Below are 61,154 nucleotides of genomic sequence, written 5' to 3'. Positions count from 1 at the left end.
TTCCGGTAATAGCTCACTGTAATTGCTATATGTTCAAGAAACCAACGACATTCGTGGAAGACGTCGTCATTGAAGACAACTCTGTTCAAAGTTCCTCAAGTTGTTGGTATTCATGTGGCCAGCAAAATTCACACGAACCATAAGCGTTCCCTTCACTAGGTTTATATATGGTCGCTATATATTTTGCGCTATTTCCGAGTTAATCACGCGCGTGCACTATTGTTCAATTTTGAGTACCGTTCGATGGGTGATCCGGGTAACCCTTCGCAAAGCGCCGCCTAGTTTGCAAATTAATCATCGTCATCATAATTCACCGTCACGACAATGACAACTGAACACGTTGGAACAAAGTCAAACATTTCCTTTTCTCCGTTTTCTTCTCTCGCCACTGGAGGCGCTTCTCGAGAATTTACGAAAGCCCACAGAGCTGCGCTGGTACATGTTACATGCTCTATCGTTTAGCATTTCTTATCGTATAGTTTGCTTTCTAGGCGTGTGGTCGCTAGCTCTTTTTAGGGAGATAAAATGAAATTGAGCTATCGATGTGACCGAATGAAACGAAATTTAAACATCTTCATCAAATGTGGCGTCCTTTGGAACATACGGTCATAGGGGTGGACCATTTGATATCCTGGGGGGGGGGCTTGGAAGATTTGGGGGGGAAAAAGATGCCAGGTGGAGTTGCTCGAAAAAAAAAATCTGGCTTTAAGTGGCTGATGGAAAAACAATTATGGACCATTGCGACTCGGAAAAAAATCTTGGCAATTGTTCGATGCACACTGCAGCATCAATAAAAATCAAGCAGTAGCTCTGGAGTTTTACCAAGCATAAACCATTTCAAGCTTGAGGAACAATAACTGAATATGAACAATTGTACAGTATACATGACCTTCTGATTAGAGGAAGTATGCTGAAATTGAAATTGCCCACCAGTGTTTTCCAGAAATGTGTAAATCTGAATGTATGGATTTTGTCAAAATACCACAAGAAGAGAGATAGCCTGCAAACATTTTACTATTATCGTTTGCGTATAGAAAACTCATAACAATGAAAAAATGTGTAGAGACGTAACTCAATCCAATGCGTAATATTATTACGCATTGGATCGACTCTCTACACATTTTTTCATTGTTATGAATTTTCTATATACGCATGTTTTATTCGTAAATGCGAACACTGTTATAGTGAATTATCTTACCAATTTTTTTCTTAACAAAAGCGAATGTGTTTGATTAGAATTGAATGAGTTTGATGGTTTTTGGGAAACTACTATATGGTAAGGCCGCGTTCAAAAAAAATGGTGAGGGGGGGGGGCTGGAGGAATCGCGATTGAAATCTTATTTTTTTTCAGATCCCCCCCTCAATACCCTCAAAAATTTTCAAGTCCCCCCCTCAATACCCTCAAAAATTTTCAAGTCCCCCTCCAAATAACCATATAACCGCATATTTATTAGGAATGCACGCAGAGTAAAAAAAACATGTAATGTGTTGTTCTGCACGCAAATGTTCAACACTACCTCTTATCAGCAGGTTGTAGAGCCATATACCTAGGGCAAGTTCTTAAATTGATTCATTTTTAAATGCATCAGTGAACTTTTTGTATTTCTCAGTCTAAGCCGATTTGAGTTTATCCAACTCTGGCCAGTTCAATGGCACCAGCTGAAAAGCACACAAAATGACAATCATGAGAGAGTATGAAAATTGTGTATTCCTAGCTACGTTTAACCAAATTGTGAAAAAATGAGCACAGTGACCTACCGAATTTTTTTTTTTTCAAAAGTACAAGATATATACAACTTAGATGCCACTTATAAAATGTTTTACAAAATTGACAATACTGGAAGGTTAAAATATTCCATGAAATTAATGTTTTAATCTCAGAAATTTTGGGTGTAATAATGGCAAATTTGATAACAAATAAAACATTCCATTTAATCACACATTTTTCCATTTAAATTACAGTCTTTACTGTTCAGAGTTGTACTTTTGTGTTATTGGTACAATGAGATGTGAAAATTTCATTCACTGCATGAACTTGAAATGAATGGTTTTATATATTGATTTTAAGTGATTTTAGAAAAACTGGCTTTTCATCGTACATTTGTATAAGATCAAGTATGGTGACCCCATCTTTTTTTTCTAATATTTGATTGTTCTCATATGCCAGAATTCAAAAATTCATGGTAACTGTTAGTCCCCTAGTCTTCTATGTGTTGCTCTCTGGCTGGATCTTGTGTACAAGTATAAGATGTATGTTTCACTGTCAATTGAGTGTATCACTGTCACTGCCAGTATGTAGTAGCAGGGCAGAAGTTGTATTAACTTTTCATTTTGACAATATTTTTGTTCAGTTTATACAATTGTGTTCTTGTTCTACTCCCTACAGAATGTTGAGCTATCCAGTATTCATCTTGCCAACACAGCCTACGTGTACCGTGCATTTGCATCATTCAATTATCACCAATATTTAGACAAACGGGCTTTGTTGACCAACTGAATATTGTGTTTTTCAGCAGCATGCTGTAGAAAGACACCAAGAAACTGTGTTTGATACATTGCATAGAAATATTGAACAAATTATCAACAGTTGTAGCTCCTACCCCATTACAAGGCCAACTTGTTCCATGAAAATTTAATGGCATTCATACATTTTTAGACTTTTTCGAGATTAAAGACATAAAATATGACAAAACAGTTCTAGATTTTGTTTAATTATTACTAACATTAGAACCATTGGACGACATCAAAATGTTGGGAGTCAAAATATTTTCAGGTCCCCCCTATAGGCAGAGCGAAACTTTCAAGTCCCCCCCCTCGACTACCCCAAAAATTTTCGAATCCCCCCCTGAATTCCTCCAGCCCCCCCTCACCACTTTTTTTGAACGCGGCCTAATGGAGAATGGGAAATGGGCAATGAAATGAGCAGACAGCAGGTGATTTAAGATTAAATGTTACATCTTCACTGCAAATAAAACCATAAGTGTGTCATAAATAATACAAACAAAACAAAATCATGTTTGTTTGTTTTGTTGTATGTGAGCCACGTCTAAGACACACAACAAAAGTACTGTTTCAGTCTGTAAATGTCACCTCAGATGCCACCAGAGAAAACCATTGCCACTCCAAAATTTCATTTTTTCGCCTTGCGAGAGGGGGAACACCCCCCTCTCGCGCTCTCCCCCCCCCCCCCTCGTTCGCTACGCTCACTCGCCACTCACTCGTTTCGCTCCCTCGCAGTCCACCCGTCTACTTTCTTAAATTACCAAGTTACTTTCAATGTAAGTACAACACTGACAAGTAAATGCCATAAATGTACATGATTTTACAAATATGTTTTTGTAAAGTGAATCAAAAATGTACATGTATTTACATATCTTTATTTAGTTTCTTGAATATAGTCTGTGTGCGATAGAACAGCGTCTTGTTACTGGGTGTGAAAAACCAAGCAAACAAACATTGCACCGAAATTTGGTAAAAATAAAATATATCTCGAAGAAGGAAAGTGAAAAAAAAAGTTGCCAGCATATGCCCTGTAGAAAAAAAATAATTCATGGTGAAGCACGTGGGAAAAAAAATAATGGCTCTCCACCAATCTTCCAAGCCCCCCCCCCCCAGGATATCAAATGGTCCACCCCTAAAGGGAAGTGGCCTGTTGCTCAGATCTCCAGCACACATAATCGCCAGGGAAAGTTGCGGCCTATGGAACCGCAGTAAAAGGGATTGTAGTGCCAGGGATGCGCCGGCAACAAACTGCAGCGTTTCCTTGGTTGAGTATATTTTTTCGAAATTCTTGGTTGAAAATATCTATGTTTCGCCTTTTGAAAACTGACTATAAAGGGTAGAGCCGTCACACAACGAACTTCTAGTACAAACTTTTGGAAGAGTACTCCAAGTGTAGCAAAAATCTTCGAATGCACGAAGCACCATCTTTGACCAAATATAGTTTAATGAATTTTTCAATTCAAGCTTTGTCAATGGCATTTGTATTATGGTTGAATAAACTTTCACTTACGACTTTGGAAAACTATATCACATCTCCTAAAGAAAATCAATCTTTCACAAGACCTCCGATGATGTGATATATGGGAACGAGAAAGTAGATTGATGGATATCGGGTGATGTGGCCTTTCGCCATGGTTGGGCATGAAGAACAGACCCCTCGAGTACTCTCGAAGTCTGTACACTGTCCCATTTTCAGTTGGCAGACATCATATTTTCGTCAAATGCCAAAAAGGAGAGCTGAAATGGCTTGTTTGAGAAAACAAGAGCAGTTTCAAAAACATCCCCAAGATCGTTCTTAAATCGTCCGTGCATGTCAGTAAGTAAATAGAAATATATATCATGTGACAACTAGAGGAAGTTCGAATTCCGGCTTTTGTGAGTTTCCATCATACTAGACCCCACTGTAGCACCGTCGTAGGGCAGGGTTTCCAGATGGGCCCGCATGGGTTCGCATGCTACCGTCAGTGGCATATAAATGTTGGCATGAATTGGCCTTGCTGCTGTCGCAACCTACATTGGACGGCACCAGTGGAAAAGTCCGCATATTCTGGCGCGACTCGCAGAAATTTTAAACAGTCATGATATATTCCAGGGTGACCGTTATCATAATTGCCGCGATAAGCATTGTGGGCACACGCACTATGAAATTACATACCGCAGAAAAAATGAGCCACGTGGCCTCTCACTCTCCCGAACAAAACATCCTAAAGCCACGATGGTGTTGTTTGAAGTATGGAGAGCTCCATTCAAACAAATCAGCACCCACTTGACTCCCCTGACACTGCGGCCATAATTTTCGCTCGCTCGTTTCGTTTTACACATCAGGCATAAATCAGTGAACTCCATCGCCATGAAATTACTCGCAGTCGGTGATAACGGGTGACATGCGTTTGCCCCGGTCAGAAAACCAGACATTGCCACCCAGAAGGGAGACACAATCAACGTTTCTTGATTTAGACTCTTGATGGCGTTGTCCAGAGGGAGCCATCACCTTACAATGTCTGTTTTCATATCTGTGGTATATAATATACCCTAAAGTAGAGGAGAGGGCGTTTTCTTAAAACTATTATCTGTAACTATATACTCGGACATGCAGTAAATATACTATAATGCCATAATGTGTTTCCGTATAAGCTTACATTGACGTCATAGCTAGTGTAATATAATCCGAACAACTTTCAACTTGGAAACAAACACAATTTTGCCCGGCAAAAGTTATCGGGTAGAGGAAAGCTACGAGTAGTCCTGAGTTTGTTTTAAAGCTTTACAAAAGATAGGAGTAACATACTTTTTCAAGACACCCAGGCATCCGTGTCCCCTGATATAAATTTGACCCAGACGTCTTTGTCTGAATGGGTCCGTCGACTTACCTATTAAAAACAAAAAAAAGAAGATAAAACTGCCCCGACACTACTTGCCAACTGAAGTCGCCATAAGAAAAATCTTGTAAATGAGACTCCATTGAGTCTGTAATTGCAGGGCTCGAAATTAGCGGTTGTCCCGCGTCCACAGACTACCAACTTTTGCCTGGGGCGACAAAAATCTATGAAATGGTAGCCCACACGGACTACCAAAGACCGGGACAAAATTCAGTCAGTACTTGGCATGCCATGTCCGGTCCGTCACTTTGGAAAGAGCTAAATTGCAGCCAAATCCAGTTGGACACAGTAACATGAGTAAGGCCAGACTATGACTTTATTATACAAATTACACAGACAACCGTGCAGTGAAACTTTGCAACCTAGTTTTAATGTCTCAACTGGTGTACTTTGATGTCAAGCACAGGAAATTATGGCTAATGAAAACGCATTTTCATTGCATTTTGATCATAATGTATAAATCACAGACAATATGCCTCCTCCCTACAGAAAGCCCATGGTCTAGTCTAGTTTAAGCCCTACTACAGTATGTCTAGTCGTGCTGAGAAGGTCGTGGTCATTGTCATGACCACTGTCAAAATTTGCGTACAACTCTGAGTGAAACAAGTCGTCAATAGCTCACCAAACTTTTGAGTATTACTCTTGTCCATTAGGCCGAAAAAGGATCGTTTCTGGTCACCGCGTGCGTCATTTCAAAATCTGCGCGTCGTGGCTTTTTGGGGGTGACATACTGATCAGTATAGCTATGCTTGATATCCATGTTTGCATGTCCAAAAAAGCTAAAAGAAAACTGAAGTATTATGCAACCAGTGATAAAAGACAATAACTGTTGCATCAATAGTGCCAAACAAGCATAGTAAAGCATTTTAAAAAAAAGGAAAAAAACCGCGTCGCAGCATCACTTTTGCTGAATGTCGAGAACCAGAGACATTTTTGGGGCTTTATACCTGTTTCCTTTGGGTATTAGGTGTGCCAGTGTCCACATCAAATGACTAGAAAATTCACGTCATTTTTCTTGTCTGGTTAATGAAAGACAATAGCCGTAAACAAAAATATGCACGGACTACCAGCCATTGTCACAGGGCTACCAACTTCAGAAAATGGTCGCCAAAGTGGACTACAAGGGAAAAAAGTTAAAGTAATTTCGAGCCCTGAATTGTCAAAGAGAAAATCAGACAAAATCCTTCGCAAGGAGGGTAAGGTTCGGCGAAGACCAACTGTAATGAATAGAAAAGAGCGCCCTCAAACTGTGGTCTGGCAAGTTTTAGTGTCAAAATTCATGGATTGATGATAAGTGGTATAAATCACTGCACACGCTGTTTAATTAGTTTGTCTGCAATTCCATATTATTAGATGGACTAAGGCAAAAGCTAATGGGTTGGAGAAGATGGGGAGATATAAAGACTGATAGTTCCGATTATATGTAATATTTGGTCATAATGTTTGCATTCTGTGAGCGAGAGAGAGATAGAGAGAGAGAGAGAGAGAGAGAGAGAGAGAGAGAGAGAGAGAGAGAGAGAGAGAGAGAGAGGGGGGGGGAGGGAGAGTGAATTAAGCATTTGGAAATGTTCCTATTTGTGTGACGGAAAGATAGAATGTATGGGTGAATATGTAGGTGGATAGATAGATAGATAGATAGATAGATAGATAGATAGATAGATAGATAGATAGATAGATAGATAGGTAGGTAGGTAGGTAGGTAGAAAGATAGATAGATAGATAGGTAGATAGATAGATAGACAGATAGATAGACAGACAGATAGATAGATAGATAGATAGATAGATAGATAGATAGATAGATAGATAGATAGATAGATAGATAGATAGATATATGGATGGATAGACAGACAGACAGACAGACAGACAGACAGACAGACAGATAGATAGATAGATAGATAGATAGATAGATAGATAGATAGATAGATAGATAGATAGATAGATAGATAGATAGATAGATAGATAGACAGACAGATAGACAGACAGACAGGCAGACAGACACACAGAGACGGACGGAGGACGGACGGATAGATTGACAGACAGACAGACGGACAGGTAGGCAGACGGACAGTCAGACAGACAAACAAACAGATAGATGGGTAGATAAATCGATAGGTAGATATATGGATGGATAGACAGACAGACAGACAGACAGACAGACAGACAGACAGACAAACAGATAGATAGATAGATAGATAGATAGATAGATAGATAGATAGATAGATAGATAGATAGATAGATAGATAGATAGATAGATAGATAGATAGATAGATAGATAGATAGATAGACAAATAGGTAGGTAGGTAGGTAGGTAGTAGGATATAAATTTATTATTCATCTTGAATCCCTTAAAAAGTCAATAACTCAAGTGGTGTGTGGATAATTAATTACAGTTTTGCTCTCTTCCGAACTGTGCATGTTGTCAAGATTTTAATTTAGCAGTCTCTGGATATATAACACAGGTTATCATTCCGGAGAAAAACTCCTGCTTAAATTGAATCCATGGTACTGATTACCAGATAATTGCTACATAGTTTGCTTAATGCAGTTTACACACTCCCGTTGTGACGTTGCTAGATGTGGACTTGATCGGTTTACTTTCTTAAACACAGGTTTTCGTCGGATCTGTCACGTGTCAAGGTCGACATAATCCAGTCGTGTGATGTCGAACTCACATTCACAACATAGGTACGACAGAACAGGTAGGAAGACCGCGATGAAAACACTCTCGTCTTCTGATAAATGTGTTGTTCTCACATATTTGTCAGTCTACATCTCAACATGTCAGGCTCGATCTGTGAAAACACGCTAACGTCTCGGCCCTGCGGTAAGCCTGTGACCTTTGATCTTTGCCGAGATTCCAGTTCGGCGAAGTGCGTGGATACTGTTACAGGTTTGGCCACTTCTGAGATGACATATTGAAATAATTCAAATCAATTATCACCCTGCTTTTTCCGATATTTTTAACAAAAGAGGGAGTCAGACTTTGACTTTTCCCGACCCATCTCCTGAAGGGCCTTCAGGAGATGTGTCGCCAATGTTTAAAGAGAAAAAAAGATACCACTTCATGTGTTGACATACTGGAAGATCTACCGTATGCTTTCTTTAAATTCGGCATATTGTTTGTTTCATTTTATTTCCTCCGTACAGGACACAATCAACAGCATATACAGTTGCCATAATTTTGTATTATGCTTTTCACTGAAAATTCTTTGCTATATACTAGTTTTAATGTGACGTCTTACATGTAGTGAGAGTGAACAAAACATGTTTGACGAGGCAGAATTTGACGACGCAAAAACGGAGGGAAAGAAAAGAAAAGGCCGTTAAAGAGACAAAAATACATAATAGAAACATACATACATACATACATACATACATACATACATACATACATACATACATACATACATACATACATACATACATACATACATACATACATACATACATACATACATACGGACAGACAGACAGATGGAAAGACATGCGTAAGATGCATCATGAATGTATTAAATACGTATTCAATGAAAATATTGATAAAGTAAAATGGTTTATCCGGAGGGAGCAGAAACATGGAGCAATAACTTGAATTTTGTCGGACTTGACCAAAACAGAAAGTGTCAGCTTCTCTGTATGAATGATGTGAATCAAGCGCCAGGCGTTATTTTGAGGCAAGATTATTATCATCGAAGATTATTATCATCGAAGAGGTAGGACCTGACAATTTCAAATTTGTCAAATTACATTCAAAACCATCGGCTATGCTTGCTCAAAGTTACCGCATGGGACATTAATGTTCAGATCCTTTAGTTTTCGAAGGTAGATTCCAGACTACCTGTACTTTGTACGTCATTGTAGCTGCTTGTAATGTATAATTATTATTTTACGGGACTCCCAAACTGCAAGACTCAGGAGGATGAAAATCTTTGTTACGCAAGAGTAGTATGAATGGTCACGATATTTGCCTAATTACCTTCTAGACTCTGCTGATTACGCATTTTTTAACTGGAAAATTTAACACAGTGGCTGATTTTATGAACTTAACGAAGCACTGTCAAGCTAACTCCTTAATCCGTCCGAACCAAACAACAATCAGTGCAGCTTATTTTCATGATTTTTAAACTTTATCCTAGTGGCCACGATAGTGGGTCATTCCTTCACCGAGAGACAGTCAGGTGATGATGGGAATGTCATAGATGATATCTGTGATATTTGGACATTCTATTTGAAATATCTAATAGAATTTGCCCTTTGCCACCATGTGCAGTGGAGGTCATATCGCGAAGTCCGAGCGAACTGTGGTGTGGACTGGTATCTTTACGAGAGAGAGAGAGAGAGAGAGAGAGAGAGAGAGAGAGAGAGAGAGAGAGAGAGAGAGAGAGAGAGAGAGAGAGAGAGAGAGAGAGAGAGAGAGAGAGAGAGAGAGAGAGAGCGCAGACGGTGACACACAGTCAAATAGACAGACAGAGACATGTACAGTCAGTGATAGAGGCAGACAGAAAGTAAATGAGTAATGATCAATGTACATCAGGATAAGGAGCTAAAGACGGTACAGAGAGCGCCGTTTGTTAATTTGAGTTCACAGCGTGTTTGTTGCTAGGACACAAATGGTAAACTTTCAAAGCATATGTGCAGAGTGAGTTATCAGTGGAAAGTCAAGGAAGCGATCTACATTGACCAGCGACTACCTTTAACCAAACTGAAAAAACCTGAAGCATAAAATGTAAAGAAAGTTTTTTTCGAAGGTGAAGAGAAGAGGGATGTGGGATCGCTTGAAAGTGGGACAAAACATAAACTGTAAAGGCGAGAACGTATAGAATTTTTAAAGAGGTCCCGAGATACATAAAAGTGAGAAAAATCACGCGGACAGACAGGCAGATCTTAACAATGAAGGTGGGTAAGTGATTTTGACTAAGATATGGGACAGTGTAAAAGGAGGTCCCAGAGACAGAAAATAAATAAAATCGTGAAATGTAGAACTGGACACACTGCTCGATAAGCCGACTTGAAGAGAGACATACAGATAAACATTCACACATGATGAAGAGTGACCGGAGACAGCAATATACACAAGATATTGACAGACGGATGTGAGATGAAAAATTCGCAAAAAATTTAGCCTACATGAAATGACGAGAGAGAGAGAGAGAGAGAGAGAGAGAGAGAGAGAGAGAGAGAGAGAGAGAGAGAAGGAAACTGAGATGCCAATCAGATGACGCTTGGTAAATTATTTTGGCGTGATGTTGATCTCGTGAAAAGAAGCATCCTGCAGGCGAAAAGAGTAATTTACGCGTTGTGCAAACAAAGTTATACAGTTATTATACAATTCAAGACTTGGGTTTCAAGTTATGGGCAAGCATATTTTCAGTAATGTAATACTGTAATACTAAAGCTGGGTGACGACGCAAAACACTTGACCCGAAACGACCTTCCGCTCTCTGCGTAACTGGCTTCTCAGCGGAGGACAGCAGACGCAATACATCAACACGAGACCCTTGGCGAGTCTTTCCAGCGTTAGTGAAACTGTTTCAACGGCAAAAGCTGGGTTCCCTGGTCGCCGGACAGCGCCAGAATCGTCACAGACAGAGGGATTCATGAACTAAGTTCCCGCGGTTTGTTTATCAACTATTTATGACGTCATAGGCAGAGGTTTCACCGGGCAGATGTTTGTGCTGACAAGATCCGAGAGCTCCCCCGGCTTAACCACAGGTGTAGAGACCAAGCCTTCTGATAAAAATGATGTGTCAATTTGGCTCATGAGTCGGCAGTGAAAGTTTTATTCCCCGCGATCACTGAACAGAAGAATGTTAGACCCTACGTGCAGGAAGTGTCAAAAGCGACGCTAGCTGGCTGTCGGCAATTCACGTTGGTACACGTTATTAATTTTAACGACACGGGAAAGTTTATTTAAAATAACCCCCTTTCCGCTCATGCCCTCAAATTCAACGCAAATAATAAACATTCTGTTCGTATTGGATGGTAACGACAGCAATAGGTACTTTGATATACTCGTTTCCGAAAATCGTGATTTCTGTCCTCGTTTTAATCATACTTTTCTGTGTGTTTTTAGGTTAAGGATTGACCATTTGATCTTGATACCATGCAATTTTTCTGGAGTTCCATAATCTGACAATTTTCCTGATTCTGCGCAAGTGTGCATACTCCCCCCTCCCGGCCACGATCCTCACTTTTTTTCTTGCTATCAATGCAGTCTTTGATCATCCTATATGATGATGATGATGATGATGATGATGATGATGATGATGATGATGATGGTGGTGGTGGTGGTGGTGGTGATGATGATGATGATGATGATGATGATGATGATGATGATGATGACGATAGAATGGCCCATCCCTTTATGTTCAACATCCACAGAAAAGAGACCTTGCATGCGTGCGAGCAGCGTCCTGAGAGCGTAGTGACGTCATGACACAACGATGAATGTGTCTGCGATTACACATCATGCAAAGACATATAAACATACTGACAGTGATACAGAGAGGGAGACAGACAGGGAGTCGGGAGTTGTATTCAAGTTGTTTGGAAAGACAAGAAGAGGGACAGAGGAAGCGAGATGACGAAAGTGTTTACACAGCTACGTTCGTTGGATGAGAAGTGTTTGACGATCTGGGGCGGTAAATGTTCACAGTGTAACGCAGAGGACGATATCGGCCACACTATATACGGTACCACAATGTGCGCCAAAATAATTGGATGAATCAGTCCCTCCTAACACCGATACCGGCGTGTTGAGCGACCGTGGATAAATGAATGAGTATGTATACATAACGCCACAAGGCTTGAATACAAGATCGGTTAAATCATAGTTTGTATGACATCATATGTATAATTGGATCAAGTGAGTTGAAACAGAGCAAATAAAGATTCCTATCGTACGGATGCTCAGCGCACTGTAGAAAGTAGGCCAAATTCTTTTGTTTATGAACTGTTTTATGATGTAAGTTCCACGCTTTTTAATCGTGACTCCATTGCCATGATTTTGATGTAAAGTAGACATCCTTGCTGAAATTTAGGCAAACTTCTAAATCGTTTGCTGATGCTACTCTCCTGTCTTGTAAACGGAGAATCTCTCAAACGCCTAGTCTTGACTAAAGTGTAAACAATGTGTGGACGAAGATGACCGCAAGTAAATACTTGTGAGGTGTTTTTGACAGTTTACCCTGCACAGAGAGGAGACGGCGACCTAGATTAGCCAGGCTGAGTAATGACTGTGCCAATCACGCCGAAGAAAGTGTCCCCGTCATTTAAGGCCAATGGCGCCGTAGTCTAAATACCCCATTTGCTTTTGAGACCGGAGAATGACAGTAGAGAAGCAACGCTTGTTTGTTGAGGGAACGCAGCGAAGCGTGCAGTCGTTCAAGCCTTTTATGACATATCTTAAGGTAGAACGCGCCTCGGAGACAGACATTCGAGCTTCACAATTTTATCAATTTTCTTCCGACCTACCACTTGTTTGGGCTCATTTTAAAGCTCCTGATGACACCAAAATTTGCGAGGTGACCCCTGATTTTTATTCTTGCTTTGGTAAGAGAATGGTCGAAAGTTTCACTTAGGAAAGTTTGAGCAAAAGTTTAAATCTTTCATTTTTGAGGCGGATATTATCTTAAACAGAGAGTTGTACGCAGATTTGCGTCGACCAGAATAAGCCGTTTAAGGTACTGCGCGCTAAGAAAATAAACTTAAACTTTTGCTCAAACTTACCACAAGCGAACTTTCAGCCATTCTCAGTCAAAATCAATGATAAAATCCGATGGAAATTTTTGTTAATAGAGACAAATTACCCAATACTTACCGATATTGGAAATTCAAAATGACCGCCATCGCTGTGTTATTTCAAAGGGGTAAAATTCCGACTTTCACTAAACTAAGCCGGTGAAAACTCTAAGTGTCAAAATGAGCCCAAAAGAGTGGTAGACCTAAAGAATATTGTAAAAGTTTGGGGGTTTTTTTTGGGGGGGGTCCGAATATCTGTCCCGGGGCACACTCTATTTCAATATGTTGTGTACTCGGTATATTGCGAACAAATGACTTGCCTACACACGACCGCCATGCCATTTAAAGAGGATCATGATCTTATGATTTTTTTACAACGTCTCAAATTATCGCCTCGACTGGACAGCGATTTAACGAGTCAATGTTCAGACATACAGCGCAGTTCTGAAAAAAGACAAGACAAAAAAAACAAGAAACAGGAGAAAGCAGTGGAATTCGCATTATAAGATTCAGTACCATGTTCCGACAATAAATCAAACAAAACGTGTAAACTGAATAGTTTAAGGTCGTTAATTTGAAAAAAGACACCATTGTCTCGCTATCTTTTTCCAGCGCCTACTCTCAACCTGATACTTCATATCAAGGAAAGTTATCTGCCTCGTTCACTTCTTCGTTCGTTTCAGTCCAAACGCAATGTCAAAGGTCACCGAGCTAGCCTACGCAACGCCAATGATATTCCATGGAACAATGACATATTCATCAAATTTTTATCCTTAGTTTTTAATTCTTACTTTTTTTCAATCTATGATGGTGAAAGCAGTCGTTCGTTTTGGCTATCTAAATACAAACGCTAACTTTTCAATGGCGAATGTCCCAATCGTCCAGAAAAGGGTTTACTTCGTTTCAACTTGCCTTTTGATTTTGAAACCTAGAGTCTTCACAAAATATATTAAGATCTCGTTTCAACACAGAACCTTCGAGTAAGAAAGTAAACAAATATGACGGTTCTGTAAGATATCTGATCTCGTTTCCTAATTGATTATAGGATGACCTTGATCCAAAATGAACCTTTGCTTTGTCCTGAAAGGCGTCTTCAGGCCATGTTGCCCTTGTGAAACTAAACTGAGTATAGTTGTGTATAGAATAACGCTCGAAACTGTCTCGTCGACCTTAGTGATGACTTTAGGACTATGCATAAGGTGAGATCTTTGTGCCTGGCAATTGAAAAATCGAGCTCGTTCGAAGATTAGCGCACAAGCTAAAACTCAACCAAGCACTAACTATTTCAATTACAAGTGACATTCAGCTTTGGTGCAAGCACAAGTTAAGCTGCTACTGCTTCATTCGCCCTCATTAAATTCGTTAAGATAAAATTTATAACAGTATTTCCGGAAACAACATTTAACATCAAGCGATTGCATTGTTAGGTTTTATAAACCCCTCTTTGATTTTTTGATTACTTGAAACCTATCAAAATATATTTAGAGAGCTATGCTTGTATAACAAATTTTCTGACAGAGGAAAAGCAGAGCCCTTGGTATACAACTTCAACGACAAACAGGTGGGGTTTGATGATCCGATTGGACGCACACTGTAAACGTTTACATATCATGGATGCACTTATTGCGTGGTGTTTTGGTGTCGATAGACAATATGTAGTCTGATCGGACCGTCACGCACTTGGCACAGCAATTTGCCATCTGTTGGGATCAAAAGAGTAAAAAACCGCGGACTATATTATTGTACTTTTTGACGGTGAAAGATGTTCCCCGCTCTGCCCACGCCATTCAGTGAGTGACCTCGTCCGACCTTTTATTCCGACCAGTCGGCAATCGCTCAAATGAAGTTTGGTCGAATAAAAAAGGCAGTCTCGCGGTTGCACAGATATCAAGAGTTGAATACAGGGCTTGACGGCGCATGCTCTGGAAAGAACACATACACGGTGACGACCGACCGGACCGATACGCGTAAAGTGCCTGGTTGGGGTGCACCGACGTTTATTGAGGACAAGGACTGCCGTGTCGTAACTTTACAACAGCAGTTCCAATCACCTGCTTATCTGTCTCAGGAAACGACTAAGGTAAGATTGGGGAAGACACTCCTGCCCTTTCGTTTGTGGAAGTGAGCGTGCTTCAAAGTGGTCTGGCCTGTGTTGTATACTTACTTGGCACTGCCTAGCCTACGTCGACATTTGTTATAAAAAGTCACTACATCGCGAGAGGTTCACTCTCGGCGACAGCACAGCACGCAATACCATCTACCAAAGATGCCGTATTTACGTACACCTCGTAAAGTGAGAGAAATTTTCAACAAACTCGAAGCATACCGCGCTGCCTTGTTTTTCGAGTCGTTCCACAACCAGTTTCGCTGGGTCACGCGTGAAGTTCAAAGCATTCCTGTCCTACATCGCGGTTTTTTAAGGTGAGGTACTACACATTCAACGAACAATGGCCAGGTTACCTTGAAGTAACCTCCTTACATTATTGGGGCTTTCATGGGACAATTTAGACGCGGAGAAACGCTCCCTTTGAAAACGTTTTCCCATAGACCATAGGGTCTATTGTTTCTCAAGACTGATTATCTCAGTGAGCTCGATCAGGGACCGTGAAAACTTAACCCCCACTGACTGTCCTAAAAGCAACTTTCCATCACTATACTACCAGCCAGTGTTTATACCTTACTTATATTTTGTGGATCCGTTGAAGGCATAGAGAAATGATCAGTATGTACATCAAACAAAATTAAAGTAGTCCACAGGTCTGTGGCTGCTCTCGCTGTGATGTTTGACCGAAGATTCCACTCTGAACAAGCTGGTTTGTGCTTCATATACGCCCCTTACTCGATTAGATTTCTGCACAGCCTCAAGGCAACCACAGTCAACGTTCACATTTCCGTAATGTGTAGTTCAAAGGTAGAATCCTTGTCATCTTCAAAACCCTTTAATCAAACCCTAGTATTGTAAAAAAGCTGTACCATTCAACTTAGGTTGCCGGTGAGGTCAGCTTTAATAATTATACTTTTTTGTGACAGTACTCGGCTTTGTTGTATAGGGGCGCTGATGTGTAAAGATCTTCATTTTGTCACTGCAAATGCGTTGGCGCTCGTAAATTTCAACATAAGAATGTTATCCAGTTTCTCGTCGCCTGTTATTTGGAGCCAGTCATTTCTAACACGCTACGATCTTTTCAGCTCATTACGGCCAGCGATTTCCAATTAACTGAACCGCAAGGCGCAAAGTATTTTCTGAAAACAACTTTTGCGTATATGCGATGAACTCTGGCTCGCTTCACGTCGACGTGCATGGTGGCTTTTCTGATACACATGAGAAGAGCAGAAACTGTTTCTTCGCTTTTCACCCACCATGCTTCCTATTTATAGCTGTATGTGATGCCCTTTGGAAGCTAGCAGGACATTTGTTTCAAATCACACGACTCCAGACTCCAGTTTATTGATAAAGTCCCGTGCCGTTCATTCGAGTGTAATTGCCCTTCATTTCATACTGTCGAGTGCTTTTACTTCAGAATCGTACCGACATTGCTTGAAGCACTGGGACTACTGGTCTAAAGCTTGCTTCAACATATTTTTCAGTCAAGTTCCCTCTCATTTTGGAAAATTTCAATAAATGTGATCATTTCGATATATGATCGGAGTGCGACGCGTGTGTAAATTTAACACACTTCTACAGAGTTCAAAAATGTATAGGCCTACATACAGTTGATGGAACAGTACGACACCCTTGCAGCCTTGATAACAGCTACCGGGCAATGGAGAGAGAGAGAGAGAGAGAGAGAGAGAGAGAGAGAGAGAGAGAGGAGAGAGAGAGAGAGAGAGAGAGAGAGAGAGAGAGAGAGAGAGAGAGAGAGAGAGAGAGAGAGAGAGAGAGAGAGAGAGAGAGAGAGAGAGAGAGAGAGAGAGAGAGAGAGAGAGAGACAGACAGACAGACAGACAGACAGACAGACAGACAGACAGACGGACGGACAGACAGACAGACAGACAGACAGACATACAGACAGACAGACAGACAGACAGACAGACAGACAGACAGACAGACAGACAGACAGACAGACAGAGACAGAGAGACAGGCAGGCAGGCAAGCAGGCACACAGACAGAGACAGACAGACAGACAGACAGACAGACAGAGACAGAGATAGACAGACAGGCACAGACAGACAGACAGACGGACAGACAAACAAGACAGGCAGAGGCGGATACCAAAAAGGCATCAAACAGAGACCGACGGAAACGTGGGGCGTTTCTTTTCTTGCATCGAAATCCCAATCTCGAATCTCAAGCGCGGGTTTTTTCCCTATAAAAAGTTCAAAGTCCAAGCAGTAGAAAGCACGATGGTGATACTGAGTCTGTGAGAAAACACTCACTCCGTCAGTGTATTTTAAGTAAAACGAGAAACACGTGTATAGATAGTACAATACTACTTTATAGAGCATGCACCAAAAACTGTTGAAAGTTTGCACCCCTAAATCTATTAACCTGTCTTAATTCACATCAAATCGAAAAGCTCCGTCTCTTGAAATATTAGGTACAGTATTGCCGTCATCTCGTAAAATAAACGTTGATCGCGGTAAATCATTGAGTGACATATATTCTCAGACTTACGTTCCACTGGACAATGGGATGCGTAATTTGCATAATGTATCTCTTCATTTTTATGTTCGTTGTTGAAAGCCGGTTTTTTAGTGTGAATCTTAAAACCGGACTCGACTAAATATCGTAACACAAAAAGTTGCGCAGTTGGACGTTAGGGGCGCTACCCGGTACGAATTTACATAAGCCACCAAACTACATTTCTCAACAAAAGAAATACTATCAAAAATCACGAAAATTGATCAAAACTCAAAAAAAACCACAATATTTACGAAAACGTGAAACGATTCTTCACGTACTATGACCAGATTCTTAAACCACTGAACAATTTGAAATCAATCGAAGGTCTATTTAGTTTAAACGTTCAGATATTAAACAATGAGATAACCGTCTGACATAAATCAGTTCACTTCGCAAAATAAAAGCCAATATATTTTGGCGCGTGTTTACAAGAACTTCACGTTTTACCGGCAAATGACTCTCATTTCAAAAGCTGCAGCGCACGATTTATCGTGTGAAATAGGGCGAAAGGAAAAATGGGGTTGAGTTTCACGACTACGCTTGCGACCAGCTTTAGGGGACCTTCCTGAGTTTCAACTTGGCTCTAGCCTGCAGCCGTGTTTATGTATGCTGTGCGAGTGGTTGGTCACTCGAATATATAACCTTGCTCAACAACTCCCCACCGACCAATTTTTTAATGTGTGCGAAAGGCATCAGAGTGTCATACAAGGAATGAGCGACGGCATAATGTAAATTGTCAAAGATCGTTTTCATCGGGAAACCAACGCTGTTCTTGTCTCCACCGATACCTTTAATCTTCTTTAGATAAACTTGGTGCACGCGAGTTTCGGAAAGCTGTTGTATTTGCGCGCGTTCGTCTTTCTTTTCTTTGTTGTGGTAGTGAATAGAGGCTATCACGAAGCGCGCGAAGCCACCAAGACGCCATGCAACAGGTAGTTTCGGGTTAAAGGTCAGATAACGAATCGTTGCATGGAGTACCTCTTCGTGTGTTTGGATTCGGCACCTGTAACGGGAAGATCTGTTTGTCTGCTGTGAACCGCAAGACTTGAATTCACCTTGTTATCTGACGAGTGTTAAAAACTCGCTGATTCCATAACGTCGAGTGTTTTACTACGTTCTTGTCATTCAGAGAAGTCGCTGAAATTACTTAAACGCAGAATGTCGGTAGAAACTGAACGTAGTATTAAACAAGCATTCAATTCATTAAGAACTGTGCGCCGAGGAGGAAGTAGCTGTCAAATGACATTAATCTAAGGGGCCTCGTTAGAGTTTGTATCAGGGTTTTGTCAACCCTCCCACTGGAAAACTCGTTTTCCTTGCTCACTGTACTGTGTGTGGATCCAAATTTTCAAAATTCGCGCTCTCAACTATTTTGAGAGTCGAGTATGTACTCCAGTAAGCGTTAGGGATTAGTTCCACACATTTAACCGTGAGCAAGAAGCAAAACAATAATTCTGCTTCGGCTAATTCACAATTATTGCTGTCGGTTGGATCTCATTTTCCAGATGTTTTAAAACGAAACTACACAAGCACTGAGAACATGGAGGCCAAAGTGAGGAAAGTGTCATATAACTGAATAATTCCCGCCGGCTTACAGCTGAGGATTAGATTAAGGTAGAATGCGCCCCGGGGACAAATATTCTGATTCTTATGAATTTTTACAATTTTCGGTCTACTGTTTATGGGTGTTCATTTTAAAGCTAAGTAAGGAAAGGTTTCCAAGTCTTATATTTTTTAAATAGTAATCTAACTTGTCCCAAAAGAGTGAACACGGGGATGTCGGCCATTTTGAATTTCGGTAAGCTTAATTTTTAAATGATCTGTTTCTGTTGTAGCAAATTTCGCGAAGTGGCCCCTGATTTTTTATTCTTGATTTTGAATTAAAGGTAATGATTTCAATTTTTCCTTGAGGAAAGTTTCAGCAAAGGTTTAAATGTTTCAAATTCAACTTCGAGGCATGTACCACCTTAAAGTTGGGGTTCAAAGTTGGGTGTCACTGATATTTCCACGACGGACAAGTTCAGTCATCGATTTCTTCCAACTAGTTACCATCCACTATTTTTAACGTGCGCCAATTGTATTGTTAAGATAAAATCAGAAGCAGTAATGCGTCTACAATTACTGAACAAGACGAGATGTAGTACTGCCGCGAAAGCGATCAACACTCTCCTTCACTTGGGGTTATGCACACACAATTTTTTGCTGAGCTCTTTCAGCCAAAATCATAATGTTCTAAGGGCACACCTTCTTGATTTTTACTATTGAACATTATTTTAGGCTATCTAACTTTTAGCTGTGAATGACTCAGTACAAATTACGTATACACGCACTAAACTAGCGGATGTTGATTGTCTTCATGATAAATTGTGTCGACTGTTTTGCGAATCTTTCAACAAATATTACCCGAGCGGCTACATGGGCCGTCTAGCAAAAACTTTACAATTTCCATGCCAAAAAAGTTAATGCTCGTTACCTTTAAGTGGTTGCGTCTCACTCTTCCCGGCAAAAGATCTATGTGTCGCTCCAAAGGTTCCACGGTCCACAAGTGTGCGACATATGTGACCCATTATTTTTAAACGTTATCACCCGATAACAAATTTCAATATTTATTAATCCACAAAATATGAAAAATGTTCACCTAGTTCATCATTTAATGGCCGGCCTTTGCACGATCAATTTTACTATATTTAACCGATGTTCTATCGAACGGCAGGGGAGAGAGAGATCGGAAATGTCGCATCCTTCCACAAACCATTTATAACCGAGTTTGAAACGACCAGGTCAAGTTTTTACCCGTTGCTTCAATTCGTCACGCGACGTTGCATTTGACCTTTCATTTTTCAAATGTATGGCCTAATAACAAAAAAGAGCAAATTAATCATGATTAATTGTGTCATGAACAAGTTCTTCTCATCACATTTATGATTAACAACTGCTGTGTGTCCGCTCTGTTTGTATCCATCACAGGGAAATCTAGCTGAGTTGTCATTTAGGAGTAGTATACAGAGATATCAGCTCAGTCATTTCTGAAATAAAAATACCAAAAACGTTCAATCGCACTACAAATCTATAAAGTTCATCCAATCCTGAGAGTGTTGAATGGTGACCGCAATGACGACACCTTGTTGATTTTGCTTGCGATCGCAGGTATCGCCGACGCGTTGAGGGACTTTGGCCATGAATAGATACGCAGTCTGCCGCAGACAGTAAGACACACAGACATAAACAAATTTAAAGATAGCGCCATTATCATGATTGAATATTCATCCATTTGATTTTAAGTTGTAACCTCAGTCTCGCAATACAGAATGGCGCTTCTTCTCAAACAGTTAGATCCTCGCGCGGTTTATTGTTGAGTGGCGCGTGGCCTTGACAACGATTGACCTGAACAAGGCCATATAGAATACACGTCCCGTACTTGGGCCGCTATTGGTACTTGGTCAATGGTGCAGATCGAAACACAATACATGTTCTCTTTAAAGCTAGGACTGGAATTTTTCAAAGTGATTCTTAATCAAAACACAGCTGTCGTGGTTTTGGAAGTGAAAAGACTGCGGGACTTCGTGAAAAATTCTTTCTCGGATATCAGAATGGTCAGAATGCAAATTAGCGTTATGTCGATACACGCAAGGTAGGTTTGTTTTCGGGAACTCTATTTCCAACCTTCAAATCTGAACATCATTGTCTATTTGACAAAGTTTGCGTTATCCTTCCGTCGTAGGTACACCAGGTTCTGACATAGTTACTTTATGCTAGAAATCGCCTTGCAAGAAACAACTGCAATTTTAACTCAGCCTTAGAATTGAATTTACCCGCCATGTTCGAAGTTCTATGGATGTTCGGTGCCATACTATTTATTTGTTCATTGTGATGGTAGAGAGATCCGTATGGTGGATCTATTAGAGTCTCAACTCTAAAGAATGTGGCAGAAGTTGTTGATTGAAGTTTTACAGATTCTCTCCTCTAAAGACTTCGTAACAAGGTCCTCAATTATATTCACCATGTTACAAGGAAGCCGAGAAGTCTCTCCTTATGATTTCTTACGATGCTGAGTTCCACATGGTTACTGTTAAGACGGCTTTGTTTATTTACTTATATGAAAGATCGTAAATTTCCTACTTTCAGACGCATGTCGGGGTTAAGGATGGCGTTCCTCTTTGCCGCTGTAGTCAATCCTCGACTGTACGGGTTCAAACTCTAGATATTCTTGAGAAATCAGAAGAGGAAAGTTTTTGCGACATCCCGAATCTGTAATTTATTGTGATTTAATTAACCACATACATTCAACTAAAATCGATGTAGAAGTGCATGAGTAAAATCTCCACATCATGAACTTTCTATCTATCTATTAGAACAGTGTATAAGTAATTTTCAAAATTTCAATCTTATATGTAAAAAGATAACTCAAGTCAGGTCAGGTCAAAAAATGAAGATTTTATCTTGTATGGCTGCCTTTATTGAATATGGCAGAGTTACTCTTTTCTTATCGTAGTTAGAACTGTGTGGGGAGCAGAAAACGCATCTGTTTGCGATAATCGGCCATAGAAAGAAGTTTATTATTATTATTCTTTATTAACTATACCAGGAAACATTTTCTTGCAATAAAAAACAAATATCACAAATACAGGAATGTGACAGGGTACAAGATCACTCAGAAGAACGTATTAAAAACACGATAAAAACGGGGCTTCATAGACAGACAGACAGACAGACAGACAGACAGACAGACAGACAGACAGACAGACAGACAGATAGATAGATAGATAGACAGACAGATAGATAGATAGATAGATAGATAGATAGATAGATAGATAGATAGATAGATAGATAGATAGATAGATAGATAGATAGATAGATAGATAGATAGATAGATAGATAGATAGATAGATAGATAGATAGATAGAGATAGATAGATAGATAGATAGATAGAGATAAATAGGTAGATACCTCTTATAGTAAAAACTACAAGTTTCGAAAGAGTCTACATATGGACATGATTCTCTCTAATAATCGTATTGAAAAGGTCTGAAATGTTCATGGACATATCCCTAAGTGGCAATTGAGCATTAAACTAGTCGCTGATTGGACAATCCTACGGCAGAAGGGACGTAGCTGAGATGGGTCAGCTCGACGCGTGTTCAGTCTTAAAGTTCTAAACTTACGAACCGATGGAAGCACCCCAAAATGGATTGGATAAATGTTAATTTTAGAAGGATTTACTTCTGAAGTATTTTTCACGTTGATCGATAAGCATTCCCATTAGCTTTTGTATGCCATTGGCTATACCTCTGTTAGGTACTTGGCGCCTCGAAATTGAAAGACTTGAACTTTTGCTCAAACTTTCCTCCGGCAAACTTTCAACCCTTCTCTTCAAAATCAATGATAAAAATCAGGGGTCATCGTGCAAATTTTGGTACTAGAGAAACAAATAACCCAAACTGTTATTTACCGATATCTGAAATTCAAGATGGACGCCACCCGTGTGTTCTATTACAAAACTAAGCCGGTGAAAACAAGTTCAGGTTCAGAAATTACACATTGTTGCAACGAATTTTGAGAGCAGATGCCATAGTAGTATCTGGAAGAATGTGTTAAGTGTCACTAAAGAAATTAAGCTACGAGATTTTCAGTGGAGATTTTTGCATCGATTAATTCCATGCAACAAGTACTTGTATTATTGGAAGAAAAAAACAACTATGGAATGCTCTATTTGTAAGCAAATTGACTCCGTTGAACAGAGATATTTAAATTGTGAACTAGCTTTAAAGTGCTGGAAATTTATATCAGGAATTATTTCAAATTATGCAACTTTGATATTGAGGTCTCTGAACAAAACATTGTGTTCACTGAGCCTCTCAAAAATATTTCAAGCAAGGTAGATCGCTCTATTATACACCTTTTGATTTTGTTAGGTAAATGGAGTATCCATAAGTATTAGACATCAGGATCTACTATTCCCATTGAAAATCTTGTTAAAAATGAAATGATGCTACGATTCAAATTGAAAAAAGTTTAAGAAGTAATAATGACTATGTAACATTTTTACAGAGGTTTGAGAAAATAATTAAACTGATGTAATGCATTTTCTTTTCCTTTCATTTTTTGTAATACTTTGTAAATAGTGACTCGTTTAAAGCCCCAGTATTTGTAACTTTTAACCTTTTTTTATGTTCGAAATTACATATTATTCTCTTACATCCATCGTGAAATGTTGTTCAGTAAAGAAATAAGCCAAATTTGTGCTCCTGTAGTGACGTACAAACGCTAAATATTGCCCGATCGAGTTGGATTGCCGCGCGGGTTTGTTGACAATTTGTAGGCTGTGCACGTGATCGAGAACGCCGATACTGATGACATCATCGAGCCTGCAACATTCCTGGGGCTTTGCCATGCCACGCCACACTGCCCGGCCCGGGTAATCGCCCATGGTCGCCGGCTGAATGACCTGCGAATGGTTTTATTTTGTTCTTCTCCGTTCAAATACGTACTGCTACTGTGTTTCAGAGGATACAGAACTTTGGCAGAGGAGACTAACATTCTATTCTGGTACCGTGTGCGTTTACGGATTATTCAAACTGCAGTCGGCAGTGCACTGATGCGCACCCTGCAGTTGGTCACTTAGAACTCCGGGTACCGATGTAAAATCAAGACGACACTATATACACTTGGCCCACTTCTGTAGGCAAATAACTATCGAAATTGAGTAACTTGAAGTAATAAATTTCAGCTGATTGTCGCTTTAGCGGCAAGGTGATTGCGAAATCGAAGCAACATAGTTTGGCAATGTATGGTAGTCTGTCGAGTGCAGTGAACGCGATGGCCTTGGCAGCAAGTAAGGGAACCGTCAGTATTTACGACCTGGGGGGTCATTCAAAAATTGAAAGTTATAAGGGGGTGCTAAAAATGTGTTTTCTTTGTCTTACTCTGTCCTCAATGACATAATGATTATTTGATTATATATATTTCACTCTGATACATATTAAATAAAAGAAAATAAATACTCTAACAGTACAAATAAATATCAACTAGATGAAGCAAGGCAAAAACTACAAGTAGGTGCTACTACTAGCAATACTTATTATGAAAGAGAAGATAGTGACGATGAGAATGATATCGTTGTTCATGTACGCAATGGCACCAGCGACATTAAAAATGAGGATCAACAGTGGTGATGATGATGTCACACAGTAGTTTTCTGCAGTCGTTACCAGGGTTGGAAGGAGAGGCTGGGTCATTGAGAAATGTTCTCGACAGATATCACTATAAGTGCAAAGGATCTAGGACAAAACTGAACTGTTGTGAATTCATCCTTTATATTATCATAGAAATGTATATTTTATTTGACTTGAGTTCAACAACCATTTGGACATTTAACCATACCATAATGACATGCTACCCATCCAAATTTAGCAATACTATATGGTCGGAGACTGCTTATTAGGTGAGCTTTTATATCTACATATTATTACATGGGCTCAGGTAAGCCAAACTTTCTGTTAGAGAGGGGGTTACTCAAAGTCATCATGGTTGGCTGGGGTGCGACTCAAAATTTCGGAGTTTCTAATGTATTCCTCCGACCCCCACGTTGTAAATAATGACGGCTTCCTAAACAGCTGTGAACGCCTGCGTCAGAACGATCGCGACCAGTATACGCACTGCCGTATCTCAGCGAAAATTTAGAAAAAAACAATGGAGCTACTGCTAAGAAATTTACAGACTTTTGGCTCTTGATGCATCAGTTTCTGAGCTTTTATACTGGTAAAAAGGCATTCTGAATACAGCGGTAAATTTCCTCCCAAACGACAAAGGATAACACGCGGGCATTCTGCAATGGACGCTGTCAATTTTACCTTGCTGCAGGCCCCACACCAATCTCGGCCCGGCCCCGCTGCACTTGTACAGTCTACTACCTCCATGTAGTACAGCCTTACAGGTCTAGTAGCTGGCCAAACACACAAAAAACAACGTCGCAGTGTAAATTCCGTAGGTCAGAACCGTTGATCATAAATTTTCAGAACCAGTGATGTTTAAAAGTTTTGTATTGATCACTTCATTTAGGTTTATGTAGGCCCACAGTACCTCTGTGGTAGGCCTAAATGACTTTCTCATCGAGCTGCGTCTATAATTGTCCCGGGCATTGTCCATGCAAATTTTGGGCCTGCCTTAGCTCCCTCCGATCGTCTGTAAACTACAGCCTGAGCAAATTGTACAGTTGTGAAAGTCAGATATGTATCATGAATTTTATACAAAAATACAAACAACAGAATCAAACCAAGAGGTTAGTTTGCTGTCGGGCCGGGTGCGCAGGGGACGATTTTTCAGTGAGGCCGGGATCTCTCTTGTGTTTGAACTTCCATCGCATCGCAGCTAGCCGATACTTGTTGTACTACTGTAGTCCTTGTGAGGATTAGATACCCGTTACGTTCGATATTATTTTGAAATACTTTTAAATTTAATAAGTAAGACTTTTGTACTGCATTCAAGATATAATTTTTCCTTTCTGAGCGTTTTCAATTACGCCGTACGGCAACGATATGCGAAGTTGATAGGCTGTGTTGCCTGCAGCGTAGCCTGGCCGTACACAAAACTTCGTTTGAGTAGACGGAGCAGAATTAGTCCCGTCATTTATTTTCAACGAAATTTTCATTATACTCCATAACGGAAGAAACGACTAGTTCAATGATTACAATGGTGAAGTGCTGAATTTTTATTCATATATGTTTTTCTCTCTCAATTCATTCTGCAAACTTGATCTCCGTACCATCGGTCGCAACGTGCAGTGCCTTGCATGAAGCTTACAATCGACTGCCTCCGTTGTTAGTTTAGCTGTTCAAGACGTTTGTTTGCACGGCTCATAGTCGGAACAATCTGTAAACACTTACATATTTATATCTTTTCGGTATTTCACCCAACTTTTGCGGGTTTTTAGCTGAGTCTCCAGTTTCGATGGACCAGACCTTTTCGAAGAGCGTATGGTTTCTGCGGACGCCACAGTAAAACGTTTCGTTTCGTGTGTCAACAAAGCTGACTTCTGGTCCGGACAAGAAGTCATTTTTCACTCCTTTTACTGTTAATCGTGAGGCGGGCTGGGCATGCAAACCATGCGATTCAGTATTAATTATGGTCTACTTTCACATACTGAGGATGTCATTTTAATCAAAATATGAAAAAAATTGTTAAAAGTTACAAATACTGGGGCTTTAATAAAAGAGAAGAAAAAACCAAGTTCATAAGCTTCGAAATGAGCTACTACAAGTGGTAGGCCGAAGGAATATTTGAAAAGTTTGAGAGTCCGAATAGCTTTCCCCCGGGCGTATTCTACCTTAAATCGTGATATGGAGTTCATTTGGACACGAAAAGACATCTTGAGAAATTTGCTACAGACAATCGCAGTATCTAACCTGGCAAGGAACTTGCACTTCGCAATGATAAATGCCACAAAGCCGCCCACGACATTTAATAAATGTAATAAAACTTGCTCAACATGACCAATTAATGACACATCACGACCTTTTCGACTGCTTGCTGCTATATATTTTCATATCGGAAAAGGTCAAATGAGGTCACCGGTGCTTGCTTTGTATTTCCACGCGTGTGGTATGAAGGCAGAATGAAAGTTACATGTCCAATAAAATTTTTTCGGACATGAATCGAAAACGATTTCACTACGATTTTCTTTATCACTATTATTTGATCAATTTTGCTCTCACTCGGTACACTGCGGCACTAACTTGAAAGTGACCTCATATTCGATGAACTTGACTCTCACCTCGTTGAACTGACCCCCCGCCGCGATAAAAACAGGAAATGGTACTCACAAATCCCAACGTGGATATGCCCTACTAAAACGTAACGACGCTCAACTACGGCTTATTAAGTTTCAATAGTGTGTCCTGTCGCTCCATATCTGTGTATTAATACTTTTCGAAAGTAGCAATGACACTATATAAGGTATGAGTTTGAAACGCTAGTCTTTCTACAGGCCGTAACATGGTTGCATAAGTTTTTTAATTCCCTCGCTGCATGATGAGCAAGAATTAAGTCGTAGTGCCGTCGAATTGACAATCCAGCAATCCAGTATCGCAAAGTATTGAAGACCATTAATCAAATTTTTCGTCATTTATTCCTATCAAAGTGTACTCTTAGAGCTCCGTTGATGTTGGAAATTTTGAATTCCCTATCATTCCACCGATTTCGTCTTGTCTTCATGACACATGAAGCAAAATTCTCAGAAAAAGTGACGCTTTATCATCTATCCGTAATCGCTCGCGAAGAATGATCGATTGAGTTTGTGGTCCAATAACATCCTTCACATCCCGTGGTTACTCTAATTCAGTTCACCTTGACACCAGTTCCACTTATTTTGTTCGAAAGTGGTGGGAACCAAGTTTGTGTCGTTCAAGGGCGTGAAATTACCGTTGACGAGAACAAGGCTTAGTCACATCAACGTCAAACCGTTTATTTCGGGGAAAAGGCGGTTCAATGTCGAACGGACACACTCGCCCTACAGCTTCCCTCAATCAGCCGTGACTTTTGATGTCTTTTCTAGTAGTGATTTTGTTCTCTCCTGTGAAATAGTTTTTTTTGTTCTGCCCCTAAAATCATGACAAAGTACCTTTTACTCCACTTGTCGACACGACCTGTATAACTGTGATGTCCAATGTCACTGTTGGCAGCTGAAATTTTTCCCGAGTAGAATTTCTCTCAACTTATAACATTGTTCATTGTACAAACCGCATGCAAAAATAGGTATTTAGTTTATTTCGACATAATTTACAGTGAAGCAGAAAATTTATTTTTATAGAACACACGTTCATGAGATTTTTTCCAAAAGTTACAGCAAATGGGACTTTACAAGTCGAAAAAATCGTAAAGTTGCAGCGTCTGTATCATCGAGTTGGGAAACAAAAAAAATTGAGCGCCAAATATTAAATTTCTCAAAAAAGGGCACTAATTGCAATAAATGTTGATCCATGTAAAATTGTATTACGCAATGTAGTGTGATTACTGAATAGATTTATTGAATGAAAATAAAGTGATTTACTGTTGAATTATAAATAAAAAATCAAAAATGTCAGGCGAGTTCATAACTGTCAAAATCAATAGACGCGGACTAACTCGTTTGATTACTTCTTGAGCATTTTTGGCTTCGCCGAAGGCAGGTCATAAATCTAAAAATATCACTGCGCGGTGGGGAGTCGACCGACTTAATTAAAATGTGATTTATAGCAAGTTGGAACCAATTAGGCGCGCTACTTCATCGGTATTCCAATCTGGAGCAAAGTTATCCATTCCGCCATTCGCTGTGGCTGTGTCACGTGACTGGCTCTACATATTTCGGCTCAACAGGTGAGACTGGCTGAGCACGACTCAGCGAACGACTTTGCGAACGGCTTCTGCATAGCAAGGCGCAATAAATGAAAACAAAGCCAACGTACTCTAGTTTTAGTCGATTTTAAGTGAGCCAAGATTTCAGAATCGATGCTTTTTTTAGACGCTGGTGATTTTGCGCGCCATAAAAACGTCCGTTCCTGCACGATCTCCCAAACGGTGTCAGATTGCCTCGTTTTACGTTCACTTCCGAACCCGCGGGGCTTGCGACACCAACCATAAATGTAAGACTTACGTGTTCACCGACTCGTAGCGTTTATGAAAATAAAAATAAATATGAATGCACTTTCAAGAAATTCAACCGTTTCAGATATGCTACTTCCCCCAGTTGGATGTGCGATCTTTGTCGCGCGTACGTGTTCCCCAATAGTTTTGGTCCAAGGCTAGTGAAAATTAGATTGCGCTCTATGGCAAACATAAACCCGAAAACACCATCACAGAAACCTCCTCCCTTGTCAATAAAGTGTAATTATTCATAGATTTATCATCTTGCTTGAGTGGACTTTCCCCTTTGAAAATTTTATAGTCACTTAACATGGCGGGGAAAGTTAGGCAGGGACCTAAACAAACAGTTGGTCGTGTGGACCTCTTACTGTGTGCGGTCAACTTAAGTGTACCTATCACATTCTTTCGTGGGCAACATATGTTAGAAATGACTGGGGAACTACCACAGATAGTTGTACACTGTGTAAATAATAGGAATCCCGCTCAAGTTTATGGGTTGCTCACTGAATATTACAGAACCCTAGAATATAAGCGTGTTGCCCGGGGTGTTACCAGCATGGACAAAGTACAGCTATAAGCAGTCGATCAAAAATAAGTGTCTAAAGTAACAGCGCGTCCAGTGAACTTGATCGTGAGACTCTATTTCTTGCCCTTGTGATTTGAACGACTCCACATCAATGCTCGAATACCGTCATAACAGCATATAATTATTTTGCATCGATAAACCGCAGTTTCCATATTGAGGTAAAATCCTTCAGGCTGCAAAGTTTTTTTTGACCCTCTTCATATTGATCATCTTTCGAAGAAATTAATGCATAAAATATCAATGAGAGCAAGTAAAATTCAAACTACATGACATAGTTTCACTTAACTTATCAAATATGACAACACGCAAAGTATACGCGATTGATTGATTCTTGGGAACAAGTGCGCGCGTTGACCTCCGGGCGGCTTTCGCATGAAAACACCGTGTGTAGCTGTTGCACTCTCCCTTGATGTGACCAACTATGCCAACCATCTTGCCGGGCGACCAACACGGAGTTCGCGGGGAGCTGTTCACAGCTTGACGTCCGGCATCGACGTCCGTGGGTCGAAGCAAGCAGTGCCCACCGAACGCAGTCGACATTTTTCAAGTAATGAAGAATCAAATTTTTCGGTGATAATTGAACTCTGGGAAGCGTATTCATCAAGTTTAATCAATCATAAGGGCCATGAAAGTCACCTTTTACCGGCTTCATGATTAATAGATGAACAAAGCCCGTTCCCAATGTGACGAAACTGGAAGGCCTTCCTGTGTTGTTGAACATTTTGTGTAGAGAAAACTGTCCTATGGGAGGCAAAGAATAATAACATCAGAGCCGTACATTACCCAGATTATGTCGCAATGAATGCTGGGAAGAAAACATTTTGAGAAACACTTGTCCTTCCACATACCGTTACCAATGAAAGAAGAAAATGCTGACCCTGAGAAGATGAGACTGTTTGTGATTGATTGATTGATTGATTGATTGATTGATTGACTGATCGACTGATCCACACTATGACCAACCTATACACACTAGATCAATCCCGTCAATAGATCATATGATAAGGTCACGTGTTTACTTGCACAAGCAGCTATATACATTGATTTTTACACAGGGACGATCGCAGCATTCTCATCGGGCTTAAAAATGTATTATAGAAACGGCGGGGAAGGTTTTGAAGACACCCCTCAACTTCTAAATGAAGTACAGCGGGATACTCGTCCTTCATCAAACGCCCAAGTTCATCAGGTTCACCTAACATGACCCTGCTCATGACCTTGACATCGGTCTTATGAGGTGAAGGTGGTTTCGCATTAAAAGTTTATTTTGTTCCTCTTGTTCGTTCGTCTGTGTGTCAAACTTGCGTCATTTTGTAAATTTGCATGACCCGCCCTTGCACTCTATTCAGCCATTCATTCGCGCGTGAGGAACAAGTCCGATACATGGTTGCAAGCTGGTAAGTTTGGTTAAGTACTGCTATGGTCTTAGGATGCGTGTCCCCGTTTAATGTACCAATCGTATCACCCCCCCCCCCCCCCCAACTAGCAAGTGAGCACGTTGCTCTGGCCGCTTTGTCAATGCTTTGGCTTCCAAGGTGACATGATTTCCGATCGGAGATCATTTAATCGCACTTTTTGCCTCGAGAGTGCGGTACAACCTGGTTATGTCGACCATTAGTTTGCATTTCTTTGCCAACGTTTATTGTGAAATGTGACGAAATCTCTCGCTAAATCCGTCAGTGAATCAAGTTGCATTCAGAGAAAAAATCACGGCTGCTGCGTGACAGAGCGATGTTCATCCTGTGTGAGTCATGTCAATAAGTTTCATTCCACGAATCGAACTGCACCCGGTTTTTCTTTCCCCCTTTTTACTCCAAGACTGTTCTGTGTTCTGGCGATCACTATCATCTCCATCACGCAGTGTAAAGACACCCCAGTCTCTTGTATTATGTATGCGCCTTGCGTTTGCTTCTGTAACGATAATAAGCTGCGTAAATTGGTAAATCACGGACGATTGGGTTTTCTTTCATGGTTGCTTGGTGTTTGCAGTGACGCCTGACAAGTGCTACTGTGGCTGCTCCTATATTGAGCGTGGATTCTCGAGTCGACTTTGAATAACATCCGCGTTAGTGTTGGATACTACACCATATTGCCTTGTTGTTGTTGTTTTTGTTATTGTTGTTGTTGTGCTTCTATACACCGCCTTGCGTCACATTTGTTAATCAGTGGCATTGAACAACGCAACATCTAACGTGTCCCGTATCTACAATCATGTTTTTCTCAAATTATTTACAATGTGTTTTACAAGATAAAAATTATCAATAATTTTACAATCACTGTAATTTTAACTGAGGTATAATAACTCATCAATGGGAAAAGTGACGAAAAGTTGAAAAGATTACTTTGTTAACTTCTGCACATATTCTCTGCAATACAGCCTATAATCCACATGAAGCGGAAACTGGCCGTAACATTTGATAACACTGTCATTATCTTAATTCCAGAAAGCGAGTTCATTTTCTTCCTCGTCGTCTTAAAGTATGTTGAGGTACAGATTATTGCCCCGGTAAACATAACCCATTCTGCAGCAATATGTAATTTTATAGGTGGGGAAAGATGCATTCTGGCATTGCACATGCTGTATTGATAAGTTGAACATTAATATTAAAATCAATATATTGTTAAAGTGTTCGACACCTAATCGATCTTGAAGGTATCCAATGAAGTTCTGAACACTTAAAATATGTCATAATTAAACTTGGGGGGGGGGGGGGGCATGTATTTTCTCATGACCGTTCAATAAGTTCACATCTTTATATAGAATATACATTTTTAACTTGTCGTTAAAAGTGAAAAATTGCGATGAATTGTGACTTAAACGAAACGGTGAAATAAGTGCGCAACGGCGGTCACCCCGTTTCTAAATCAAGTAGCATTTTCATTGTTTTAATCTCATGGCACATCAGTTCTGATTCAATGCGGGGCCAGAAATATGATAAGCTGTTAAAACTCGCATGCAGGTGCAGTACCTGCACTGCTTATGGCGACCACAAAGGTATAAAGCTTATATAGTGTGGATTATTGAATTGAGTATGGCTTTTGAGTCCATTTCACGTCAGACTGGTCCATCGCTTTGTTCCTTTCGTCGAATAAACCATTTCAACCGTAAGCAAATGTTTCCCCACTTAGTTGCATTTTTTACCCTGTGCGATATTGTCATGACTTTTGACTTTTTCAGTTATTATTTTTTCGCTCGCGTGGCGATTCATGCGGTTTAGTCAGCTGTGGCATGTCGGGAGAATGTGCCAAGCTGAAGAGAAGTGTCGATTTCTAGTTTGAGGTGTACATTACAAAGACCACTTGTAGATTGCTTGCCGGGTTCAACGGAAGTAGTCCGCTGCCGCGGTGATACGATTCTGCCCAGAGTTTGCCAGAAGCTAAACGCAAGCTTTCACCGGCGCTGTCATCGCCTAATAAAAGCCCTTGCCACAACTCGGGCTTCTGTTTGAGAATTCCGTGTCAAGTGGAGACACTGTCCTTTGTGCGCGCGTGTTATCTCATTAAGCCAGTTCTCACAGACATAAGTCTTGGATACGGTATGGTGTTGAGAACGCCATTCACTGCAGCGATGGAATTTACAAGGTATCGTAAATGGGCTTTCGCATTTCTCAAGTCGAGATTTTTTTTTGAAACTCGTCATCTAGCGTCCAATCCCGCATCTATGTGTTCATTTCCTCTTCCAGTGTACAATTCTGAGCAATATTGCGCTCTGGTTGGACGCCCAACTCTCGGGTGGTCCACACACTAATTCATTTCATTATTTTCTCATTATTTCCCTCTTTTCATTCCAGGTCGCCAAGTAGTTTCCAGGATATTCGTATTGCTTCAGATCCTGGGTTTTAAAGCAGTCGCGCTCTTGGCTTGTTAGATTACTCCATAGTAGACTTGCCAGTCCGTCGAGTCATCATCATCACCATCATCATCACCCGTGACCACCGTCGTCATAGGCAGCAACGGCAGCAGTACCTCGCAACGCCGCATCGCATTCGCGCACCGCACCACCAGTCGCTTCACACAGTCCGACTCCTGGACCCCGCAGTGGACAACAGTGCTCTGTTGTAGCTATGCGAACAGTTCGTCTGGGTTTCACGATTTGAGAACTTAACCAGGAATATTTTATCTATTTATTATTATTTTCTTGCTACACTGTATAGCGCATTTTGAAAAAGATAAGTGTGTCTAATTTTTGAAGATATATTCGAATCCCAAAACCCAAGCGCAACTATGAACCGAAACGACCCGAGACACCCCGGCCAACACAAGCACGCGCCAAAGAGCCTGGACAACTTAGCGTTCGACAGAACTGGTGACGTGACTGGTGGCCAAAACAAAGACGACGACGGCGAAGGGACGAACTCTGAAGTACGGGTTACTTTACAGGACGCCTGCGGCGGGACGACGACTTTTACCGCCAGGACGAACAGCCTCTCCGGGCTGACTACAGCTGCCAACGCACAGTGCCCCAACTCCCAGAAGTACCAGGGCAACAGCCTGGATGGCGGACCGACCATGACCAAAGTTCCCATCACCGAAAGCACTCTGGGTCTTGTTAAGGACCACGATAGCAAAGAAAGCGACGGCGAGCGGCAAACCTGGAGCAAGAAGATAGATTTCTTGTTGTCGGTGATCGGCTTTGCCGTCGACCTCGGTAACGTTTGGAGGTTTCCGTACATATGCCATAAAAACGGCGGAGGTATGTAGTATTCTTGTTCGTTTGGCCTTGACATTGTCCTCAGCATACACACTTTACTTCTTAAACTCAGATGCCACACCGCGCTAACTACTAACTCAAACAAACGGCTCTCGCAACTTTTCTCCTTCTTCTTTCTTTGAAATAGACATCGTCAAATTATTGATAGAAAGCAGTCGGAAGGGTCGTATTGGCTGGTCGGAAAGACCTTGTGGGCGTTTGAGCGTGCACTGTACGAGAATGTCATAATTAGTTAAAAGCTCAGAGTTTGGGAACAGGGCACGTATTCTATGTCAACTGTCGGATGCGAACATCCATTTGTCGTTCAGAATGTGGACACTGATGTGTGAAAAGAGGGAGCCCTGTGATCGTATTGGCTACATCACTAATTGATACGGCGTCTCTGATAGATCTATAGTCGATAGTCGTTCTTGATGTGAAGGAACGAGAAATATCACTCGTGAAAATTGTCCGGGGGGGGGGGGGGTGTTTCAACAAGCTACCAGAGCGTATTCGGCTCAAGCGAATCTATGGTTGATTTGAGTCCACAAAGATATTACTTAACGTTCACTGCGACATCAAAATATAAGCAGTGAAATTAAATTGAATGTAGGCCTAACTGCAGGCATGCCCTGGAGTTTGTGACATAAGACCTAGGCGACTTATATTTTGTATCAAAGTTCACATTAGTGGTTTATCAGACTTATGAGAGGGGAACTTAGGGTCGTATCGTCTACCAGATTCCAAACCATGTACTTGTCTATCTGTGTGTAATGGAGCAATTACACCGGGGAAAATGAAAAACTACTCGGTTCACACGACGGGAACAAATCGTCAACGTTCCCACCAGTCGTATAATTTCATTCTCGCGATTGAACATTCCTGAAGACGTTGGACGAGGTATGAGGGCTATGTTACAGACTGTTAAGAGCTGCACATAAAGGTCAGCCAAAATAGGTTCATAAAATCCTTAATAATTGGGTAAACGTCATTTACCATGTGTATGTGCTTACGACAAAGTACAGGGGTTATCTCTGTTTTTGCTGCCAAATCACTGAAACACCAAAAACCTCACGTTCAAGATATTACCCGTTGTTGGCGAATCCCAGACTGCTGATAACACCATGCACCCGTACACGGGAAGAGAACCGCGTGCTGAAATCGTCTCGACTCGAGCTCTCCCATCGTTTCAAAGCTGATTTCGTTATCAGTATCTTTTTTGTAAAACGAGAAACGGTTGAGCATGTTGCGTCGTGATTCGAGTCACTCCAGTCGAAATTGGAGTTTCCAATCCCAGTGATCGAGGGTTGTCAGTAGCGTTGTGGAAACTGTACACTGTGTTTGTGTATTTATCGAGTGGTGTAAAATACAAACAAAATTTAAAGGGTAGTAGCTGTAACTTTTAATGATTTTTTTCACTATTTATGATTTGTATATCAATTTCGAGCTCTCTTGTTCGACTCCCCAAGGTATCTTGAAACACCAGCCATTAAGTTTGTCAACACAGAGTCTATATGCTAACAGTTTAAAATGTACTTTTATTGTTTACACTTGAGCTGTTTATATCTAAACATGCTTCGAGGGAGAAAGACTAGAAACGGCAGTTGCCATTAAAAAAACAAAAATAGAGGGAAAAATCATCAAAGTTACAGCTACTGGCCCTTTGCTGTATCAGTTCCCTTTAAATGAAATGTGGTTTGCTACCAGCACTGCATCGGGATTTAGGGACGATGATAACGACACTTTGGTATGGCCGGCCACTTGTACCCTGTCCGTCTGTTGACGATAACTGCTCAGATCTACTCAAGCTTGCCTTGTTAGAATTCTTAGAAAGTCACGCTCTATCGCTCTCACCATCCATTGACAATATAAGTATAGGCTCTGTATCTACTTCATCTGGTTTAACAAGAGATCGTAGAATTTTACTTTCTCTTCCTCCTCTGTCTGTCTGTCTGTATGCTGTCTGTCTGTCTCTCTTTCTCTCTCTCTCTCTCTCTCTCTCTCTCTCTCTCTCTCTCTCTCTCTCTCTCTCTCACACACACACACACTGACACACCACTTGTGTCAACATTCTGATCGGCAGGCCGCCTTATGTTTACGTCACCCTCTCATCCCTGTAGAACCATACAGTTACCAGACAGTTCACGTTTTTTTTGGGGTGACATCTATAGCTCTGCGCGTATGTTAATAATACTTAACCCATAGCTAACTTTGATTTATGAAATTGAAAATAGGTATACCTGATCACAGACTGTAGCTCATGTTCCCACTAAATCTTTCTCTTTTTGGTAAATTAACTCTTTAACTACGTATGCACCAACCAGCATGCGTAGAAAAACCACGTGACATCTGCATATCCTTTTTTCAATGTCACCTTCGTTGAAACCTCCATAGTTTGTCAGTTCTGTTAGTATTTTTGTTTATCCTATTCTTTTTCAAAACTGTTCAACACTTGCAATAGCTGTGTCTATTTTCCCTTTATAGTGCGATTTGTCACTTGTTTCTTTCATCAGGTTTTTCCATAAAAATGTTTCAATTTTCCATTAGCCGCAACTATTGGTGTATTTTCAAGTATTTTGGGGGGTTGAATTTGAGAAATACAGTCGAAATGGTGAGTGAACACGACCCGTAGTTGTGGAATGTCCATCGATCTTGTTGACAAATGAATTTCTGAGTCCGGACTGGAATTCATTCGTCAACAATGACATCGCATACAGTACACGGTGCACAGTGTTTACAAGGCTAATACTTGTTTTTGCTGAAGGATTAAAAGAAAAGTACTTTTTTACAAAACAAACCTAATGACACGTATAATCAAACCATACAGCTATGTTCCCTTTCAATATTTACCGCGTTTTCGAATACCCTTATTAGTTTTGAATGTGGTGCACAAAAGACTGTAATATCGTCATTTTCAGAAAAGATTCCATGTGACGTCATGAATCTTCAGAATTTGCGACACAAGCGAAAAGACAATTGAAAGAACAGTTCTCTGATATTGTTTTCCTGTGTTTTATAATGTATTAACAACAAATATCACGTCGCGCACTTTCGCAGATTCGGTTGAATTCAATAGCAATTCCTTAAGAATATACAACTTTTCATCTAATGTATTGGCTAAAATTTTCGAACAGCGACGTATGACCCAGAATGGCATTGGGTTGGGGGGGGGGGTAAAGAATATTACATTGATTGGGTTTTTGCATCATGTGCTGTATATGCAATGTACAGGCAAAGAGTGTCCGCTCTTTGATTCTCGTTTACGCAAAGGTCATTGGATATTATAAGAGGATGACCTATGACCCGTGAGGCATCTTCAAAATTATACTCCTACTTTCCGTTTAAAAATAACTTGACCTTTACAATGAATATTGTCGTTAAATTAATATCGGAACATTCTTGAGAGTGTCTTTTGGGTGTGAATGCAATTTCCGTTTTGAAAGCATCATTGTAGCAACTTGAATGACATTCTGATATTTGCATAACTAAGGTGTGGGTCACAAGATCGTAGGAGGGCGGGGTCAGAATCCAGATATGCCTTTGCGTGAATTCCAATAGTTACATCTAATATTATTTGGAAATGAGCATGAAACGTTTTTTCCCGAATACAAAACTTTTCCACTGTTCGTTCATAAGAACGTTGTTTTTTATGTGAAATGGGAATTTTCATGCACAATGTTCAGTTCTTGTAGTTTATATAGTCGTAAGATCTAACAATCTGGCCATCACACATGACAGGTTTACAATGAATTGGAGAGACATGAAGAAAAAGAGAAAAAACGTCCAAGACAGAGAATTTTTAATTGCCCTTCTGATATGAACTAACAAGTTTTTCATAACTTCTTTGCAAAAAAAAATAAAAAAAAATACCCTGCTCATAATAGTGTTTGAATATATCTGCTCTAATGTTAATTTGAAGAGAAAGCTATTCTTGTAAAATCATCCACGTGTAGTGTTTATATTATATAAAGGGAACCAGTCGTCCGAACTGCGCCTGTGCGAGTTTCTTGTTTACAAACAATGTATTCGTGCACGATATCTAGATGCACCTCATCAACGTAGCTGCAACTTTTAAATTATATGATGTAGATTATGACAGACATGTTTTAACTTTCATAAATCACCATTGTATTTTGGATACAGTGTTTATATTGCTTGTATGGGTCCCATACGACCTTTGAGCGCAGTTCCGACGACTGTATCCCTTTAAGTTAGGATGTGAGCCTTAACGTCATGTGTAAATACTCACTGTTGTATTCACTGTTTCCATTGTCTGTCCTCATCTTTCAGAACTGTCTCAAATGCTACCACGTAAACAACTCGACATAAGCATAATAAAATAAAGAAACAAACAGAGGCATTTCTTTCCTACCTTGCAGGTGCGTTTCTTATACCCTACTGTATCATGGCAGTGTTCGGTGGAGTACCCCTCTTTTATATGGAGCTATCGTTGGGGCAGTACCATCACAGTGGAGCAATCAGCCTCTGGAGCAAGATCTGTCCGATCTTCAAAGGTGAGAACCCCCAACAAACGCGGGAATTTCATTTATTTTTCTCCCCTTGCTGACGTCATAGACTGCCACTGCCAATGGTGTTTCCGGGCAGCAGTCTTACGGCAATTTGTCGTCATGTTCGTAAATGTGAAACTTGTGTATATTCCCCGCTAAATGGGCGCTGTATTTGTGTCATTAAAGGCCTCAGTAAACGGTAAATATCTGCAGACAATTTATAAACTAATCATTCTGCACATTAGCAAGGTGAATCTTCGCTATACGTACATGTCACAAGTCAAACCAGAGATGCTCGGCTGTGCATTCGTGAAGACAGGAGCCACAGTGGCGCTACACGTGAATGGGGCAATCCATTTTGACATGAAAATGCGGGCCCGGACCCAAAACTGTTTACGACACGATGCTGACTTGTTCTTACTCTGTCGCAATTATGCTTGCTTGCAACGGCGTAATTTAACAAAATTAGCTTAAATCTTTCATTCCGTGAGCCGCGGCAATGCAGAAAATGTGTACCAATTTATGACTGTTGGCGCTTTTAAATATTATATCAACTTCACAAGTCATTATGATAATTAGCACGACCTTTGCTATTCTAGCCATTTATATACATTTGGAAATTCATCAATTAAACCCGACTAAGATTATCTCACACACATGCTTTCAAGTTCCAAATCCAGAAAAAGAATCGCAGTCTCGTTCCGAACGATATTTTTTCTTCCGTCATCGCCACTTGTACTTTGTCACAGGTATACTAGGCCTTCGTGAGCCCTGCGACACGTCGGTCGGCAAAGGCACTCAGCTACTGAGCAAAAATGTGAAAGACGCCGCAAAACGTTTTTTTTTTCTTTTCTTGAAAAGCCGAGTTTCATTCGTCTGAGATCGATCATTCTACGTCTGCGCTAATGATACTTATTACCTAACAATGGGCAAATCAATAATATTTCAGAAAGGGTGAGAATATTTCAACAAACTAAATATACTAGTATTTCGAGGACAATGTTTTCCTGCAGCCTGCTTTCAGGATAAATTTTATCCCTAGAATCATGTTGACACAGTATGCCATTCAAGTTGTAGTGTATATATTTACCACTTCATACTTCTTTCCGAAAAAACCTAGAATTTCTGATAAAAATGGAAATAATTAACAATCCTAATAGTGTAAGATTTGTAATTTACGATGGGACTTTTACCCTTGGATTTGATTTACGCGGACTATCAATATCAAAAAATCCACAAGAGGACAATACTGAACATTTTTGACACGCTTTGTTATAGGGCCAGTAGATGCAACTTTCGATAATTTTGTCAACGGTGTTTTGTGTTTTTGTTTTGTACGTCTATAAAAGACGTCCATTGCTTAAAGAGAAAAACAGATCAGCTTACATTTGCAGATTAAACCTACATTAGTTCACTGTTCAATTATCCCAATTAGTTCCAATCGTGTTTACAAGTTCGTTTTCTACTCTTTAATCAAACACCGTCTATATTAAGTGTAAGAGCTGATGAGCTCAACTCTGTGCATCTCAACATGCTCTAGGAGTAGAGTAAGAAACTGTAGTTGACATCAACAAGAAAACAAAAATTGAGTGGAAAAAACCTTCAAAAGTTAAATCATCAAAAGGTTACATATAATGGTCCCAAAACTATACATATTGAGAAAATGGCTTCGTCAGAAAGTCATGGGTTCACAAATCCAACGTAGGATGAGTGAAGTTTAGAAGACACAAATCCTTAAATATGAACTGAAAAGAGTTTCCCTAGAGGGCCCCATGTACCCCATCTTTAAACCTAATCCGAACAGCTCCCTAGGTTATTAGTGATTGGGACTGTCTGAGTCAACCAATCTTCACTCCAACCTTCGAGGAAATAGTCTTTCTATTAGTTGTTTCGCAGTCGAAGATGGAATGATATATTTTACATGCATGCAAATCTGTGCACCTGGTGACTCACGAATCAAATAAACGGATTTTGCGTAAGGTTATAAATGGTAACTCACAATCTATATGTGCGGTATAATAACAGCCGCTGAACCATTACATGATAATAAATATCCATGCGTTATCAAAGGTGAACTGCCGAGTGAGATTGAGATAGTGAATAACAACGAGAGTATTTCCATCACCGTCCATTGATTATGGTCAATGGGTATTCAATTATGTCGAGTGTGGTGACCGATTTCACACGACTGGCTAATTGACCACCACATTCTTTTCTTTGATGTCCACAGGCATAGGTTACGCGCTGTGCGTGATCGACATGTACACCTCTTTCTTCTACAACACAATCATAGCATGGGCCGTCTACTATCTCATGTCATCGTTCACATCTCAGCTACCCTGGACTACCTGCGACAACCATTGGAATACTCCAAACTGCACCGAGATCTCGCGGATTAACAGATCGAACGAGAACATTTCGCAAGGTTCACTTCCGGCAGCAGAATTTTTTGAGTGAGTAAAAAAAATTAAAACAGGCATTCTTTAATTGAACATAGACTTTCAGAAATTTTTGCTTGGGTACTTTTCCAACACTTGTCCAGCTGGGGAGTTGTCGACCGGATCAATAAATGTCAATATTTTTTCAATATAAATGAATTTTGAAAATGTCAGTATTACCGACAAAGTTCCGTTGTTTGGTCGTGAAAAAGGATTTTCGCGCCAAATAAGTGACCATCGGTTTCAGGTTTGCTTAAACGCTGTTTGACCTAAATTTGACGCTCAAGAAATCAGAAAATCAACGAGAAATCCATTTTCCGCTTTGAACAGCAAAAGGTAGATGAATATGGAGATACTGTCTTTTGATTCAGACAGAATTTCGCTATCGTTCACTGATTTCAACCCCCATCCTTTCGATCTTCAGCTAGGAACCTACAAGAAATTCAGAATTATTCTGGAGAAAGTCATAGAGTCTTTAGGCGACCGAACAGAGTAGATCCTTTTCAACTGACCTTGGCATTGTGGACATGAGAAGACCAATTTGTGATTTGTCATTATTTTTGCTTTGTACGTTAATTGCGAGTTCTTGTTCTACCACACAGATGTTTAAACACTCACCATTGCGCTTGTCAACATAGGTTCTATACGTGTGAAATGCACAGTTATATCGTTTACACTTGAATTCTAGTCCGGACCAGAATTCACTCGTCACCGACAACAATGCAGTTTACACATGTAAGGACTGAATTGACAAGCTGAATGCTGTGTATCTCAACGTGCAATTGGGAGTGGGGGAAAAAGTGAATGCCAATGAAAAGAAAACTAGAGACAAAAAGGTGCAGCTTTAAATTTCACTAAGGTAGCAAAAGCACTCTGCATTACGATTTTTATTCGGCATTCGAAGCCATCTTAGATTCGCCTTGCTGTCACTACACACTAGTAGCTCAGTGCGAGGCCGCAGATCCGAAGCTTTGACGTCTGAAATCATCGTATGTTGCGTTGCTTTTTACCTGCCGCGATGGCTGCTGGGAAATACATAACATATTCACTGCTTGCAATTTGACAGATTTGTCGTGTTGTGCCTCGCAGGAGCCTTCATGAATACAATAAAAAGAAAAAAATTAGGAAATTATAATTTCAAAATAGAAACATCAAAACGTTAAATAAATACAAAAGGCCAAAACAGCTTGGTATATCTTGGAAAATTGAAGCTTAATTTGCCGCCATGTTAACATTTATCTTCCCCTGAGGACGAAAAAAGAAGAAGGGTTTAAGTTACATTAATGTTATATGTCGTATGAATTTACAAAGCTGTTATACCATCATTATCTGAGCCACGCAATTTAATTGTCGGAGGCTCGAACACTATCATATTGCCTTGTCAACACAGATTCTAAATAACTTATTTTGAGAATGCCCCATTTATCTGTGCTTATTATGATGCCGGGGACGCTCATTAATGTCAGAGAAAACCGCATTCCTTGTGTTATCGTCCGCGCCTATTAATGACGTCGAAAAACCGCCGCCAGCTATTTCGTAGAGAACGCTTTAATGGCTTCAAGATTAAGATTGTGTGTTTTGTTTTTAAAAATATTATATCGACAGTATAAATTCGTATATTGAATAATTACGGTGTAATTTGACCTAAGGCGGCGTGTGCGCATTGATCCTAGGTCGCTTCAATTTCATCTCGTCAAAAGCTTGAAAACTCCATCAATGACGTGATTTTTTTGACCAACATAAGTTCACAGCAGATGGATGTTAGGGCTTCGCTATATCCACTGAGGATGCGGTGTTTTTTTGAAGAAGTAAAATCATTGTCTCTCTTACGAATTCCATGTGTTCGCGCATGCACTCAGTTTTTCGCCATCCTTGCCATCCGAAGATGTTAAAGAACTGTTTCTTTTCTGTCCAATCGGCACCTGAAGTTGTATTGTTTGTAGTGACCACCATCTAAAATTAATTTTAAAAAAATGTACAATACACTATCTCCCTTTCCCATGCGAATCTTCCTGACTAAAGATTTTTTCTTCCTTGGGATCTCTTATTTACGATCATCGAAATTCTAAAGTACGTAAAAATTATTTTACAAAAATAACCCCTGCGCTTTATTTATTTATATTTATTTATTTATTTATTTATTTATTCGGAAATCCTACGGGATCAAGTCCCATTTATCTACACACCTAGATTAGATCGCACAAGGAAATGGAGCGTGTGCATTTATATATATATATATATATATATATATATATATATATATATATATATATATATATATATATATATATATATTATATATTCAATTGGAAAAAAGCTAAATTTGCAGAATCAAACACAATCGTTCACTATGGCCGCAAAGAGCAGAAATGTCAAGACTTGAGCTTACACGATAGGAGAAACACTCCATCGTTACTAGTAATAAGATGAAAATTTATCGCTTGCTGACAAAATAACAGACTGGATTAGTTAATGAAAACAAAACTTCGACAGATGACAATAAAGCGTACGTGAAGAAAATAAAAGAATTTACAGGCATGCGCAAAAACAGAGCGTATATAATCAGCGCAGAGTTTTTTTGTGTTATTTTACAAAATATTTCAGAAGCATGTTGTGCTTTCTTCTGTCTCTGATCGTGATTACTGAAATGGTCCCTCATGAGATTTTTGGGGAAAAATCATAATTAGTTTCGTAATTTTGAAATACGTTCACGTATGATCTCGTTGCCCTGGCTATCGTAATTAACGTGAGCTTGATTTAGAGATTTAATATTCTATAAGTCTTGTGTGATATTGAATACAAAAATTATTCTAGTCTGTTTTATATAGTAAATAATTGAGAGTCTGGAACCAGAGGTCGATCGCGACCACGATTCAAATACTTCTCTAATTGTGTTAGATGGTTTCTGTGGCGGGCTCCACAGGTGTCTTGCGCATTTTCATATCCTAAGTACGGATAATGTATCACCGACTTAGACTGTCAGAGTGAAGACAATGGTCGTGTCCCGGTTGAACGCGGCGGTACTACGCGCTAATAAATAACTTAAGTGGTTTGCCATAGCGTAACGTTGATTGAATTGGACGTGAAATCGTCTAATTTTATAACAGAGCCGAGAGCTGTCTAAATCGTGCGCGCCCTGAATCCCGTCACTGCCGTGAGGGTTGGTTGGCTTGGTGCCTTTGACGAGTCGTTTTCACGGTAATGCGTAGGCTAGATCCGCCGTCGGCTGTTAAGTTATTTGCAGTTTCCTGCCCACTTCGCCAGTTACTTGGTGAAAGCTGCGCGTGGACGGGGACATCGCATGGTCGACTATAGCATGTCCATTTCATCGCGACTCCATTTTCATTAGCGCGTAATTGGGGTCGATTCGCGAACTGAAAATATAAAGATTAAGTGAAAAACAGACAATATTAGCGCACCTAGCTTGAGACACGGGGAAAATTTGTCGAGTCTGCCTAGCGCTGGCCGTTGCATGTCCTAGGGTTGATATGATTTACGTTAAAAATACTATATTTTGCGATACGTGGACATGTTTACACATCAAATATGATTATAGTGCTCGCCTAAGTTGACCGAAGTTATACAAAGAGTGTTAATGGAATAAAAGCAAAGTAGCTTTATTACTTCAAGCCATTATACACGCATCAGAAGACACGAAATACAGTACCGAAGAAAGAAAAAACCTCGATGGCCCTTTCATGGAAGCAAAAAGTATCGCGCAATTGAGAGCATTGATTATTCAGGGGATAATTGGCGCTTTGTAACAACTTAGCCCTGAAACATGGTGACGTATGTCTTATTCAGAGTCGACGACTCAAAAAAGTGCGGCTAATTTCACAGTAAGTTTGTCCTCTTTCGGCGGCGCTGAATGGGAAATGCGTTAACAACTTTGTCCTCTTTTCTTCTAGAGGGGCATAAATAGCAGTGCGTCAGACTCGCCGATTAATTGACAAAAAATCGTTAACTATTACGTCTGGCACTGACACAGTCGGTCGAGCTAATTAAAGAGTTATGACATAAAAATATTTCAAAGGTTAAAATTAAATTCTACATGAAAAAATAAGCCATCAAAATGAATGTATTTAAACGACACAGTCCAATCATATTTTTACCCAGATTTAAGCGGAACCTCTTTGTAAATTTCGTTTGTAGTTTTGTCGCCGGCTTTCAAAGGTGGTGGTTTTGACCGTGAAGTTAATTTATATCACTAATATTGTCAACGCAGTTTTTGCGTCTTTTCTTTTCGGGGCATTGTCTTTTTTGTCGAGCTGTCTATCACGGCTCGCAAGGCTTGTTATCAAATGTGACTAATACTCAAACAAGACCTCATCATTTGGTCTATCGATAAAATTCAGATCACAAGTTATAGACTAATGCTTTGTGGTTTTCCAAAATGAAACCATCGAAAGCATCTGCTCTGACGGAATATTCAAGCATATTAAGGAGATGAGAATGTATGAAAAAGTTATCAAATTCAAAATTTATATTGAAGAACGCCTACCGGATACTCGTGTGCTCTACAACAAAGCACTTCGCAAGAGCAGTCTTCCACTATACGTAACTCGAAAGCCATCAATTTTTCTATCGTGTTCGCTAATTTGTATTTTGTTTATGAACTGTTTTTATTGAGATCTTCAAACAGGTGCAGCCAACGAACAATGCACTTTTAAAAAGGTCCTTACTATGATAAGATATATTGTGCATGACAAGTAATGTGAACTGACTAATTTTAAATCAAGAGGGTAATTAATTAGCTGTTCATATTTGCCCTCCCACAGAAATTTTTCGACTTACCCTCCCACACTCAAACTTCATTTTTACCCACTCCCCACTTATTTTTGCCTGTTTCCCCTCCCCACTGTGAATTTTTGAAGCTCCCTCGCCCTGTGGCGAAAAAAACTTGCCAATTTCCCCTGCCCTGGAAACGATTCCCCTCAAAAAGTTTTTCGCCAAGCCCTGTCCCCAGGACAATCAACCGATATCCGCCCTGCCCTACAAAAAAAACTAAAATTTGCTCCCCTACCACCTAAAAACATGTCCCCTGCCCTAGCAAAATTAAAATTTCCCCTGCCCTCAAAAATTGCTCCTGGAATAGCTTTTTCGATGAATAGCTCCGTTGGCTGCTCCTATTCAACTGGAGACATCCCCCTAAAATGATTCCATTGTCCGCCAAACGATGAATCCATTATATGCTAATCTACAACACAAAGCACACAGCTTTGTTTTCACGTGGTATAGCCTGCAGTAGTGATAGCTTAGGAGGACATTTGAACACTATTCAGTTTGCCAGGTAGGCAGTCAATTTGAAAGTCATCGCTCTCGGAACGAGGTAATCAGGCGTGCAGAGATATGGCGCGCCCGCTCGCTCAGCTTGCGCGGAATTTGTCTGATGTCACATTGGCACGGACTATCGACAGCGAAGTGATTATCTCGCCATTAACGTGCAGATTGACCGTCGATTCTCTTTAATAATAATAGACACAGAGACGGGATGTCACGCGCTGGGCTTACTCCCCACTTAATTGGTTCACAGTTAGTCATCCCATTGTATTCCGTTTCATCATGTGTGACGTCCTTCTGCGGACTGGTAGTGTCTAAGCGCGGATATGCGCGCATATTGTCGCATTCCGTCTGTCAGTTATTAAATATACTACACGCAATACATAGCAGAGAGTGCGGACATTTTTTACTCCATAAGTATTTTTACTACTATTATATGTTTCACATAAAAATACGTTTTCCAACACTCTTTCAGGCGGAACGTTTTACAAGCTCACCTTGCACATGGAATTGATGACGTAGGATCAATCAGCTGGCAGCTTGCTATCTGTCTCATGGCCGTCTTCATAATCGTCTATTTTAGTCTTTGGAAAGGCATTAAAGGATCGGGAAAAGTAAGATTTGAATATTCTCAGTTCATTTTTCTGTACATAATTGAAAGCATCAGAAGATGAAGCGAAATTTGGGCTCCAAAGGGCGCACATTATACACATATTGACTGGCAACGAAGGTAACTGCATATCTTGCCATACACGGGATGCCCGGGAAGTGAAAGTCACCCCTAATAATAAGCAGACAGTTTTTGGCGACTCTCACTCCCCAGGGAAAGAAAATGTATTTTGTTACCCGAATATGGCCAGTTGATGTGCGTTTTGTAACACACCGCCAGCTTCTTTTCGCGTTTTAGAGTGTGCGCATGCGTAAACGACACTTCTAACCTTATCCAGTCAACAGTTGTTCCGATACGTTAACCTTTAATTGTTTGGAAAACTGTCAATCCGTAACTGGCTATTTTCACGTGTCAGTGTCAAAATGATGTATATCACATGATCGTACATTGACGAATCACGGGAGAGCATTGGGACGAGGTGTATTGCAAAAGAATCTGACATCTGACATTTATGTAAATTAGCAGCAGTTGTGATTTAACGTAATACGCGCCCCGAAACGGACAAATTTAAACTTTTGCTCAAACGTTTTTCGGGCAGACTTATAAACATTGTCTTTCAAAATCAAGAACAAAACTAGGGATCACCAGGCAAATCTTGGCACTTGAGAAATAAATAACGAAAGAGTTACCGATTATTTGACATTAAAACAGGCTACTGTCCATATGTTAACTTTATATTGGGAAAATTCAAATTTTCTATACCAACAAAATCCAGAACGATGAAAACATAATTCACTCTACAGAATTCATGGTGACTCCACACGAGTAGCGTATCGGGAATCACAAGCTGTTCCGAAGCACAACCTACCTTATTGTTAAATGCTCTCAAGTGGTGAAAGTTGACCTTCTGGGCAGGATGACCGAAAGCACCGATTTTGAAAATAAAAATTGAAATGAACCTTATAAACCATTTTATGGATCAGTCATAAGTGTAGTAAATTCGTGGACCAGACATAGCCACACATGAACAGCAGGTAGATTAATTGGGCCAAAAGAGAAAACCAAATTACAGACACCGTGTCCTGTATGAGTAACACGATTGTAACTAATTTGGGATAATTGGATCTTCATATTTTTCAAATTTCTCAAATTTGTTAGGTGCCCTATATCTGAATGTTGTAATATTACAAATTACTCATAAAGACAAGTATGTAACTTAAAAAAAAAAGCAGTGATTCATTACAGTGATTCATATCCTGTATCATTTTATACAATATTTAGACAATTTTGGACCAATCCTGACGGGTGTAGCATGCTAGCAGGGTACGCTTACCCATTCCGGACACCTGGTACCACCACTAATTATCAGTGGTTCAGGATGGTCCTACTTAAATTTGTAAATCACAATTGTCCCATGGACCTGGTAATATATTACCTTGAATGGAAATGATTATTGGACCAGTTTAATGTCATATTAAAAAGAAAAGCAGATGAGCTTACATTTGCAGATTAAACCGACATTACTTCATCACCCGATTATCCAAAATTAGTGCCAATCGTGTTGAGTCCTTTAAAACTATTTGATTTCCAGAAGATAAGAGACATTGTCATTAATGACAAAACGATAGCCTGCATTCATGAAATAATTTGAACGGTAGCATTGTTTCAGTGTATGAATACTTTTACAACATTACAGACTTCTCTGCCAGTCTGTCGTTTGTTTCATTTAATGACAGGACAGTTTCAGAACAGTTCTGAAATAGAAAGGAATGTCTACTAGTCCTGAGGCATTTGCTCAATAATCCGAGGCACGATAAATGTAATTATTTTATTATCCTAAGATTTGTCATTGCCATGTTAAGAGTGTAATTGATATTCAACTTATCTCCCCTCTGAGCGTCTCCGTATGTTCAACGTACATAACTCGCACTTAATGTGTCATTAGAGGTCCGTTGAACAAACGACGTTAAAATCAGGATAAACATGCTCTGTCATTTTACGCGCTTATCTTGCGAGCCCAGTGTTGTGTCAAGATGGGCGCTGTAGTTCAGATTAGACACGATAATTGAATGTAAACGTAGATATAGCCACCTCCATTTTGCACTGAAACACGATGGCTGAATTTTGAAATTGCTGGCGTGGTAGCTGTTGCGTACACGATGCAAACTCGGCAAGTTCTCCGAGACGGAGATAAACGAATCAATGAATCAGTTTGTAATTGTAACCAGGATCCGCACCCAACGTTCCCTCTGCCTTATACATGCCTATCATTTTATTTCCCCCTTTTACAGGTTGTGTGGGTAACTGCAACAGCCCCTTATATCATATTAAGCATTTTATTGGTACGGGGAGTGACGTTGCCTGGCTCCAGGGAGGGCATTTTGTACTACATAACGCCTAGGTGGGAGCCTCTACTGGAGACGGGGGTGAGCATGAACCTTTGATTTTCACACAAGGCTTGTATGAGTTTTCTAAAGAAAATTGACGAAATGAAATACTTGTAAAGACCTTCATTCAGAAACTTAAAAACTGTAATAAAGATCTTCAACATAGTTCAATCAGGCCCATAATTGCTAATACGACATCCCTACCTACATTTGTTGATACCATAGAACGACCACTACAAAAAATTACATCCATACTTTTAAGACGTTACCGTCTTGTGCCTATACATGACGCTATTATATTTACTAACACTAATCTTTTTCGTGTTCCTCCCAATTGGCAAAAGGTTTGGATAGACGCCGCAGTACAGGTATTTTTCTCTCTGGGTCCAGGGTTTGGTGTTATTCTCGCCCTGGCTAGCTACAACAAATTTCATAACAACTGTTACAGGTAAGTTTCCACCTATTTTCCTTCATACGAGAGACGCTGAATACAAACTGCGCCCGCTGGTATCAGTTGAAACACTCGACCTATATATTCTGATTAAACGTGTCCTTGTCCTCATGACTATTTATTACAGATAACATTTATCACATAACTTTTCTTTTCGAGATATCCCGAAGAGGTTTCCCTGCGTTCAAGAACGAAACGTGCTGAATTAAAGTAAATCCTTCTTCTTCAACAAAAACAGCAGTGGCTCGGTGTTGAAAAGGAAGGCTGCACTTTTAAAGGAATGACATCAGTTATTTTGGCTTTAAAGACTACGAGTACAAAAGCACAAAGGACCGGATCATTGAGCTAAATAATTATGCCCTCGGGTATATACACTTTGGCGTCGTGAAGTTCATGCGGATATTATCCGTTACGTGTATGAAAGATAGGAATCGTGAAATAACATTAATTAGAATAATATGGTCGTGAAACTATTTTTATGATACGATATACCCGTTTTTGTTTCATATTGTCAGGAATAGAGTAATAAACAACGTATTAAATCTGTATTGTTAAATTTAGCATTGTTAGTAGTATTATAGAACATCCATAATTGTTGTCATTTTACTGAAGGGAATTAACCGAAAATGTTACACCTCTATAGCATTGATTGGGCATTGCTTTTAGCTACGGGAGTCCTTTCTATTCACCCATAAACATTTATTTCCGATTTCTGCTCATTTTTCCCCCCAGAGATGCCTTAGTCACCAGTAGTATTAACTGTTTGACCAGTTTCCTGTCCGGATTCGTCATTTTTTCTGTGCTCGGCTTTATGGCGCACAAGCAAGGTACTGATGTCTCCGAAGTTGCCGCAGAAGGTGAGTTGTACAGTTGGTGTGAAGAGTCCATCAATCATAATGGTAATGTATGGAAAGCTGACCTTCTGGGCAGGACGGATGAAAGCACTGCTATGAATGCAACCAACGTTATAAAACAGTTTATGTCTGAGTCGTACATGATGAAGCCCATTCATGGAGCAAACATAGCCACACAAGAATAACAAATAAATCAATTGGGCTAAAAGATTAAGCCAAATTACAGTTACCGTGTCCTGTATACTTCCATTGGAACAATAAATGCGTGAACCCAAAGACAATAGAACAAAGCCGAGGTATATTCATTTTTTTGGCTTAAAGGCAGGTCAACCCCTAAGCTGTTTAAAAAAATATTTAGCATTTTAGTCTTCCACAGACAACCAGTTTTGTCGTTTGCTTACTTTTCGTTGTCTAGTCTTTTTATCTTGATCGTTTGGGTTCGACCTGAAAAAACAATCGGTATCGAGCCCCCGTTAGCTCATTTCACATTGACAGTACTGTGTTCGAACCATTTTAAGAATTCCTATTATAAAGACCAAAAAATCCATTCAATTTACGTTAGATTTGAAATAATATACTTCCTCAAACGGTACTTGAGTTGATGTTTATACGATTATGTGTATATTCCCCCTGCCGCTACAGGGCCGGGTCTCGTATTCGTGGTCTATCCAGAAGCCATTGCGGCGATGCCCGGATCTACTTTCTGGGCCATCATCTTCTTCTTCATGCTGATAACGCTTGGCCTGGACAGTACGGTAAGATTTCTCTGTTGGTGTTGCTTGATGAATACTGTCAAAGTTTCAGAGATTTTCTTGTTTCCTGCAATTAAGTAATGTATTCTTTTGGTTAATTTATGTTAATAGTGGGAATATTGATAGAATAGAAAGTTGTTTAGGTGAATAGATGTCAGCAATGAAAATCACATGATCCTCGTAATGTAGCTTTGACTATAAAAATATTTCGAACATTGATTATATCGCTGGGAGTGTAAGTCACTAGGAAATTATGAAAGGTCAAGTGATGACAGCCTGTGGATATGTTGAGATATATATGTGCACCTCCGCCATATTGATGGAAATCACAAAATATTACTTCATCAATATATTTATAGCCTGACCTGAATATATGACGTAAGTCTCCAGGCAGTGTGTACAACTTTTGCATTGTCCCCCTTTCAGTTAGTTCCTTCAGAATGCTCAGCATCGTTGTCCTCTTTTCGTTTTTTTATTCATTACATGTTCGAACGGCTATATACAATATATATATATATATATATATATATATATATATATATATATATATATATATATATATATATATATATATATATATATATATATATATATATATATATATATATATATATATATATGTGACGCCAATATATATTGTGATATCAGCTTCGGGGAATATTCCGTGCCGAGGTTACTGTAAATTTGAAAAATTATTCTTCAGAAATGGCATATTGTTACAGCCAACATGCCTAAAATTGACTCATGAATATTGTTAGTCGGTCGCACTCGAATTTTGGACGTTCAAGTTTGATTAAACAGAGGCTATATCTTTAAGATTCGGCGGGATTCAGCTTTTGAATGATTGCCTTCAAAAGTCCACTCTAAGTAAATAAATCGATAAAAATACGCTCGGCTCCTCTCAGCCGAGAGGAAACATTACGGTAACGGGGAAATCAAATAAACTATAAATATTGATAACTTTCTACAAAACTCGGAAAAGAATACAAAATAAAGAACTATTTAGTCGCAGTTGGAGGTACTTTGCCGTGATTAAGTAACCATGGCGACGGCTGCTCTGAAACGAACTGCTGCATTCGGCAGTGCGCGACCGGATGTGTTACGTCAATCTCACTTCTTATCATACGCGAAGCGATTCCTTTTTCTGAGAGGAGAGTGGGGCATAGCGTTTATTGGTGCGACCTGTTTGTGAATGCTCATTTATTTCTGCATTGCATAGCGCCGACGCCGGCCCCTTCCTCTGTTTTTGCTCGATTTATTAGACCAATGGGGAGGATTTTTTTCAAAAGAAGTACGTATATAGAAATTTAGTAATAGATGAAATGTTTTATATTGCTCAATAATTATTCTATTTTCCTTTGTTCTATAGTTTGGAGGACTCGAGGCCATCATCACCGCTTTCTGTGACGAATACCCGAAATCCATCGGCAAAAATCGCGAGATATTTGTCGGCGTATTAATATGTTGTTGCTACCTTGGGGCTCTGCCAACTACGACATACGTAAGTAAACGAGAAATTCACGCTACGTTTGTAAGGGAAGCTGGGCGTGACTACGAAAAAATCTTCAGTCCAAGTCTTCTAAGTTGAAGAACAACATGATTCAAAATTGGAAGAACAGCACCTCTTCAAAATATTTACTTTTCAGATAAAATTATTGTAGTGACAATTTTGTCTTACATTTTTTTCGTCTAAAATCTGACTAACATGTCTTTACTGTAATTTTACATCAGATTTTGGGGAATGAAAATATCGTTTAATCCCATACAGATTTTTCGACACAAAATTAATCAAAATCTTGTGATTACAATAGGTATACACGGGGCAAAGTGTATATTCAAAAGTTCGCATTCCTCAGAAGCAATAGTAGTGGCTTTCTAAAATCAGCTGTTACCGAAGTAGTAAAAGCTCGTTTTACAGAAAGATTCTCAGTTTGATAACTGCATTCTGTCTGCCAGCGCTGACGCAATAGGTCCTCAACAGAGCAGTGTGTGGAAACTGTACGTTGACGAATAACGTTCGGTGCAATTTCCGATCGTTTTCCGATTGGACACGATGTTTACTTCTTTCCTTTCGAGTGACGTCAGAAATGACTAACACGGAAAAAACAATCATGAGAATGAAAATCGTTGTATCCGTCACATTCGACACTTTGCCCATCCTCGTCCGACTAAAAAAAATAATCAGATTAATTTACATATAGTGAACCGTTAAGGTATAATGTGCCTCGGGGACAGATATTCGGACTCTCAAATTCTCACAATTTTTTGCTATGGTCTCCAATCCTGAACTTTACACGGTGAACGATACCCCCCCCCCCCCCCCAGTGTTTGGTCTTTATTACTACTATTGAAGAGAATCATGTTTAAAGTTTCTTTGAAACAACATTTCCTGTAAAAGCTTAAAACGTTTTGTTTCAAATAGCATATGACCATAAAATCGACAAGCATCGCTGTAAACAAACCCGGTGCATTACTGAATCTTCAAATTTGAACTTTGCAATGTCTGACCTTCAACAAACATAAGAATGGTATGTGTGATAAAAATATTTATGTACAAAGGGATTATGGCTGTAACTTTGCTGACTTTTCACTATTTGCGTGTTAGAAAACAAGTGCATTTTCTTCTAATTCCCGAACACGGCACATTGTGTTCGATATGCAACGTTCAATTGTTGACGAGTGATATTGTAGTCCGAGCCACATTCAATCGTTGATGACATACAGACTGTGATGTAATGATTAGCACTGGCGATTCAACACAAACGATACGGTCTCGGGAGTAGAACTAGATGCTGTACCTTACCGACAGAACCAAATTGACGGAAAATGTAATAAGGTTTTCAGCTATGGTAGTTTAAAGTAGGAGAATATTACAGGATAAAGAAAACATTGAATAGTGGTTGCACCGCTCTCTAAATGTGTGAGGTCAGTATTTCTGAATTTTTGTGGGCGATTTACAATACCAGGCATCGCATTGTATGATTTGTAATCCTGTGTGTGCTTTCTGAACTTAAGACGCGTTTCATTCGTCTCGAAGGTCAGCAAACACACCGTTCGGCTAACATCAGCCAGACGGCACAAGACCATTAATTTATTTGCCGTAGGCCACCACTTTAGCGTTGAGCTAAATTTTTCCATTTTAAAAAATTCAGTGGCATGCACGAACCCTCTTGACAGGTGTTAGGTCAATGTCAGCTTCACTTTTGATGAATTTGTCGTGCGGACAAGTCCACGAAAATGTTGAGATCATGATGAAAATAGCGCCCTCAGTGGTTTTGCAGAAATTCATGCTCACTGCTATAGTTTCCATCGGCCCATTACCACAGAATGCTACGGCCATAGTTTACAACAGTTTGTGTTTTGGTTAAAGCTGGCCATTGTCTTTACAAAAAAAATTTCAAATTAAAGTTCAAACCGAACAAGCACCCATGCATGTATCAAAACTTAACGATTCGCACTATTTTTCACCAAAATTATCTTCGTGAATTACTATACTGGTCTTGTGCCAAACTGTCGTGTCAGCACGTCTCACTTTAGAGATATTAAGATGATGCCCGTGAACGGATACGTCATCACTTTCTGTGCACGTGCTCTTATCATGTAGTTCTGATGATGTCACGTTCACTTGTCGTTTGGTATTAGTTTCAAAGATATACCTGACAAGTGGGCGTTTCGCGTTTTCCGATGGCGATTTTTGTGCTCACTTCGTTATAGACTTGGCATTCAATTACTGATATTCCTTCGGCTTTTTGTGCTCTTGTTTTTATCGATTGCCCTCAGATTTTCAAATATTTTAGGTAACAAAAAGGATACAAGTCGCACTGAATAGGATTTACAGAGCCATTTTACCTTCTTCAGTTGAAATCGCAGACGACGGCATGCTCGGACACGAGTTTCTATGCCGATGAAATTCAGGCTTCTGAAATCAACATTGAAGTTTGTTTGACCAACATCATGTATACGGTTGTTCGCACACTCGTTAAAATTTAAAATATTCAGGTTTTTATAACCGTGTTCTAACTGATAACAAAGTAGTCCGGGCGACTGTGTGAGTCGGAGGTGTGAGTCGGCATCTCTTTTAAGGTTGTTGGCGCCCGAAAACGAAAGACGTAAAATTTTGTTCACACTTTTCAATGGCAAAATTTCAACCATTCTCTTTCAAAATCAGATAAAATTTGGGGGTCACCGTGCAAATTTTGGTACCGTAGAGAAACAAATTACCCAATATTAACCGATATTTGAAATTCAAAATGGCCGCCATCTCTGTTTTATCTCTAACATGGAGGAAAAATAAAGTTACTGATTTTCAAAAAAATAAGTCCACTGAGTATGCTTCAAGATGAGCCACTCCCGCAAGTGGTAGGCAAAGAGAATATTGTAAAAGTTTTGGAGTCCGAATTTGTGTCCCCAAAACGCATTCTATCTTAATCGGTTCCGGAACATGCCGCCGTGAGCGGGAACATGGAACTACAATCTGAAATGACCATGCGCTTATTCTGTCTTCTTTTCAAAGGGTGGACAGTTCGTGATACACTTAATCACTGAGATGGGTGCCGGCGTTTCGCTGCTCGTCATCGTGTTCCTTGAAGCCGTCGTCATATCCTGGTTTTACGGAGCCGGACGGTTCGCCGAGGAGATCAAACAGATGCTGGGATACAAACCAGGAATATTTTGGAGAATCTGTTGGCGTTTCATCTCGCCACTATTCTTGCTGGTAAGACACACTTCATAAAAGGTCCTATCCAATTTCTCAGTCTGTGTACGCTTCTGTACCTCTTCCACGGCGCCGTCGTTCGATACTACAATTATATTCCCGATTGAATTCCAAAATCCCACCGGGATATCAAGACAAGCAATCTATCCTTAAAACAAAGATGTGATTCTGGGATGGCAGTCGTTTCAATAGCACAGTACTGTTGGTAACGCGTGGTCGTGCTCTGTGGGTATGGGACCGACAGAAGGGCCCATCCCCGGTTTGATTATATCATGATTAAAGGGAGGCGGTCGTCGGACCTGCGCGTGTGCGACTTTCTTGTTTGCAAACATTGTGTTTCATGCATGATATCTAGATGCATCACTTCAACATAGCTGCAACATTTATATTTTACGATATTCATTGTTAACAAGCATGTTTTAACTTTCGTCAATCGCCAACGTACCCTAGATACATTATTTACATCGGTTGCAGGGGTCACCGTGCAAAATTTGGCACTAGAGAAACAAAAATCTCCCAACATTTTACAGCACTTGAAATTTAAATACCCGCCATCCCCGTGTTAACTCTATGGGCAAAGATAAAATTTAGCAAAATAATCCAGTGTAAGATTTACTTATTAAGCTTCAAAATGAGACCAACCAAAGCATCGTAATCATTTAAAAGTATGAATATCTGTCCCCGAGGCGCATTCTACCTTTAAAAATTCTACTGCCAATTCAAAGAAATTTAAATGACCTATTTAATATGCACAGCGTGCAAAGTGAATAACAAAGAAGGTTTGTCACTGTCTTAACAAAAGCCCATTATTAAACCTTGTACACGTATCTTGCGAGAAAACCGTGCCCGTAATTTTGTTTCAGAAGAGGAAATGTCATCGTGTGTTCATGAATGTACAATTTTCCGTCAGCTCAGAGATCAAAAAGATTCTAGACTTAAGACAAACGTGTCATTCATTCATATAAGAAATGAACAGATAGGATCAACCCAGGTTTTTGATGAGTATCCAACGAAATTATCAAGTGGTTTTTACAGAAATTTAAATACATGAGTTTTTGTTCGACGAAAAAACAATGAGCCAATATGGTGACACTGTACGTAAATATGGAACTTCTTTCTTCATCAGTTCATCATCATCATGACAATCGTATCCTGGAAACCGCTTGCATTCCAAAATTACAGTTATCCATACTGGTCCATCGGGATCGGCTGGTTGGTGGCGCTGTCCTCCATCATCATGGTTCCAGTGTATGCCGTCTATAGGATAATTATAACACCGGGAACACTCAAAGAGGTAAGCGATGATCATTAAGATGATGATGATGATGACGACGTTGTTGTTGTTGTTGTTGTTGTTGTTGTTGTTGTTGTTGTTGTTGTTTTTGATGATGATGATGATGATGATGGTGATGATGATGATGATGATGGTGTTGGTGATTGCTACATATTTATCTGTGTATTATTACTTGTATATTGCTGACACACTTGTTCTGCACGCGTTTACGTGTGCCGAAAAACCCTTCGCAAAGCTTTTTACCTAGCCCAGTGAAGCAAACCAGTCTTTGCATTGAGCAACATCACATGCTGTCATTACAGTACATCGTCTTGTACCACAGTAATTTCAAGGAACACCACAGATCAGTGCATTAAACCCATATCTTATCATTATAATGCATAGAATTTTACAGCGCATTGAATATCATAATTAACATTTGATATTACCATGTGCAAGGAGCAAGAACACTCAGTTAAACAGCACCACGGAACACCGCAGTGCACTGCATTAGGCCAAATAACATTTCAAAATAACATATTTTACTGGTCTTTGCTGTACTATACAGTGCTCTAGATCTGCACATGGACCCGTAATCACATCTACTTCGTATCTATTTCATACAATTTATGCGTTCGTTCTCGCAATGTGAAAGTCTCGTAAAGGATGGTTTTGGTTCCTATTACTATATAATATATACGCATGGAATGCAGAGCTATTTGGATCAGTAAGTGTATGATCCGTACGTCGACTCTAAAGCAATTTATGTGGCAGATATTTTCCAAACTTTGTTTGTATGATTCTACGGCTAACCTCGTACAGATTTATTCGAATGACGGTGATATTCGCGTATGTAAATTTTTGAGGCTAGTTTTCTCAAATTTGGTCAAAACATCTAGTCTGAACTATTTTCTGTTAAACCGGTCAGGTTTGCTTTACAGGTTCCTCGGCGTATTCCCCTCAGATTTGTTCAAATGATGGTAAAATTTGTACAATAACTTTTGTAATTACCTCATTCTTGTCCGAAACATCGTCTATGAAACCGCCCTTTAGATATCTTTCGAGTTCGGTTTGTCCAATACCGAATACAATTTGTGTGTATATTAGTGTGATGCAATGGGAGTGCAGTGTCATTGACGCTATACTTCTTATCGTTTTCACCAATGTACAGCGACTGATAACAGCCATCAAACCCGAAGGCGACCAGTCATTGGGAAACAGGGAACAGTACGCCATGAACAGTTACTTGTGAAACCAAGCGTTGAGTACTGCTCGCTGCCATGACATCAAGGAGAAATTACGTTAGTCCGTAGAGGGCGTTTAACTGTAGAGTTTTGAAGAAGAGGACCAAGCTTTATCGTCCCAGGAGTCATTCCATGTCGTAAGAAGATAACTAGAGGGAAAATAATGCAGTTTGATTAGAAGACACTGTTTGAAAGCTTTGCTGTGTTGCAGGCATTCGATGGAAAGACACTGTATTCCCTATTCAGGTAGCTCCTATGAACAGATTTTATGTGGTGAGGAACGCGGCCATTGGATTGTTGGCCATCCGCACATCCCGTACTCTCGTACGCCGTTGAAGGTATTATTGCACTGAAGTTAAAAACAAGATGCCCTGTTACGTCAAAATAATGTAATACATGCACAAACAAAACCTGAAGTAGGAAGAAAGCTTTGTATCCGATGGCAAATGCAGCTTTTAACAAAATGAGTATTGTGGAGTATCGTTATCACTCTCTTTCTGTTCCTTAATGTATGTATTAATTACTTTTAAACACGACAAAAGTGGTTGTTCCTTTAATATGTGTCGTTGAACCAGTTTCCTGCTCGAGTAGGTCTGAAAGAAACATGAGCACTTTGTCTCTGTTGCAATCCGCCCCTCAAATTCCAAGTATTATCAGAAACGTGAAGATGGAACATTTGTCTCTGTGACTGGGACCGTTTACGTGTAATCGGAACTATGTTATTTTCGACCGGGACTACTTTTTATTTAACGTGCGGCACCTCGTCCGAACGATACCAGCAACTGATCATTTTAGCACCTCGTTAGTTTTGTGAAACTGTTGCTTATCGTCTCTCCAGATATGGAACTCTTCATCTATTAGTGTGCTTCGCTTCAATAATCTAAATGCGTTCTCTGTGAATGTTAAACAATAAATTTGAAAGAAAATGAGTGTAAAATTTTTGTCAGTGTACTAGAGGGTCCCTGCGTCCATCTGCAATATGGTACGACGACCCACAGTAACCTCCATATAAGGACATGAAATTTTAAACTAAAAAGTAAATTTTCATACTTAACTACGACTTTGTAATATGTAACTGTGAAATATTGGTTATCTTGATCGTCACCTGCTTCACTGTCAAGTAACGAGTTATTGTTCTAGGATATAGCCTGTTTTTGTGTATCATAATCAGATTACATTGTTCCTGCAGATTCTCAAAATCCGAAAACGGAATATAGTGGTGTCAAGCGCCCTCTATAGCTAAACCCAGGGTTTTCTTTTGACTCGAGGTGCCTGGCTTTGTCTGCTGTACCGTGTTCAGTCTTTCCGCACCCGGGTAACATATTTAAGTATGGTGATAAAAGTTATATTGTAAAAAATTGTGAAAAGTTGTAATTAAAGTCGAATTTTTCGTGGCACTCGGACACTATTGCCAGTATTTGATCGATCTTTGTATTCTGTATAATTATTTGTGTCGAGATGCGCAATCAGATGACCTCTTACGATAAACAGCACTGCCAGGAATCGACAGTGTTTTAACATGAGACGGTTTGTAATTTGTAATTAATATTTGCAATTATGAATAGTTAACACAGATGTTGAGAATTTAACATGTGAATTAATTTGTACAGATACTGAGACGACTTTTATTCGTAATGTAACTATAAATACAAGTATACTAATAATGATGATATTGTATGTATTGACGATGATAACTTTATTTGAATTCTGGCAATAACTGTGCCTTTCATTTATCAATGACGTGTACAATGAAGTGTATTGTTAGCAATAAACCAATGCCTATTGTCTCCAGTCCAGCCCTTGGTTGCAATTCTCGTTTGAGGTAGAACGCATGCGCCTCGCGGACAGATCTTCAGACCCTAAAATTCAAAGAATTTGTTTGGTCTACCGTGCGTTTTTTGTCTACCATGAGCTGCACTTTACAGCAGAGGCTCATTTTGAAGCTCCCGGAGTAAATAAAGTTTTGGCCGTCTTATTTTTCCAAAAACAGCAAATTTAATTTTCCCCC

General features: G+C 39.8%; 1 protein-coding gene across 2 annotated transcripts; it reads left to right on the top strand.

Annotated features, from left to right (window-relative positions):
- Positions 1-14,777: 14,777 nt before the first annotated feature.
- LOC139145494 (sodium-dependent serotonin transporter-like) lies at positions 14,778-60,942 on the top strand. Of its 2 annotated transcripts, none has more exons than XM_070716702.1 (13): positions 14,778-15,198; positions 33,737-34,638; positions 39,015-39,149; positions 41,374-41,596; positions 47,337-47,475; positions 49,763-49,897; positions 50,203-50,306; positions 51,042-51,166; positions 51,806-51,918; positions 53,285-53,416; positions 56,429-56,629; positions 57,756-57,923; positions 59,074-60,942. In XM_070716702.1, the coding sequence occupies exons 2-13, from the start codon at positions 34,170-34,172 to the stop codon at positions 59,152-59,154; spliced, it is 2,025 nt and encodes a 674-aa protein (XP_070572803.1). In that variant the 5' UTR covers positions 14,778-15,198; positions 33,737-34,169; the 3' UTR covers positions 59,155-60,942. The 2 variants fall into 2 exon arrangements, with proteins under 2 accessions (XP_070572803.1, XP_070572804.1); XM_070716703.1 differs by lacking the exon at positions 14,778-15,198 and adding an exon at positions 31,284-31,342.
- Positions 60,943-61,154: the final 212 nt, after the last annotated feature.

The sequence above is a fragment of the Ptychodera flava genome, chromosome 12, assembly GCF_041260155.1.
Source record: "Ptychodera flava strain L36383 chromosome 12, AS_Pfla_20210202, whole genome shotgun sequence".
In the NCBI taxonomy this organism is placed as follows: Eukaryota; Metazoa; Hemichordata; class Enteropneusta; family Ptychoderidae; genus Ptychodera; species Ptychodera flava.
This window is presented reverse-complemented; position numbering and strand designations above follow the sequence as displayed.

Coding starts and splice junctions, on each gene's coding strand:
- LOC139145494 (XM_070716702.1), top strand. CDS start 34,170: ATGAACCGAAACGACCCGAGACACCCCGGCCAACACAAGCACGCGCCA. Junction 34,639..39,014: donor ATGCCATAAAAACGGCGGAG/GTATGTAGTATT, acceptor CCTACCTTGCAG/GTGCGTTTCTTATACCCTAC. Junction 49,898..50,202: donor AGCCTCTACTGGAGACGGGG/GTGAGCATGAAC, acceptor AATTGGCAAAAG/GTTTGGATAGACGCCGCAGT.